Source organism: Sus scrofa, chromosome 7 (assembly GCF_000003025.6).
Source record: "Sus scrofa isolate TJ Tabasco breed Duroc chromosome 7, Sscrofa11.1, whole genome shotgun sequence".
In the NCBI taxonomy this organism is placed as follows: Eukaryota; Metazoa; Chordata; class Mammalia; order Artiodactyla; family Suidae; genus Sus; species Sus scrofa.
This window is the reverse complement of record NC_010449.5, coordinates 77,105,534-77,166,593: the sequence shown is the minus strand read 5'-3', so window position 1 is coordinate 77,166,593 and position 61,060 is coordinate 77,105,534. Positions and strand designations below refer to the sequence as shown.

General features: G+C 40.2%; 1 protein-coding gene, 1 pseudogene and 4 gene segments (V, D, J or C); all 6 read left to right on the top strand.

Annotated features, from left to right (window-relative positions):
* LOC110261604 lies at positions 8,620–9,570 on the top strand (annotated as a pseudogene).
* On the top strand, positions 13,244–14,005 carry LOC102165645. The segment is given in 2 exon segments: positions 13,244–13,409; positions 13,620–14,005. Coding segments are annotated over 2 exon segments (420 nt in total).
* On the top strand, positions 19,030–21,859 carry LOC106504483. The gene is made up of 2 exons (XM_013978238.2): positions 19,030–20,486; positions 20,672–21,859. The coding sequence occupies exons 1-2, from the start codon at positions 20,435–20,437 to the stop codon at positions 21,169–21,171; spliced, it is 552 nt and encodes a 183-aa protein (XP_013833692.1). The 5' UTR covers positions 19,030–20,434; the 3' UTR covers positions 21,172–21,859.
* On the top strand, positions 25,350–26,494 carry LOC100519848. The segment is given in 2 exon segments: positions 25,350–25,520; positions 25,778–26,494. Coding segments are annotated over 2 exon segments (438 nt in total).
* LOC102165399 lies at positions 33,943–34,796 on the top strand. The segment is given in 2 exon segments: positions 33,943–34,110; positions 34,321–34,796. Coding segments are annotated over 2 exon segments (510 nt in total).
* Positions 53,741–56,759, top strand: LOC102165261. The segment is given in 2 exon segments: positions 53,741–53,920; positions 54,131–56,759. Coding segments are annotated over 2 exon segments (558 nt in total).

The following is a 61,060-nucleotide window of genomic DNA, read 5'->3' as shown; positions in this document are numbered from 1 at the left end:
TCACCTTTTCTAACCATAGTCACACACATCTTCCTCCAGCACTATCCTTTTTAATCCTCACACTTCTCTGCTCCCTGCATAAAAAAGCACATTTTTTTTTGTCTTTTTAGGGCTGCACCTGTGGCATATGGAGGTTCCCAGGCCAAGGGTCAAATCAGAGCTGCAGCTGCTGACCTACGCCACAGCCACAGCAACGCAGGATCCAAGCCACGACTGAAACCTATACCACAGCTCATGGCAATGTGAATCCCCAATCCACGGATCGTAGCCAAGGATCAAACCCACATCCTCATGAATACTAGTTGGATTTGTTTCCACTGCACCACAATGGGAATTCCAAAAGGACATTTTTTTACTCTCATCTCCAGGGTTCCCTCCTGACCCAACTTCTCATCCTGAGCTTTCCTTCAATTCTCCTACTCTTTGGTAGGAGATATTGATATTGCTAGATATTGCTTTTCTTATTCGCTCATGTTCCAGAATCATATTCACCATCCAGAGGCTATGGGTTGTTTTATTCTCTCTCAGATGAAATCAGGAGACATGGTGATGTGATTTTAATGACATCAGGACGAGGGACATCTGTGTTACTGTTGCGCGTGAAGGAAGTGACAGACTAGGCATGTGTCTCAAATCTGTACAGATTTATAAGTTAAAACTTACTTTTTTTAGACTCCAAGTCTCATCAGAAGGATTTGGAGCAACCTGAATGTTAGTTTTGTATCCACGATCACCTATCCTAATTTATGACTTGGTGTCACAGCCTCAAATATGTGATGAGCAGAGCCTAGAAGAAGAGACGTTTGGGAAAGAATGCATGACTGCTCTGGCTGACAGTACTTTTTGTTTGGCTGCAATAAAGCAGGGATGAAGAGAAAATGTGCCAGAATGAGGAAGTGCGTGAAGAGGCTGAGAATCTTAGAAAAGCTCTGCTAATGCGGAGTGGTCCTGAAACCAGGTGCCAGACCCTAAATCTTGTGTTTTGAAATAAAAGGTCTTTCCTTTAACCTCCCAGGTTTCCCCTCAGTCTCAAAAGGCTGGCTCAAGACTTAGTGATTAGGAAATATTGTTACAGCTAAACACTAGTTAAAACAATCTCCATCGAAGTTCCTGTCGTGGCTCAGTGGTTAGTGAACCTGACTAGCATCCATGAGGACACAGGTTCTGTTCCTGGCCTCATTCAGTGGGTTAAGGATCCACTGTTGCTGTGAGCTGTGGCCTAGGTCTCAGACTTGACTTGGATCCTGCATTGCTGTGGCTGTGGTATACATTGGTGGCTACAGCTCCGATTAGACCCCTAGCCTGGAAACTTCCATATGCCATGGGTGTGACCCTAAAAAGACAAAAAGACCAAAAAAAAAAAAAAAAAAAACCCAAACAAACAAACAAAAAAACAGTCTCCATCATGTTATACCCTGCCTTGGCCCACTAACTTATTACTAATGGTTACATTCCAGTTAGAGTTACATTGCACCTCGTGGTTTCTTTTGTAATTGAAACACTTCCTAACACCCCTTCCCTCTAAGCAATTGTCATTCCAGAGAGAAGGTCAAGGAACACCAGCACCAAAGACAACCAGGAACCATCACTGAACCTACTGATGCCGGATTTGATGACTCTGAAATGATCTACAGATGAAGAATAATATAGACACCGTAATCAATAACCCTGTTTTCTGAGCTAAACCTATAAAACCCCTTGCTATCCCCTATCGAGGCAGAACATAGCTTTGAGGCATTAGTCTACTGTGTCCTCCTTTGCCTGGCAAAGCAATAAAGCTGTTCTTTCTCTTCCTCAAAGCTCTGTCTCCTAGACCTAATTGGTGTCGGTGTACAGAGGCTGCATTTTCAGCTGCAGTCCTGGGCTACAAAGAGTGACTCTATCCCCAGAGGACTTGTGGAAAGGCAGACCATCCCTTCTGCCCTTGTGCAGCCCTTATTTCAAGGGCTTGGTAGGACTACCCAGTTAGTTCATCCCATCTATCGGGCAGCTTAATTTCTCATTCAAACCCATCAAGCCTAGGACTATGTGGGATGGTGCGTTAAGCTGTCCTCTGCTAGATGAGGTGGATGCTCACAGATCATTCATGCTCTTCTCTCATCCTTTACGTCTCTCCTTTCCTCTCATCGCTTGCATACAGTTTAGGACTAACTCTAGGAACAATGATTTTCATAAGTTTCTACTGGGAAAGAAGTCTAAGACAACATATTAAAAGAAAGAAAGCTGTGATTAGCTTTCAATTTAATGAGAACTTGAAATAAAAAGGAGTTTGCATCATACTAACTGAAACCCTTTTCTATTAAAGCAGATTCTAATACAATTAAAAGGTTACAATTCTGGATGATTCTACCCATACCCTTGACTCTGTTCATCACTATTTTACAAATATATATTAAGAGGCTAGAATTTTTGAATCATTATATTAGTTCCAGAAATATATTAGCACTAAGAAGGCAAAAATATTTGACTGTGGTGATTTTACATCCCAATAACCTATAGTGGGGGAAACAGGTAATATTCTGTACAAATAAATAAAATACTTTGGAGGGCACTAACTCTATGGAAAAAACAGGCAATGAAATAGTGACGGATATCGGAGGGCCCACACCTGTCTATTATCTATCTATCTATCTATCTATCTATCTATCTATCTATCTATCTATCTATCTCTGTTTATCTGTTTATCATCTATGTGTTTATTTATAGATTTAACTTATTTGGTTTAAGTTGGCATGTTAAAATATTTTTTTATCCTTGTAATAACTGAGTATGTACAGTTAACACCAAGAATTAGACACTATCAAAAAAAAGGTTTCTGGATATATATTAAAGAATATGGAGACCATTTAAACAGATAATTTTCTGGGAGTTCCCATTGTGGTGCAGTGGAGATGAATCTGACTCGTATCCATGAGGATGTGGGTTCAATCCCTGGCCTCGCTCAGTGGATCAGGGATCCAGTGTTGCCATGAGCTGTGGTGTAGTTTGCAGGCAAAGCTCAGATCTTACGTGGCTGTGGATGTGTTGCAGGCTTGCAGCTACAGCTCCCATTTGACGCTTAGCCTGGGAGCTTCCACATGTCATACATGTGGCCCTAGAAAGCAAAAATAAATAAATAAAAAATAAAAATAAAAAATAAACAGTTAATTTTCTGAAGTTGACAATTTCAAATTACAGTGACACCAATACCTACTGAATAAGAATGGAGTCTCTCTCTCAGTAGATCATGGTTCAGACAGGTTAGAATTAATAGATTATATTTTGAAGGCTGTTTTTGGCCACTGTAGCTACCAAGTTAAAAAATGTAGAACTAATAGTTTAATATACCATTTTATTCAATCACCTAATTTTATACAGGAAAAGTTTGGAATCCCTTTCTAAGATTAAATAAGATAAAACCTGGATTATAAAACGGCTCTTAGATAATAATTATTAGTTTAGAAATATCTGTTGAGCTACATAAAGCACTATCAGTCCATAATTAAGCAGTGTAATCAGTTCTTCAGGGTCGTTTTCCTACTTTCTCCTAAATAGTAATCTACATTTGGGGGTCTTAATGAGTTCTTACATATTTGACAACCCAAATCAGCCGCTCTTCCTAGATGGATTTTATAAAATTGCTTCTCTCTATGTATTAGGTATATTACGAGTAATGTTAGGTTTATTTTTGTGTGTGAGTTGAAAGAGTCCCTGTTGCAAATCACAGCACTCACGATGGCAGAAAAAAAATTAGCTTTTGTATTTTCTATCTTCTCATTTAAACCCAATGGTATATAGGGACTTTAATATGACCAATTATTTGGAAATAAGAATGCTTTAAACTTTTCTCAAAAATCTCTTTATCTTTATTCCTAGTACTCTGAAAGAGTAAAATGGATTTTCAACACTACTGGAAAGTGAGACCCATTAGGCATCCTCAGCTGAGCTTCTGTAGAGAATTTCCACAATCAGATTGTTCTCAGAAGTTGCTAACTCAAAACCCCAGGACAAGATGGATTTAGATACTACACAAAATACATAGCTTCTGCCCAGGACCACTGGAATGTAAGATTTCTTCATGACTCATTTTCTTTTGCATACTCTTGTTTATTCATATATTTTCTAATTTAAGATTATAACTCTGACATAGTCTATCCAGTTCCTCTTATTATTAGTAGTAATTTTCCTAATTATTGCCTTTATTGGAGATAATACTCAATTTATTCATTCCTCTAAATATAATGTTATTATAACCAATTTGGAAAATGGTCAAATGTATGTTACACTAGCATTGTCAATATGATACTCTTTGCAGGCAATTCCTAAGTGAAAAAAATCTTTACATTGAAAAACATGTAATATACAACAGCAATTATTTCTCAAAGGAATACCCAGAGACGGTATACTTACAGCTACTGGATACGATTTCCTAAGCGGAAATCAGTTTCTTCACTGCCAATCCAGAACTAGGGTTATTTGTTTAATTAGTTAATAGGACTATTAGGCCATTCCAAGGACATGACTCCCAAACATTCCACATGCACTATTTTTCCTTACAAAGAGTCTAAGCGGATGGAAATTTTCCTCAAGAAATACTCCTCAGAGTAATGAAACTATTTATAATTAATCATTAGACAACTTGAAGTGGTCATTGAAAAAGTTTTCCTCATATTAGCTGACAGATTAAATAATACAGCCAAAGCTCTGTAGGCACCCACGCGCGCGCGCACACACACACACACACAAACACACACACACACACACACGCACAGTGAAAATTCCTTAAACAAAATGCTTGTGTGTATTATAATAATCTCATAATTTATTTACACCTTTCAGAGGAATCTTGCCATTACTAATAATTCACATTGACTCTGCATTAATACTGCAAAGGAGTTCAAACAATTTAAGCAAAAATAGATGGATGATAGATAGATAGATAGATAGATAGATAGATAGATAGATGATAGATAGAAGGAGTCTAGTTATTCAAAATAGACTCAGAAAATCATTTGGACTTGCTTTCTTAACCAGGGCTGGGAAATCTTGGTTCATGATTGCAAAGTGTCATTTTAGAATACTTTTAGTTTACTTGTTTATTGCATGGTTCTGTTGGGGTCTTAAATATTCCTGTACAATCATAGTCTCGATGATGGATTCAACAAATAATCCAGAGACAGAAAAATCAGATAGACACATGTTTATCAGTAGGCAAACCAAAAATCACATCTCCACCGGCCAAAACACTTTGCAGACGAAAATCAAGTATGGGAAATATCTGGATAATTTTTGAAAGTATCTTCTGCAACACTGTGTTTTTCCCTAACCATGGTAAAAAGCAATCACAGATTACATTTTATACCTGTTCAGGTGATCAACAGCTCATCCCGGAGAACAGGTTTTTACAAACTAACCAATCAGTGTCAGCTCCTGGCTTCTGAAAGTCGCTAATGAAGGGAGGACTCACTCCAATGGACACACCCCTACGTGCCAACCAATCAACAACAGATTCACTGTAGTGACCATGCTTCTACAGATGATGTCAACACATTATACCTCTGAAAGCTTGCCAAACCCTGAATTCTATGTTTCTCCCAAATCCTATCTAAATCAGCCATTTGTGGTGCTTAGCAAGGATTGTCTGACTTGCTTATCTATTGCAAGGAAATTTCAGCTTTATCTTTTTATCTCGTATATTGGGTAGAGGGCTCATCCTTTGACAGCTGTCAGTGTATATTTTCTTATGGGATATTAGGACTTTGGTAACTTTTAAAATTATTTTTCTTCTACACTCACAACCTAATATCAATGGCATCTGTACTTGTTTGAAACTCAGTATTAGCAAAGTATTTGATGTGATATGGGAACATACAAAATCATCATTAATGATTACAGGGAAATAAATTTCTCTTTGCAGGTCAGTCCCATCAGAATAGTGATGTTTTCTTCTAATTCTGTATTCTTCTAATTCACTGGTTCCAAAGTCAGCTTTTTCAAAGCGGTTTTGTGTTATTTTAGGGTGATTGTGTCCACCTGATAGTGAGAATGTTTACCGCATCAAAAATATGCTATTTATTTTAAAATTTTCAATTAAAAAAGACAAGTTTTCCAGCTTAAAAAAGGGCAAAGTATTTGATTAGGTCCTTTTAAAAACACATATGAATGACCAATAATCACTTTAAAGGATATTCTACATCAGGAAGCAACAAAATATGGCCCGTGAACCAAATCCATCTAACAATTGTCTGATTTAGAATCTATTTAAATACATGTTCTCTTTAGTGTGAAGGGCTCTCCTTGATTTGATGTTGATCTTATGGGATGAAAGACAGCCCCGTGCAGTGACTCAGCCCGAGGACACATTCCTGTCCTTGAAGGGACCCTAGGGCAGATGAGGCCCTACTTGTAAATATTTCAGGAGCCCTGTTTTAGCCTGTTAAGTCCAGGTTCCCAATCAAGGCATCCAGATCCAACTAAAACATACCTCAGTAGGGAGCAGCGAAGCTTTCATAGGAGACCCTGGCAAAGGCAAATCTTCGGTCTGAAGAAATCACTGGCCTGAGAAGACTCTCTCACATGTCTCAGGGCTCTGACTGAGTGTTGTTGAACAGAACTTTAAAGAAGCTGTGTAAAATTGTTCAAAGTAATGTCTCCATACGGCCACAGAGGGGCAATGCTGCTTCAAAGATTAACTCTTGTCCCCCCCCCCCCACCCCAACCTCCAACACGTACATATTCTTTAAGTAGCCAGAAAGGATCCTTTTAAAATCTGTTAACTTATTATCTCCTACTTTGCTTCAATTTACATCTATCATTCTTAGATGCATGTAGGTGTCTATCTAGCTACCTATCCATTCATGTGACTAAATAGTATCTGTGTTATTCTAGTCTAACAGTTTGAAAAATATGGCTTTGGAAATCAACAATTCTATGAATAATATGTGTTGTCCTTCAAGATCAGGGGCACATTAGCCTCTATGATATAAATTTATAATGTTTTCACCCAGACACAGTCGGGCTTCCAACCGAACTGAGTTAACCTGTGTCTGGAATTCCCTGACCCCAGTCTTTACTGGGAAATCTGGTAGGTTTAAGTCCCAGTTCAAGCATGTCCTCCATCAGAACTATTTCTCTGATTGGGCCCAGAAGCAGAATTCATGATTATTATTTTTCGGCACGTGATATAGATGCACCTTTCTCTTTAGCAGGTTTTATCTGACGTACTTGAATACTGAGACTCGACTGACCAAAGAGTGGAACTATATCTCTTTCATTAATGAGACCCCAGGGTGGACATTTCAGTAGGCACTTAGTAGCATTAGTAGATATATATTGAAGGTGTACATTAATAAAAAAATAAATAAAAAAGAAAACACATAAACAATTCAACAAAAATTTTAAAAATCCCCTTAGAATCTATGCTGGGATAGAATGGGGTTAGACTAAGGAATGGGAACACTTGTCATTGTTTCCTACTGGACTGTGATGATGTTTTCTTTGATAGAATCTGAGATGACATCAAATACAGAGACTACAAAAATGTTCTCTGTGCTTTAAAAAAAAATGGGCTCCTTATTTCTTTTAACTTCTATTATTTATAATGCAGATCTGCACTGTTTTTAGGGCTGCTTTGGAATTTACTCTCAATTTCTGTCTCTATACCCTGCTGTGTTGACATCCAAAGGTAAATGGATTCTTAATATTTTTGTGTTTTATGTACGAAGATAAGGTGTGAAGACAATGTTAAATGCTTGTTCAAACTAAGGATGAGAACTCCCAAAAATGTTGCATTTCTGAATGGTCATGGTCTGATGTCTTCTGAAGTCTGCAGAATTTTTCTAGTTTCTCTCATCCATTTGGAGATCAGAGCTCCTCCACAGCAGATAATTACAGTACTTTTCAATGTATTTTCCCATATATATTCATAGAAATATTTCACTTGCCTGGTTATATTTTAGAAGAGATGTAATTTGAAATTGGTTTAATTATCATCTATCATTTCTTAGGGTCATGTAAAATGTGAGCACATCTGAAAATTTGTGTTAAAATTTGAGTTCCATGAGGACAAAAGCAGTATATATTTTCTCTGTTCTGACTCATGACCTTAGCTTATAATGGTATATCATGCCCCTTTTGTGTCTTCAATAGACTTTAGATTAGTATTTGCAATATAAAAGAAATGCCCCTTTATATGCTAAACTTGTGACATCATGGGAGTCATTTTCTTCCTCATTATAAAATATTATGCCTATTAGCACATCAAGAGGTCTTGATATATGATTTTTAACATTCTCGGAGGTGTCAGGAAAAGGAAGAGGTGGTAGTGGGAGAGAAATTCTAGATTGCTCTTTATTAACATGTAAGGAGGGAGTTTCTGATTTTCCTTTCTCTCGCTCTTTCTTTTTTTTTTTTTTTTTTTTTTTTTTTTTTTTTTTTTTTTTTGGTCTTTTTGTCTTTTTTAGGGCTGCACCTGCAGCATATGGTGGTTCCCAGGCTAGGGGTCTAATCGGAGCTACAGCTGCCGGCCTACACCACAGCCACAGCAACACCAGATCTGAGACGGACTTACACCACAGCTCATAGCAACACCAGATCCTTAACCCACTGAGCGAGGCCAGGCATTGAACCTGCAACCTCATGGTTCCTAGTCGATTGTTTCCGAAGCTCCACAACGGGAACTCCCTGATTTTCTATGAAAACGATTTTCAGCAATTCTTTGTTAGGGCATATGGGGAAGTGCTTGCTTTGTGAAAAATAGCTTTAGGTGAAATGACTTGTGAGAGGGTGGGGCCTGTTGAAAGAATTATAGCAGATGTGAACTTAAAGTCAGAGTTCAAGCTGGCTGAGAAGACTAGACGATCACCTGAGCTGTCACTGAGCCTTGGTGCCAGGAACAATGGACAAGATTCTGGGAGCATCATTTTTGGTTCTGTGGCTTCAACTAGGCTGTGAGTTGTAGAGACGAACCCTTAGAATATATCATCAATTGGAAAGAATAAGAAAAATTCATGCAAGTAGAAACTTTAAAAAGGAAATATCAATGTGGGGACCTGATGATATTTTATCTCTTTAAACAGGGGTGAGCGGCCAACAGAAGGAAAAAAGGAACCAGCAGCAGGTGAAACAGAGCTCTCAACCTTTGACAGTCCAGGAAGGAGACATTTCAATTCTGAACTGTACTTATGAGAACAGTGCCTTCAACTACTTCCCATGGTACCAGCAACATCCTGGCAAAGGACCTGCATTATTGATCTCCATGAGGTCAGGTGTAAATGAAAAGGAAGATGGAAGATTGAGAGTTTCCCCCAGTCAAAGTGCCAAACATGTGTCCTTGCACATCAAGGCTTCCCAGCCTGGAGACTCAGCCACCTACTTCTGTGCAGCAAGTGCACAGTGCAGGCACCTGCAGCCTGTACCCAAACCTGCAGCTGAGGCTCCAGCCAAACCCTGCTGTGTAGATGAAATAGTCACACATACACACAAACACACACACAATCTATTTAAGAAAACTGAAATAATGCAAAATTTATTCTTTCATCAGAATGCAATTGCTATAGAAAATCAAACACAAAACAAAGTCTCTAGAAACTTCCAAATATTTGAAATTTATGCACTAAATTTTAAAATAACCTTAGGTTTAATAAGCAATTACAATGGCTATTAGAAAATATTTTGAAAGAAAATATAGTGAGGGAGTTCTCATCAGGTCTCAGCAGAAACGAATCTGACTGGGAACCATGAGGTTGAAGGTTTGATCCCTGGCCTCGCTCAGTGGGTGAAGGATCTGGCGTTGCTGTGGCTGTGGCATAGGCCAGAAGCTGTAGCTCCGATTAGACCCCTAGCCTGGGAACCTCCATATGCCGCGAGTGTGGCCCTAAAAAAGCAAAAAAAAAAAAAAAAGAAAAAAGAAAGTATAGTGAAAATATATAAGTATAAATATGTATGAGATGCAGTTAACATAGTATATAAAAGGAAATTTATCTTTTCAAATACTTATACTGCTAAAGAAAAAAGTTTGAAAAATAATTATCTGGTCTTTCAGCAAAAGATGATAGAAAAACAAAAGTAAATTAAACCCAACATAGCCGAAAGAAGGAAATAATAAAATGTTTAATCAGTGAAATGCAAAAAAAAAAAAAAACCTAGAGATAACCATGAAATAAAAAACTAGTTTTGTTAAAATGATTAATAAAATTAGAATATTCTTGGGTAGAATTATGAAGGGAAAAAAGAAAAAGAAACCCAACCATAAATATAAGGAATCAAAAAGAAAACCATTCTACAGGCTTTACAATGTTGAAAGGGTAATAAAAGAATGAATACACTTAATAAGTTCAAGCCACTGAGTAAGTGTACAGAAGTAGACCCACATAAATTGGGAAAACTGATTTTTTTTGACAAAGGTGCAAAGACAGTTCAAGGGAGGTAATATAGTCTTAGTTTATGATGTTGGGACAATTACATATTCTTGGGGAATAATTGAAAATTGGCCTAAATCCCATCCCTTATACAAAATGTTTGAGGACAGTCTCAAAATGGACCACACATTCAAGTGTAAAATATAGAACTATAAATGTTTTAGAAAAAAAATAAGAGAATATCTTTATGAACTAGGGTTAGAAAAAAAGATTTTTGGAGTTCCTGTCGTGGCTCAGTGGAAACAAATCTGACTAGCATTCATGAGGATGCAGGTTTGATTCCTGGCCTTGCTCAGTGAGTTAAGGATCTGGGCGTTGCTGTGAGCTGTGGTGTAGGTCGCAGACTTGGCTCATATCCTGCGTTGCTGTGGCTGTAGTGGCTGTGGTGTAGGCCAGCGGCTGTAGCTCCAATTCAACCCCTAGCCTGGGAACCTCCATATATCATGGGTGCAGCCAGAAAAAGACCAAAAAAAAAGAAAAGAAAACAACATTTCTGACATGACACCAAAGGCACAAACCGTAAAAAAGTAAATAATTTACATTTTATCAAAATTAAAAATGTTTACTGTGGGAAAGACACTACTAAGAGAATGAAAAAGACAAACCTCAGAATGGCAGGAAATATTTGCAAAATATATTTTCATCAAAAGACTGATATTCATAACACAATGGACTCTCTCAACTCAGCAGGAAGAAAAGGAAAAATGCAACTGAAAACTGGACAAAAAAATTCATGCAGTTCACCAAAGGGCTATGTGGTTAGGAAATAAGCATATAAACAGAGGTTCAATATCATTAGCCATTAGGGAAATACAAATTATAGCCACAAGACACCTCACATTACTTATAAGGTCTAAAATAAAAAATACAGACAACACCAAGTTCTGACAAGGATGCAGAGAAATGAATCTCTCATACATTGCTAATGGATGAATGGTATAGTCATTCTAGGAACTCATTCAGCAGTTTCACATAAACTTAAATAGTCACTTATGTTATAGTCCAGCAATCACACTCTTGGAATTTATGCTTCAGAAATGAAAAACTTATGTTCACACAAAAGTCTGTACATAAAAATTTATGGCACCTATATTTGCAATGGCCCCAAACTAGAAACCAGTCAAGTGTTCTTTATTGGGTGAATAGATAAATATGCAGGAGTATATCCTCACAATGAGATATTGCTTATCCACCTTTCTCAACTTGCAGGAGGCTTATACCACAATAAACCATTTTAGGTTGAAAATATCCTGAGTCAAAAATGTGCTTACTATACCTAACCTGCTGCCTACAGTTGGGCAAAATCATCTAACACAAAGTCAATTTTAAAATAAAATGTTGAAAAGAAAATCATGGACATGGAGAACAGACCTGTGGTTGCCAAGGGGGAGGGGAAGGGAATGGGATGGACTGGGAAATTGGGGTTAATAGATACAAACTGTTGCCTTTGGAATGGATAAGCAATAAGATCCTGCTGTATAGTACTGGGAACTATATATAGTCACATATGATTGAGTGTGATAATGTGAGAAAAAGGAATGTATACATGTATGGGTGACTGGGTCACCTTGCTGTACAGTAGAAAATCAACAGAACACAGTAAACCAGCTACCATGGAAAAAATAAAAATCATTCAATTAAATGAATAAATAAACAAAGTGTTAAAAATCTCATGGAATTTCTTGAGTATGGTACTGAAAGTGAAAATCGAAATGGCTGTGTCTGCACCGAATGATTGTAAGTGCACAAGTTGTTTGCCCTTATTATCCTGAGGCTGGTTGGGGTCAGCTGGCTGTTGCTACCCAGCATCATCAGGGAGTATCTTACCCCCTTGCTGCTAGCTCTGCAAAAGATCACATTTCAAACACTGAAACATGGTTTCCTGAAGGCATGTGGCTCTCTCGCCAATGTAAAGTCAAACGTTTTAAGTTGGGAGCTCCCACCTTGATGCAGTGGGCTAAGACCCACTGCAGTGGTTCGGATCACTGTGGAGGTGCAGGTTTGATTCCTGGCCTGGCACAGTGGGTAAAAGAATCCAATATTGCCTCAGTTGAAGCTCAGATTCAATCCCTGGCCCGGGAACTGCCACATGCAGCAAGTGTGGTCGTAATATTTTTTAATGCTAAGTTGATCCAACATAAGTTGAGAACAGTCTGTAGTGATTAAAAGGAAAAGACCGTTCATACATGTGATAGTGTAGCTGGATATCAAGGATGTCATGCTGAGTAAAAAAGTCAATCACAGAAGGCAAACTGGTGTATGATTACGTCAATGCATTATTATTACTCCATACATAATGTATGATTCTAGTTATACAACATTTTCAGGAGGAAAAACTGAAAGAGATGCAAAGGGAATGAGTAGTTGCCAGGGGTTATCAAGGTTGCAGGGGTGGGGAAGGTGTGCAAAGGAGGAATACAGACAGGTCAAGTAACCCTGTACCATGACTTTAGTGATGGGGAACCTATACAGGTGATAAAACGTCTATGAGTTTTTAAGAGTCATTAGATTCTGGATGTCGAAAAGTACATACAGGCTGAATGAATGACCAGTAAGTTGATTACAAGAAGTGTTCAGAGCCTATATTAATCTCTTTTCAATCAGCGAGCAACACTTTTCTGCGGAGTAATTATCAAAGTATGTCAGCTTGTTTGGTCCTCAGTTCCCCTCAGCGCAAACCTTTAGCACTAGTTGCTTTTTCCAAGCCCCTTGTCAGGCTCTGCCTAACTAACTTAAGGACCAGGGAAAGACAGGTAGACCAAGTGAAGGTTTGTGCGGAGCCAGACTTTTTCTCATCTGTGCATATGACACGTGGGCTGTGAACATAACAAGCCCTACTTCCTGTCTGGGGGAGTCACACAGGAACCCAGGGACTATGTATATGAGCTGCCAGACACTCCAAGACACTGAACGCTCAGCCTGAGGCACAACAAAACATACTTGTGCAGGGGAATCTGTGCCACATGCCGCTCTCCAGCCTGCTCTGGCTCTTCCTGGCCTCCGTCTTCTCTGGTAGGGATGGTCCCACACATGGTGGGAAGGTTCAGGGGGAAAGGACTGCACACAGGCCCGGGTGCTTCACATGGACTCGGGGAGGAAGGGGGATGGCAGGAAAGCAGGCATATTATGATTTCAACTGGGCTTGTCTTTGGGTCCCAAGGTAGTCTAATTCCTCCATTATTTTATTCACTGCTTATCTCTGTTTTCTGATTTTTCCCACAGGATCCGGTGTGTCCCAGAAAGTTACTCAAGACCAGCCAGTTGTGTCTAGGCAAGTTGGAGAGGAAGGCACCTTGAACTGTCGGTATGAAACATCGCAGAGGGATTACTACCTTTTGTGGTATAAACAGCCTCCCAGTGGAGAGATGACTTTCCTTATTCGTCAGTATTCTACTGGCTGGAATGCAAAGGAAGACCGCTACTCCATAAACTTCCAGAAAGCACAAAAATCCATCAGCCTCACCATTTCAGCCTTACAGATGAAAGACTCTGCAACATACTTCTGTGCTCTCTGGGAACTCACAGTGCTTGAAACAATAGGAAAAGCTGAACAAAAACCCCAGAGCTCAACACGAGAGAGCCCCCTGCTATAGGACCCAAGCCTATATGCACACCTGCAGACCCCAGACAAGAAGTGGTTGTCCTGTGGTTACTTCATCTGTGGTCTGGATGAGAAGGTTTCATTCTAAATTACAGCTCCTACCATGTCATGTGGAGCAGGTGTCCTGAGTAACTTTCTACTAATACGTTCTCAGTCTTGACTTTTTGACTTTAAAGCGATTGTACAGAACACGTGCACACTTGTCTAAAGTTGAAAGCTTGCCTCATATAACAACTTAAATGGCAGTTTCACTTAAATATGCTCACATCACACATTTGATCTAGTTCTCTGGCATCGTCAGGAAAATCACTTCCGTAGTCTTTTCCGCTTATGCCTTGCATCAACTAGGGTACAGTCAGAGAAGCAGAATCAAAGGTGACACAGGATAAGTAATTAGTTATAAGGATAGGAATCCATGCAATGGCTTGAGCTGGGGGAAGAGTCTATGAAAAGCTATCATCTTTGTATCTGCAGTTGAGCCAGATCACACGTACCATCCAAATCTTCCGCAAATGTCTTGTGTGTCCAAACCTGTCCCAGAACTACACAGGGAAACACATTCTAGGATATGTATTTCCAAGTAGTTCATTTGAGGCAGTGTAAACGTCAGTATCCTCCTTGCTAACTTGGCCTCCATCTGTACTTCTTCGAACAACTTTCAAATAAAGACAAAAGCAAAACTGTGCTTCCTTCAAGTATGATGCAATAATTCCTCATTCAATCAGAAACAAGCTAACCTCTCCTGCAAAGAGTACACCAAGTTCATTTATCCGTTTTGGGGTGATGTTCTTTTCTTTTCTGATGAGTCATATGCTCCCATTGACTCCTGTATCCTAATGACTGAGAAATAACGAAGAACTACAGATTGGCTCATATTAGCCCGTCTTGGGTTATTACATTCAGGAAAGCAGGAGAGGGGAGTTAAAGCTGGTTGATATGTGCATAATTATATTCATATCAAAATGGAAAAAATTTTCGTAACTATTATACTTCCTGTTTCTGTAAATGACCACATTATTGTAACTGGTATTAATAACTACCTGCCCCATTACCCATTCCATAATCTTTTTGTTCACAGGAAGCACCTCCCCTCACTGCTCTACTTGACTTTCTATTAAACAAGCTCCTCATTGACGAGTAATGCCTTGTGGAATGCCATAAAGATGAATAAGGGATTCAGCAAGTCCGCGAGTGCGGTTTGGACAGACGTTTGCCTGGCATCGAAGGCAAAACCAAGGGACTATTTAATTGGAAGCGATTTTGCCAATACCTAGGAAAACTGATATACTGTGTTCTGGGAAACATCAGTCAGCAGGATACTGACTTCACATCAGAAGCAATGGGATTCACCAAGGAAAAGCATTGTTCAAGTGTTAAGTGAAAATAAACAAATAAGACTTTCCATCCAGCTTCTTAGGAACAGGAACCTATTTTTAAATGGTCTTTGTTTAAAATCACTGCTAAGAGGATAGAAAGTGAAGGCAGACCGGTGCACTATATGTGCAATGCTTATTTCCGAAAAAGGACTCAAGAGCACAATAGAGTAAAGGCTTATACAAATCGGTAAGAAGACAGTTAAAGAGAATGGCAAAGTCTTGGAGATGCAACTCAGAAACATCATATCCAATACCTAATAAATACACACAGACCTTGATATTATTCTTCTTGGAGAAAAGAAGGTAAAACCTCATCCGAGTGTTCCATCTGTGTCCTCTCAGCACCCTGAGTAGGTATCCGTGTACTAGAATAGGACCGTGTAGGGACAGGGGAAAGAGCGACTGTCTCCAGGAAAGGAAGTGATTAAGTAAATTTCCTAGGCGCTTCCAGCATTGAACTGATGTGGAGAAAACAGCAAGCACTAGCAGGTCACGGATGTGGACAATGAAAGAAAGGCAGATTGTACTAGAAAACAGAAGGTTGGTGTTTATTAATCTTACCATATTTCAGGCACTGTAGTAGGCACTTCAGCTGCGTCATCTCATTTAAATGTCACAAACCCTATGAGAGAGATGTTATTGTTCCTAGGGTTTGTTGTTGCTGTTGTTCTTGTTAATTTGGGAAATAAGACATAACTTTCCTAAGTTGAAAAGCATCTCTAACTTCTACTTTCAACCAGCAAGTAGCATTTTAGGGGACTCCTAATGGAAAATATGCGGACTACGAAGACGCCCTTGCCCCAGAGCAGACTGAATGGATGGTTCAGTGATGGTGACATGACTGGTTTAAACTGGAACCTAAAGGGAACGAGAAAAGAAGATGCCACTCCTAGGTATAAATTGCCCCAGAATCACTAGATGAGGAAATCACCCCCTAACCAGTTAACAGTGCTGAATGCTTTAGCAAGACTCTCATAGAATAGTGTGCTGGGGGAAAAAGGGCTACAGTGAAAGACGGGATGTTAGTCCTTAAACACTTCAAGCACATTTCCCTATCAGGACCTGTGCCCCTGGCCTTGGCCCTCTCTACTGTAATGCTATTCCGCACCCCCCCCCCCCCCGCCAAACATCTACATGGCGCACCTCTGAATTCCTTCATGTATTTTCTCAAAAGTCACCCCAGGGTGGGCCCTTGACCTACATCTTAATATTTTCCTTCCTTGAGAATCAGGCTCTACACTCACTGCCTGTAGCAAGAAGGAAAGCTGGGGCATTGGCATCTGGTGTTCTGCTGAATGAAGTATTTTGTGATGCTTCAGCGCACCTCCCTGCTGCCCTCTGGTGTTCACGGATGACATTGTGGGGAAGCCTGGTCATAGCAGGAACTACCATTGGCAGCAGATCCAGGCAGTCAACTTCCTGAGGCAGGAATCATAAGAGATGATGCAGGAGGCCTGGCTGGTTTTTTCTTTCTTTCTTTCTTTTTCCTTTTGTCTTTTGCTTGCCATATGTGAAGCTGATTGACTTCAAATGACCAATAAAAGACAGGAGATGATACTGGCTGGAGACTAATAGGCTACCTTGAAAAGACAGCTCAAAGTGATTACAGAAGATGGGACATGTTTCCTCTGGCAAGCGAAATGGTGTTGACTGCTCCGGCCTCTCTTGTAGTATAGAAATAGGCTGAGAAGTGGTAGCAAGACTCAAGGATGAAAGAAGAAATAAGGAGTTGTAGCAAATGCTGCATAGAATACTCTTTCCATATTATCATATGCCACCCAGTCTCTCAATATGCTGCCCTAATGAGCTGATTTCCCACTAACAGTTACAAACATGATAGACCATGGACACAGATGATAATATTCAAATCTGCTGTGAAACATGCTAAGTGCACCTCCTAAAAATATCATGCTTTATCTTGTGGATCGAATTCTTGGCAATTTCAGGCAGCGTCTCCCAAACTCACCAAGCTTTTCTGCATTGCTGCAGCGTATTGAGTGAATATGGCAGGGAGGGTATTATCCAAGGTAGTTACTTAAAAAAAAAAAAAAAACGTATGGCCGCACCCATGGCATATGGAAGGTCCTTGGCCAAGGTTTGAATCCGAGCCACAGCCTGTGACCTACTCTGCAGCTGAAGCAATGCCAGATCCTTTAACCCACTGCACCAGCTGCGGTTTGAACCTGCACCTCTACAGCAATCCAAGCCACTGCCGTTGGACTCTTAACCACTGGAAACTCCAGTGGAAACTCCTATCCTAGGTGATTGATTGTGTTCTCACTCAGTTCTTACTGGAACCCTTCATGCTAGGGTCCCTCCATCCTCCTTTAGGGAGGCAGTGAAGCAAAGTGCTTGAGATCAAAGACTTGGGCTGTATTTCTAGATCTACCACTCATCCCTTGAGTGATCTCAGCTAAAGCACTCAGTGGGGTTTAGGCTTTGGTTTCTTCATATCTACAGTGTGGAATTTGGTTGTGTCTGCCAGGCAGCGTTCTTATGAGAGTGAGTGATGATGAACGCTAGTGCTGAGCCCAGCGCCCAGCAGAAAGATCCCGGCCACTTAGAGAAAAGGACATGCGAGAGGTTCAGTACCTTGCCTGGGGTTGCAGAGTTAAGTGTCAGGGTGGAGCCCTCCCTCCATAGCCTCTTGAGAGCTGATGCCTTTCCTCACCTCAGCAGTAACTGTCCATCTCAACAGAGTACTCTATTGTCTTCATGGTGCTTATTGCAAATTAAAATTGTCTTTAAAAATCCACTTATGTGCTTTTTTGTCTTCCCACTGCATCGGGTGCCTTTGATATGCTCTTCACTGCTGCCTCCTCTTGCCTAACAAGGCTTAGCACAAAGGAGTCCCAGTCTACACGCACACACATGCACGCACACGCACACACACACACACACACGAACAGGATCCTATGGGGCCTTCACAGAACAGAACCCACCTCCATGCCCTCTGCCTGACCCTTGTGTGGAGAAAAACATGTGCCTCCTAGACTCCTTCCCTGAGTCTAAAAAATAAATTTAATCAGAAAAGTGAAAAAAAATGCACAAAGAAGACAGTCAGTCAAGACAAAATAATGATAGCTTAGCCACTGAAGAAAATGTCAAGGTGCCGTGGAAACAAATCCAACTGGTATCAATGAGGATTCGGCTTCAGTCCCTGGCCTCACTCAGTGGGTTAAGGAGCCGGCATTGCCATGGACTGTGGTGTAGGTCGTCCACAGCTAGGATCCAGTGTTGCTATGAAAGGTGCTGTAGGCTGGCAGCTGTAGCTCTGATTTGTTCCCTTGCCTGGGAACTTCCATATGCCTCACGTGCAGCCCTAAAAATAAAAAGCAAAAAAAAAAAAATTACAGAAATGGGTTTGGGAAATAAGTAGTAACATATCATGTAACTTTGTAGATTTATGCTGTTGGTGGTATTCCTTTCCTGAAATGTGTAATGCTTTTATTTCTGAAAAGTATACGCTCTCCAATTTTTTAATCCATAATTGTATGTTTTTTTAAAAGGCCAATCTTATAAGTTTCAGGGGCTACAAACTTAAATCCTCCTCTGGACATATTTGTAATGCTTTGAAATTCAACCTACACACAGTGCAGGAAGAAGGTGAGCAAGTTTCCACAAAAAAAAAAAAAAAAAAAAAAAAAAAGTGAATTTCTCCTTGGATCTGCACCTAGGGGGCGCTGGTGTGTAAACTGAAAATGCCTTTTCTGTAAAAGGTCAGAACAGGCTCACAAACACTTTCCCGCCCTGCAGTGTAAAGAGATATTCTGACAACATTTCTTGCTCAATGACATGGGAAGCATCTCAGAATCCACAGGCAGGTAATTTTGTTAAGGCAGCCTCTCTTTCTAAGGGTCAGCATAATGTCCCTTGGAAGAAGAAAGGTACATACCTTGTCATTCCTCACCCTCAAAGCAACCTGGGTTCAAGTTCCCTGGTCATCAGACTTTTGCTCGTGGGGAGTCGCCCAGGAAGGAGCTCGTTGTCTCTTTGCTGCCCCACCACGATCTCAGTGTTCACCCTGATGCTTGAGCTGCTCCTGTTCCTCCTGAGTGAGTACCGTGCCATTGTACTCCCTTGGCCACACATGGGACATTGCTCTGGTTTGCCTTTGAACTGGGACTTTTCCTTTTAGCCAGGTTCATTGATTCAGCACTGATGTTTCAGGAGAAGCCGGAGCCCAGTCAGTGACCCGGCCTGACGACCGCATCACTGTCCCTGAAGGAGACCCTCTGGGGCTGAGGTGCAACTTCTCATCTTTGTTCCACCTTTTCTCTTCTGGTACATGCACCACCCCCACCAAGGACTCCAGCTTCTCCTGAAGTACATATGTGGAAACAGCCTTGTTTTAGGCATCAAAGACTTTGAGGCTGAATTCAGGAAGGGTGAAACCTCCTTCCACTGGAGGAAAACATCCACCCATTGGAGCAATTCAGACAAATATTCTGTGTTTTGAGTGACACGGTGACCGAGTCTGCAGGGGGAGGGGAACACAAATGTACTGGCACATTGCAGCTTAAAAGACTCGGGGTCTCAGCTTGAGCTTCTTTTTAAAGCAGTTGGCACGTTCCGTGAAGGCAAACAGTACAGAGAAGACAGAATCCTAGACATCGTTGATTCCTAAGAACATCCTAGATTCCACTTCCCTTACCGTCTGTTCTTCCTTCCTTCCTTCCATCATCTCTTTCTTTTCTTTTCTTTTCTCTTCTTTCTTTCTTTCTTTTTCTTTCTTTTTTTCTTTCTTTCTTTTTCTTTCGTTCTTGATCTCTCTCATTCTCTCGCTCTTTCTTTCTCTCTCTTTCTCTTTCTTTTTCTCTCCCTTTCTCTTTCTTTTTTCATTTTGAAAAGGAAAGACTAACTTTTTAAGTTCAGTGTTCACAGCAGGGTGGGGCTGAAGGGTGGGGCTTCATGTCACTGAGGCTCACCTGAGCAGGGTTTGTTGGGTGAGCTGATTGGCTACAGAAACTGGAACCTGTCCAGAACAATCCTGACACCCAACCTGCAGGGGTTCAGCTGTGTATCTGAAGGAGACAATTTCCCAGAAACAAGGCAGAGTCATGAAGGGGCTGGTGCGCCCTGTGCTGGGGCTTCTGTTGGCCCAGGTTTGCTGTGAGTTGGGGCTGCCCCACAGGGGGATCTCAAGGACTGAGCAGCTGCTGTACTGTTGAGGGGGTTGGGGGGAGGATGACAAGTCCTGCACACTTTCTATCCTTCTCCTCATCCAGAGGGACATTCAAGGTTCTGTGGGGGTTACAATGACCTTCATCTGTGACTGTCGCTCTGTTTCTCATCAGGTGTGAGAGGGATGGATGTGGACCAGAGCCCCCCAGCCCTGAGTCTCCAGGAGGGAGTCAGCTCCACGCTCTGGTGCAATTTTTCCTCTTCCACGCGGAGTGTGCAGTGGTATCGTCTGGCCCCAGGAGGCCACCTCAGCCACCTGTTTACCATTCCTGCAGGGACCCAGAAGAATGGCAGATTAAACGCCACGACAGTCGCTACAGAACGCCGCAGCTCACTGTACATTTCCTCTGCCCAGACCACAGACTCAGCCACGTACCTCTGTGCTGGGGAGCACAGCGCTCCCCAGGCACCTGCAGCCTGTACAGGAACCCTCCGAGGGGCTCAGCCCCTCCTCCAGCCACCGCCCCACCACGAGGCCCCCACAGGGCATTCACATGGCTTTTTGTTCCTCACCTACACTGGTACACATTTAACCACTGACACTTTTTGGCCCACAGATTTGGGACTTCGGCCTCTGTCTTCCCTTCTCAATCTGTATCTCCTTCTGCACTAGAACCTCTAGTAGCTAGAGGGTCCCTGGTAAGAGGACAGAGTTAAGATAATTATGTAGCCACAGTGTGCCGGATTCCAAAATGGTACGAGTGCAAGGAACGAAAAGAACAGAAAGATCACTCCAATGAAGATGTTTTCCAGCTTAGCTGGCTGTCTCAAGAATGTTCAGGGCTGCCTCACTGCACTGCGTCCCCACAGGCAATTGCAAAGCCTCCCATCCCATCCTGCTGGTGCTGCCAAGCACACCAAAAATATGTGCTCAGTGTTTATACGTGAACCTGGTCACTTCAAACAAATTTCTTCTCTTGTAGCTCTGGACGCAAGAAGTCTGAGATCAGTTTCACTGGCTACAGTCAAAGCCTTGGCAGGATCCATTCCTTCCTTTGGCTGGACATTACACACTTATAATGTCTTTATGGTGTCAGTGTAAGTTTGTACCTCTTAATCCCCTTCACCTCTTTCACCCCCTCTCCCTCCTTTCTCCTCTAATAACCAGGAGTTTGTCCCCTGTATCTCTAAGTCGGTTTCTGTTGTTCTGCACTACAGATGTCATATGGAAGTGAAGCATTTTCCTTCTCTGCCTGACTTACTTCACTAGGTCGTAAAACTCACCAGGTCTATCATGTTGTCCCAAAGGACAAGATTCCATTCTTTTTCATGGCTATGTAATATTGCTTTGTATATGTGTTTGTATATAAGTGTACAATGGATGAATACTGAGGTTGTTTCCATATCTTGGCTTTTGGAAATAAGGCTGCTGTGAACCTTAAGGTACATATATATTTTTGGACCCGTGTTCTATTTTCTTCTGATAGACACCCAGGAATGGAATTGCTGGATTATATAGAACTCATACTTTCACATTTTTGAGGCATCTGCATGTGGTTTTAAATAGTGCTGTGCCAGTTTATTTTCCCAGCACGAAGACACAAAGGTTCCCTTTTCCTCATATCTTCGAAAAACTCATTATTTCTCTTTTTCTTTTTCTTGTTCTTTTTTTGACGATAGTATTCGTATAGATGTGAGGTGACATATCCTTGTGGTTTTGACTTGCATCTTCCTGATGATCAGAGATGATGAGTACCTTTCCCTTGTCTGCGGGCCACCTGCATGGTTCTTTGGAAAATGCCTCTTCAGGTCCTCTGTGTATCTTTCAAACTCTGTGTAGTTTTAACTGTGCATGTAGTAGTTCTCTATATACTTTGGACATAACCCCTATTGACTAACCACTTGCGAACATCTTCTCCCATTCTATAGGCTGCCTTTTTTTGTGTTAATGATCTCCTTCACTCTGCAAAATATTTCTGTTTAATTAGGTCCCATTTTTCAGATTCGGGGTCTTTTTATGTTCTTGCCTGGGAAGACCAATGGAAAAAGAATAGTGCAAAGATGAATGTCAGCAAGCATACTGCCTGTATTTTCTTTAAGGAGTTTATGAGCTCAGGTCTCACGTTGCAGTTTAATCCATTCTGAGTTTTGTGTTGAACATGTTGTGAGAGAATGTTCTCGTTTTCTTCTTAACTATGTACTTGTCCAGTTTTGCTCAATACCAGTTTTTGAAGAAACCGTGTTTTCCCTGTTGCTCATTCTTGCCTCTTCTGTCACAGATTGCTCATATGTACCAGGCGCTGATTCTGGGCTCTCTATTCAGTTCCATCGGCTGAATCTCAGCTTTTGTGCCAGCACCTTAACATGTTAGACTACTGAAATTTGTAGGGTATTTTGATACTGGGGAGTGTGATATCTCCAACTTTGTTCTTTTTCCTTTTTCCAAAATTGCCTTGGCTTTTGGGGGTCCTACAAATTTTAGGATGATTTGTTCTAGTTCTGTGAAAAACGCTGTCTTGTGAGAGGGATCGTGTTGAATCTGTAGATTGCTTTGGTAGGTAAGGACACTTTAACAGTGTTCATTCTTCCAGCCCAAGAACATCGAATATCTTCCAGTATTTGTACTGTCTTGCATTTCCTTTATCAGTGTCTTATAGTTTCAGAGCACAGGTCTTTCAGCTCCTTGGTTAAATTTAGTCCTAGGTATAAGTTTCTTTTTGATTCAATTGGAAATTGGATTTTTTTTTTTTTGTCTTTTTGGCATTTCTTTGGCCACTCCTGTGGCATATGGAGGTTCCCAGGCTAGGGGTCTAATCGGAGCTGTAGCCGCCAGCCTCCGCCAGAGCCACATCAAAGCAGGATCCGAGCCGCATCTTCGACCTACGCCACAGCTCACGGCCATGCCGGATTGTTAACCCACTGAGCAAGGTCAGGGATCAAACCCGCAACCTCATGGTTCCTAGTTGGATTCGTTAACCACTGCGCCACGACGGCAACTCCCTCTTTTTGATTTCTAATTATTGTGGTAAGGACTTCAAGTAGTGTGTTAAGTAGAGTATCAAGAGGAGGCATCCTTCTCTTGTTCCTAATCTTATAGAAAAAGCTTTGAGAGTTTTACTATTGAACACGATGACAGGTCTGGGTTTGTCATAGATTGCCTTTATTATTTTGCATTATATTCCCTTTATACCAAGTATGTTGAAAGTTTTTATCATGAGTGGATATTTAATTTTGTCAAAATCTTTTCCTACATCTATTGAGATGATCATGTAGCTTTTATCCTTCATTCTGTTGATGTGTGTTACGTTGTCTGATTTGGGAATTTTGGGGTGGGGGCGGACCTAGGGGTCAAAACAGAGATCAGCTGCCAGCCTGTGCCACAGCTATGGCAATGCCAGATCTGAGCTGCATCTCTGACCTAAGCTGCAGCTGGGTGCAATGCTGGGTCTTTAACCCACTGAGCAAGGCCAGGGATTGAACCCACATCCTCACAAGCACTATGTTGGCTTCCTAACCCACTGTGCCACAGTGGGAACTCCCTCACATCTGGGACTTTGTGATACAAAACAGAAAACAAAATCCTTATTTCCACAGATTCTATATTCTAGAGCTCACTGACCAATAGAACTTTCTGATATGGTAGAAATGTTCTATATCTGCGTTAATCAATAACCACTAGCCTATTGTCATTACTGAGCACTTGAAATGTGACTGGTATGGTTTAGAAACTAAAACTGTAATTACATTTAATTTTAATTTAAGTAGCTTCATGTGCTAGAGTTAAAGTAGAAGCTACTACATAGGACAGCTCAGTTCTTGAAGATGACACAGTACATACCCTCAAGATACATGAAGACAGTTCCCACAGTTAGCAGGTCATGCTAATATAGGTTGACAAATGCTGTTAAGTGAGAGTTTCTGAAGTTCCATGGAGTCATACCAGTATCCCATCCAAGAGGGCACATCTGTGGCATATGGAAGTGCCCAGGCTAGGGGTCAAATCAGAGCTACAACTGCCAGTCTACACCACAGCCACAGCAACAAAGGATCCAAGCAGCATCTGTGACCTACACCACAGCTCACGGCAATGCCAGACACTTCACCCACTGAGCGAAGCCAGGGATTGAACCCACAACCCCATGGTTCTGGTCAGATTGGTTTCTGCTGCGCCACGATGAGAACACCCATCCAAGAGTTTTGTTTAAAGAAGTCTTTTTAGAGAAATTCATATCTGATAGAAATTCATATCTGATAATTTGATATGTCAAATTATGTTATTTTGTAAAAATCCCTATTATGTGTAAATGTAATGTAGTGAGACAGTAAATAAATATGAGCTCAAAATTGAACAATTTACAACCACGATAATCTGTATGACAACAGAGAAACAGGTATGCTTTATCTTCCATTTCGAGATCACAGGCCATCTAAAGATAAATTATGGGCTTTTCCACATTTATTAAAATGCCTGTGACCTAATACATTCCATTAGCACATGCAGAGACACATATACTACACAATTCTGATTAAATTGGAAATGGCAAAAGAAAAATTTTATTTCCTTCTGATGCTCTAGTTTTAAAAATCCAAGAATCCATTTTTAAATGGCAAATTGTTCCTCGTCAAACAATATCAGTGTGTATTAACTCCTTTCCAAGCCTTGACAAACAATTGTACCACTTGAATTAGAAAGCACTGTGTAAGGAACTCTTCCTAAAATCAGCAGTTTTTGATCCAACCACAGGGGGGCAGCACCTGAAAACATAGACCCCTGCCCCCCTTCTGAAGATGGGTGAAACAGTGGTAAGTCTGATTGGCTGACTCAAATTGCAGTCACTCCTTTCCCCTTTCCTTCCAAACGGCAGTGGTATACCACAAGGTTTCTCTGAGTCTAGAAGAAGCTTATACAAAGAAAATCCATTAGACACACAGTCAGATTCAGCAACTCTTTTCTGGAGAAGAAGAAGAAGATGGTACTCATAATACCTGTGTTGATCTTATGGATGCAACACATAAGATCCCGTGAGTCTGGGGTTTCCCTGATTGCTTCCAAACACCTCATCTATCTGCAGGCAACTGTAGGAAGGAGATTTTCTGATTGAGAGTAAAGATGTTGAGAAAAACACAAAAACTAAAAAGTAGGAAGGTAGAGGGTGTTGGGGAGGGAGTCAAGGAGAGAAGAGGAACATACACAAGAAGAATGAGAGAGACCATAGTAGCTGAGAGGATAGACATCTAAGCGGACTTTCTCTGATGCCTCCCACTGTTTCTCTCAACAGAAGTGGACGGACAGCAGATAAACCAAATTCCTAAATTCTCGCTCCTACAAGAAGGAGAGAACTTCACCACATACTGCAATTCCTCAAGCACTTTATACAGCTTTCAGTGGTATAAGCAGAGGCCTGGGGGGAGTCCCGTCTTCTTGATGTTGTTGACTAAGCCAGGAGAAGTGAAGAAGCCGAACAGATTGACAGCTCGGTTTGGAGACACTGGAAAGGACAGCTCCCTGCACATCACGGCCGCCCAGTCTGCAGATGCAGGAACCTACTTCTGCGCGGAGGCACAGTGCTCTGGGAGCATCTGCTGCCTGTCCCCAAACCTCACTGTGGGCCCCAGGTGCAGCTCCTCCTCATCTCTCCTCAGAGCAGGAGCCAGAGGAAGCTGAAGTCACAATGTCTATGAAGAAACTGAACTTTTAAATTAAAAAATCCACAGGCTCAGGTAGCGTTATTAGAGGATTTTACCAAACATTTGAACAAAACTTAGCATAAATTCTACACAATTTCTTCTAGAAAATAGAAAGAAAACAATTCCTCATTCATTTTATGAAGCTAGTATTACCCTGATAGCAAATCACACAAAGACAATGCCAAAGAAAACTCCAGAGAAATATTCCTCATTAATATAGACACAAAGTTGGTTAACAAGTTTGATAAATATTAACAAGTAGAACTCATCAGCATATAAGAGAATAATTCATTAAGCACAAATGGATTTTTTTTCAGGGATGCAAGACTTTCTTCAATGTTTGATAATCAATTGATGGAATTCATCGAAGTAACAGAGTAAAAAATAAAAAAGAGAGAGAATCACAAGATCATATTACTCTATGCGGAAGTAACACTTGCCAAAATTCAATGGTCAACCCTCGAGAAAACTCTGAAAAAGGAATAGTGGGGAATTTCTTCAGCAGCTAATAGTATGTTTACTGGTAAAACACTATATACTTTTCCCTAAGATTGGGGACAAAACAAGAGTATCCACTCTCATCACTCTCCTTCAGCATTGTGCTAGATGTTTTTGCTGGGGCACTAAAGCAAATAAATGTAAACACATCTTATAGGCCAGGAAAGAAATCTAACTGCCACTATTTCTAGATGACTTGATTATCTATGATGACAATCCCAAAGAATACACCCCAAAAACTCCTAGAAATATTAAGTGGGTTCTATATGGTCACAGGATATAAGATAAACATGCAAAATCAAATGTATTTCTACATACCAGTAATAAACATGCAGATCCTGGAGTTTCCATCCTGGCTCAGTGGAAAGGAATCTGACTAGCATCCATAAGGACACAGTTCAATCCCTGGCCTTGCTCAATGGGTTAAGGATCTGACGTTGCCATGAGATGAGGTGTAGTTCACAGATGCAGCTCAGATCTAGTGTTGCTGTAGCTGTGGCGTAGGCCAGCGGCTACAGCTCTGATTGGACCCCTAGCTTGGGAACCTCCATATGCCCAGGGTGCACCCCTAAAAAAAGACTAAAAATAGAAATAAAAAAAACCCAAAATATTCTCCTAAGTTTATCTTCCTAAATTACAGAATAAATGAGTATTTTTAACAGTACTGTCATTAGTTCTACCATTAAAAGTTATCATTAGTAGGTGATCTCACATGAAAAATAACAGGAGTTAATAACTCTGAGCTCCACTGGCACAGTTTGTCTTTTGACTTCTACTTCCCACAGATAATATAGATTCAGCCAGGAAGAGACTGTTAGCAGTACATATTGACTGACGATTTAGATGTTTCATAAACTCTGTTAAGAGTATCTGAGAGATCAAATATAAAGTTAGAAGAATATCTGATTTGTCCCACCAGAATTGCATGAAATGGGCAACATACTAAGTGATTTTCAAATTAACCTGCCACTTGAAGTAGTAAGAAGTAAGAATGTTGTATGAAACAAATACCAAGTATACACACATAAAGCAAATAGGAAAGAAAATATCCTGAGCACAAAGAGGAGAAGAAAGCTTCTGAAAATTTTTCATTTTAATAATTAGAACAAAAATTTAGAAAACATCATCCTATGTGCAGTAAATAAGCAGTGTTTGTAAAACATCAAGAAAACAATCTAAAAGCATGAAAAGCTGAAATGGAGAAGAATAAGATGAGCAGATGGAGATGGGTGGCAAAATAAAATTTTTGATAAAATTAATACTGAAACAATATTACAATAAAAACTGGAAAACAATTGCACGATGTGCCAAGTAAGAAATATCATCTTATTTCTCAGAGGCTTCCTAACTTTTATTTTCTTATCTATAGCATCTGAACTCCATGGCCCTCCTTCAGTCTTTAGCACCTAGTCTCATTGTTTTGACCCAGTTCTGGGTAATACCAATTATCTTATTAATTCCCAATTATTCAATATCTATCTTCTTATAATGATCAATATCTATCTTCTTATAATGCATATTTGGCAAGCAGAGTTCAAGAATACCATGCAAATGTGCAAAATTGGGGTCACTGAAACCTGTTGTCATCTTCAACACTAACTAGACTCACTAACTAGAATGCCCAAAAGCAGTCATTTTCTCTGAAATCCTCTCTCATTGTCAATTCCTGCTGTGACTGTATTAAATCTTCTCACTCTTCTCAGACTTCCTATCCAAAACCTCCACTATTCACTCTTGGGAGGCACTTACTTTCTATTTAGAAAAACAAAAAAGGATTTCATTAAAAACTGCTAGGTATTTCAACTTTCTGCCATCGCAACCTGAAGAAAGACTGACAATATAGGACAATGAAATACCTGTTTATTATCATTGCTAAGGACAAAGTTATCTGCTACATAACTTTCTCCACTTTCACATGTGAGTAAAGTATTTAATGGTTTTTAAATAATATTAAAAATTGGATAACAGCAACCACAGTTTTGACTAGCTCAAAGAGTTTATAGAATGAAGAAGAGAACACTTATTACTTATGACTTTGAGAGGCGTATTCTTAAGAGGCCATATAAATGCCAACAAAAATTCCATTAGGAGAATCTTTTAACTCTCTCAGAGACAAGACAAAAAGAAAAAAAAAAAAAAAGAAAACACTCCGATTTACAACTGCATCAAAAAGAAAATACCTGAGAAAAATTGAATCAAGGAAGTGAAACGCCTGTCCATTGAAATATACAAAACATTGATTAAAGAAACTGAAAAAGACAACTATAAATGGAAAGATATTTTGTTCTCATGGACTGGAAAAATAATCTGTTAAAATATCCGTGTTACACAGGAGTTCCCTTCGTGGCTCAGTGGTTAACGAATCCGACCAGGAACCATGAGGTTGCAGGTTCAAACCCTGGCCTTGCTCAGTGGGTTAAGGATCCGGCGTTGCCATGAGCTGTGGTGTAGGTCACAAATGCGGCTTGGATCCTGCATTGCTGTGGCTCTGGTGTAGGCTGGCGGGTACAGCTCCGATTAGAACCCTAGCCTGGGAACCTCCATGTGCCGAGGGAGTGGCAATAGAAAAGGAAAAAAAAAAAAATCTTATTACACAAAGAAGACTACAGATTCAATGAAATCCCTGTTTAAAAGGTCATCGCATTTTTCACAGAAATAGAACAAACAAATCCTACAATTTGTATAGGGCCACAATAAACCACGAATAGCCAAAGCAACCTAGAGAAAGAAGTACAACACTGAGGGCATCACAATTTGTTATTTCAAACTGTACTATAAAAAGATGAGTAATCAAAACAGAGAGATATTGGCATGAAAACAGACACATAGATCAATGGAGCAGAACAGAGAGCCCACAAATAAACTCATGAGTACATAGTCAATTAATTCACAAAAAAGAACCCAGGGGTATGTACTTGGGGAGGGAAAGTCTCTTCTATAGATGATATTCAGAAAAATGGAAAGCCAAATGCAAAAGAATAAAATTGGATCTTTATCTTACACCAAACACAAAAACCAACTCAAAATGGATTAGAGACTTGAACATAAGTCCTGAAGCAATAAAACTCCTAGAAGAAAGCATAGGCATTAAGTTTCTTGACATCAGTCTTGGCAATAATGTTTTGTATATGACTCCAAAACAAGGGGCAATAAAAGGTGAAAATAAACAAGTGGTACTACATCAAACTAAAAAGTTACTGTGTAGCAAAAGAAACCATCAACAAAACAAAAAGGAAATGTATAGAATGGGAGAAAATTTAATCTAATAAGGTGTTAATACCCAAAATATATAAAAAACTCATAGAATCAATAGAAAAGGCAATCTGATTTAAAAATAGGCAAATGATCTGAATAAACATTTTCCAAAGAAAACATACAAATGGCCAATACGTGAATTAGAAGATGTGCAACATCACTAATCAGGGAAATGCAAGTAGAAAGCAAGTGAGGTATCACCTTACATCTGTCAGTATGGCTATTATCAAAAAGACAAGAAAAAAATTGTAGAAAAAAGGAATGCTGTGCAATGTTGGTGGAACTAAGAATTGGTGCAGCCTCTATGGAGGAAGCCAATATGGAGGTTTCTCAAAACTTAAAGCTAGAACTACTATGTGATCCAGAATTTCCACCTCTGGGTATACATCTGAAGGAAATAAAATCACTGTTTAAAAAGATATCTGTAGCCCCATGCTCATTGCAGCTCATGTACAATAGCTGAGACTTGGAAACCACCTAGTGCCCATCGACAGATGGATAAAGATACTGCGGTGAAAAAAAAAAAAGAAAAGAAAAGAAATCTTGCCATTTACCAGCATGGATGAACTTTGAGGGCATAATGCCAAGTGAGGTAAATCAGAGAGACAAAGTGAAATACTGAATAAAATCATTCATATGTGGCCCCTAAAACACAAGAGCGCAGACAGAGAGATACACACATACACAAACTCATAGATACAGAGCACAGATTGGTGATTGTCAGAGGTGGTTATGATGGGAGTAGGAATGAGTGAAGGTGTTCAAAAGGTACAAACTTCCAGTTATAAGATAAATAAGTCCTGGAGATAAAATGTGCAACATGATGACTAAAGTTTAAACTAAAAAAAATATTTATACATGTCACTTCGTAAACTCTCCTGGCTCTCAAAATTTGTTTTGCTTATTTTTTTTTCCTACTAGTTTGAGCAGCTTAATAGCTAATTTGGAGGAGAATGCATATCTGAGTAGAATAGGTTTCATTGCAATGAAATATATAAGATTAAAATAAGACATAGTGCCCAAATAGGAATTCATGGTTGGCATTTTCAGAAAACAGTCATCAAGAATGTAAGTGGCGGGGACAATAGGGAAGACCAGGAACCACAGTAGTGATTCTGTGTCTCATATGACATGTAAGTTTGGGGATTTCTATAAAGTAACCAAGAAGAGTCAGTGGAAATTCTACCATATAATAACTCATTTGCTCTTATTTGGGTTTTGTTACAAAGTGCTGAAACACCTCATAAGAAAATGCTAGAAATTTAGTAATTTGACAGAAATGATGTCATTGAGTGAATTTTTTTTTTTCGTCTTTTTTGCCATTTCTCAGGCCGCTCCTGTGGCATATGGAGGTTCCCAGGCTAGGGGTCTAATCGGAGCTGTAGCCCTGTCCTAAACCACAGCCACAGCAACGCAGGATCCAAGCCACGTCTGCGACCTACACCACAGCTCATGGCAACACAGGATCCTTAACCCACTGAGCAAGGTCAGGGATCGAACCCATAACCTCATGGGTCCTAGTCGGATTTGTTAACCACTGAGCCACAATGGGAACTCCCATTGAGTGAAATTTAAGGATAAATTGGAAAAGAATTTTTATTCCTTCAATGTTAAGAAATGGAAATATTTTTATTTTGGAAATCATGTATACTGTTAAAGGTTTTTAATGTTTTCATTGATTAAAAACATGTTAGGAAAGGTTTGTCTTCATGACAGCTAAAATAAGAATTGTAGAATTTGGAGTTCTCATTGTGGCGCAGTGGTAATGAATCTGACTAGTATCCATGAAGATTCCAGTTTGATCCCTGGCCTTGCTCAGTGGGTTAAGGATCTGGCATTGCTGTGAGCTCTGATGTAAGTCGCAGACACGGTTTGGTTCTGGCTGTCACTGTGACTGTGGTGTAGGTCTGCAGCTATAGCTCCAATTTCTCCACTAGCCTGGGAAATTCCATATGCCACATAAAGTGGCCCTAAAAAGCTAAATAAATAAGAACTGTAGAATTTCACATGCACTCATGACAACAACATAGCCAAATATCTGGTGAAAGGACCCATGGATTCTTGCTTCCTACAACTGCTAATGAGTTAAGAGTAGAGTTACATCATAAATGAATATGATTTCACTGCCATTACCATTTGGTGTTGCAGTACACAACTGGAGAGATTACAAAAGTCAGAAGCTATTTTGTTAGCATTTGTCTGAGCGATATTTGCTGTTGCGAAGTTACCAGTTCCCATGGGCTGGTGGGTAACTAAGAGGGAAGACAGGTAAGAGCTTCTTGTTTGGCTTTTGCAGTGAAGCCAAGGATCTGAGAACATATTGCAACATAAAATCAAAATTGGTGGCAAGAAAACAATCAGAACATGAATGAATATTTGCAAACAGAGCATGATTCATGACTTTGTTCCAGATAAACCATGCAGATTTTATCACAGATTAATTTACTTAATTTGGAAATTTTAAGTAATGAAACACCTTCTCACAGGTCCTTCAATATTAAGCTCTGCCTTGTCCTTTACCAGACGTAGTCATTTATCATTACATCACAATGAAAAGAACACTGTTTAAGACAGGCCAAACCTCCCAACCTGTGTTCCTAACACATACAGGCTTGAAGCAGCCAGAAATTGCATTTTAGAGGCAGCTGCTATAACGCAGCTAAGGGACATTGCACCCTACTCGTCAGGAGCACAGAGCAGGGCCATTTCGGCAAGGTCAAAATCCTGCCATCATGCTGCTCTCCAGGCTGCTGTGAGCTTTCATGGTTTCCTCTGCTTAACTACCAATAATTGCAAGCCAGGCTGCCTGTCAGCTCTCAGAGGTGAATTTGGACAGAGGAGGTGATATCTCAACTGTATATCAACTCTCCTCCTTACATCACTCATTAATTAATGAGTTCTTTTGACCTTAAAATCAAAGGACTGGCTATTTTAGAGACCTGGTCTGAAGTTCTTGTCCAGTGGTCTATTTGCCTTGGTTCTTTTATATTAATTCATCCATGAAAACTGTGAATACAAATGGAAGATTGAAAGCTACAGCCCACGTGATGGTGTATCCGTTTACAAAACTTCATTTACAAATGTCCGTGGTTTGGACATGCACTCAGCGTTTGTGGCCTTTAGATATCATGTTTTGCAGGACTGCACTGTAGCACTGGCATACCCATTTTGACTTTTATTTCAAAGCGAAAAATAACGGACCACTAACAAGTGATACTGAACACTTTGGACCAATGTGATCGAAAAATTTGACATAAGGACAATTCTAAGACACATGATTTAATAAATACAATTCCACTTGTGGGGGAAACTGGACTGAATATCCTGATCCTCTTCAAAGGCCAGTAAATAAAACTCAATGTCACATTTCGTAAGAATCATATTTTATTCCTGTAATAATTTCATAAAAACACAAACAACTAAATAGATTCTGAAAGTCAGAAGGACTGATTTTTTTAAATAAGATAACTTTATTGACAAACCTTAGTACAGCCCTAGAAAAAAAAGGAGATACATTAATTATTTTGGATAAGATTGCCTTTCACCAAGAAAGTTGAACATCTGTGAGTTTTAATAAAGGGTCACTTTGCTGTACAACAGAAATTGAAGAAACATTATACATCAACTATACTTTAATTTTAAATAAATTACCACCAATAAGAGTCATTAGATGCTAAATGGAGAAAGGTAAGTATGGGTTAAATGAATGGTGAATAAGTAGATTACAAGAAGGGTCCATAGCCTGTAGTTAATTCTTTTTCAATAAATTAGTAAAATTTTTCTGTGGAATAATTACCAATGTATGCCATCTTGTTTAGTCTTCAGCTCCCCTTGGCTCAAATGATTAATACTAGTTGCTTTTTCCACTTCCTTTTTTAGGACCTGCCTAACATAACGACCTGGGAAAGACAAGTAGACAAAGTAAAGGTTTGTGGGAAGCCAGGCCTTTTCTCATCTGTGCATATGCCATGTGGTCTATGAACATAACAGGCCCTGCTTCCTGTCTGGGGGAGTCACACAGGAACCCAGGGACTATGTATATGAGCTGCCAGACACTCCAAGACACTGAACGCTCAGCCTGAGGCACAACGAAACACACTTGTGCAGGGGAATCCGTGCCACATGCCGCTCTCCAGCCTGCTCTGGCTCTTCCTGGCCTCCGTCTTCTCTGGTAGGGATGGTCCCACACATGGTGGGAAGGTTCAGGGGGAAAGGACTGCACACAGGCCCGGGTGCTTCACGTGGACTTGGGGAGGAAGGGGGATGGCAGGAAAGCAGGCATATTATGATTTCAACTGGGCTTGTCTTTGGGTCCTAAGGTAGTCTAATTCCTACATTATTTTATTCGCTACTGATCTCTGTTTTCTGATTTTTCCCACAGGATCCAGTGTGACCCAGAAAGTTATTCAAGACCAGCCAGTTGTACCCAGTCAAGTTGGGGAGTCAGTCACCTTAAACTGTCAGTGTGAAACATCGCAGAGGGATTACTACCTTTTTTGGTATAAACAGCCTCCCAGTGGAGAGATGATTTACCTTAATCTTTGGGATTCTTCTAGACAAAATACAAAGGATGGCCACTACTCCATAAACTTCCAGAAAGCACAAAAATCCAGCAGTCTCACCATTTCAGCCTTACAGCTGAACGATTCTGCAACGTACTTCTGTGCTCTCTGGGAGCTCACAGTGCCTGAAGCAATAGGAGAGGCTGAACAAAAACCCCAGAACTCAATAATAGAGAGCCCCTCTGCTATAGGACTCAAGCTGAACTCCACACCTGCAGACCCCAAACAAGAAATAGTCATGTTGTGGTTGCTTCATCTGTGGTTTGGATCAAACATTTAATTCTAAGTAAAATCTCTTTCTATCTCATTTTGAAATAGGTGTTCAGGGTAACTTTCCACTATTACAATCTCTTCTTGAATTTTTTATTTTAAAACTATCATACAGAATACATGTAAAGGTGTCTAAAATTGAAAGTTTGCCTCGAAACAATTTAAAGTGGCATTTTCACCTAAAGATGCTCACATCACCAACCTGGACTAGTTATCTAGAATTGTCATGAAAATCATTTCCTTAGGTCTTTCTTCAGAGACTTTGTGTCCCTTAGGGTACAATTAGAGAAGCAGAACCACATGTGATATAGAATAAGAGACACCATGAGGAACAGAACTCATGTAAATGCTAGAGCTGGTGTAGGAGCCTATGCAAAGCTGCTCTCTTTCTATCTGGTAGTAAGCCTAAATTTACTATCAGCCAGCTGGGGTAACATTTGTAGAGGAAAATTGGATGTGAACAAAAACATGGACAAACTGTGACTCATCAGGACATACTAGAACCATGAAGACAATTGAAACTCACAAAGACATGCTAAAACTTGTCTGTCTCTCAACTCCTTCAGTCATACAGTAGTGGGTGATCTTCGGGGGAAGTCAGTGGCATTTGCCATCATGCTACATGCATACTTGGTCCAAGATAGAAGATAAGGGAGAGATTTGCTGGGAAGTGGGGTAGTTGACTCATCAGTAGGATGAGCTAGCTGATCAGCAGCAACATGTATGAGCTGCTATAGTCCATGCAGCCCTGCACAGAGCAGCAGAACATAAAAAGTATGGCAGCTTCATTATAACCACCTTCAAAATCTTGCACAAATTTCTTTCATGGACAACTTTAAGTTAGAATAATTCAGAGAAGCAAATTCTGAGAAATATATTCCCACATAGTTAAGTTGAAACAATATAAAGCTATTACAGTTTCTTGTTAACTAGTTTACTTGCCTCCTTGTTAACTATGTATCCATCTGTACCTCTTTTAACAACACAAATAAAGACAATGGCAAAACTGTGCTTCCTGCTAATGTGATAACAATTATTCCTCATTCAACCCAAAACAAGCTAACCCTCTCCTGCAAAGAGTAAAGCAAGTTGATTTATCCATTTTGGGGTGATGTTTTTCTTCTACATGAGTCACACGCTCTCCAAAATCTTCTGTCTTAAATATTGTGATGTAACAAGATTTAAGACTAACTTATATTAGCACATCTTAGGTTACTATCTGCAGGCAAGTGGGAGAGAATTATAAATGATTCTGACATGGATGTATTTATGGATACTTATGTATATAAATATATCTATATGGAAATGAAAAATTAATATTCATAACTATTATAGTTCCTGGTTTTGCAAGTGACCACATTATTGCAGCTGGTGTTTATAACTTCCTCTTTCATTACTCATTCCGTACCCTCTTTGCTCATATCAAGCACCTCTACGCACTGCTGTACTTGACTTGCTGTAAAACAAGCTGCTTATATAAGAATAATGCAATACCACTCTTGGGCATATATCCAACAAAACTTTCCTCGAAAAAGATACATGCACCTGTATGTTCATTGCGGCACTATTCGCAATAGCCAAGACATGGAAACAACCTAAATGTCCATTGACAGATGAATAGATTAAGACGTGGTATATATACACAATGGAATACTACTCAGCCATAGAAAGGAACAAAATAATGCAATTTGCAGCTACATGGATGGAACTAGAGACTCTCATACTAAGTGAAGTAAGTCAGAAAGAGAAAGTCAAATACCATATGATATCACATATCTGGAATCTAATGTATGGCAAAATGAGGCTTTCCACAGGAAAGACACTCATGAACTTGGAAACAGACTTGTGGTTGCCAAGGAGGAGGTAGGGGGAGTGGGATGGATGGGGAATCTGGGGTTAATAGATGCAAACTATTGCATTTGTAGTGGACGGGCAATGACATCCTTCGGTATAGCACTGGGAAATATATCTAGTCACTTGTGATGGAGCACGATGGAGGATAATGTCAGAAAAAGGATGTATATATGTGTGTGACTAGGTCACTTTGCTGTACAGTAAAAATAAAAATCATATAAAAATGTTTTTAAAAAAAGAATAATGTTATGGGAAATTCCATAAAGTTGAATAAGGAACTCTGCAAGTACACTACTGTGGTTTTGGCAGAAATTTCTAAGGCATTGAAGGCAAAACCAAAGTCCCATTTAATTAGAAATAATTGTACCTAGGCTAGGAAAATTTCTATATGGTATTCTGGGGAACATCAGTAGGATTGATATTGACTTCTCCAAAGCAAGCAATAGAAGTTACCAGGGAAAGCATTTTTAGAGTGTTAGAAATGCTAAGGCCATACTTTCAAGCTAGATTCTTAAGAACATGAAAGTATATTTTAAAATTGTTCTTGATATAAATTTCTGCTAAGAGGATGGAAAGTCAATGCCCAGATAGGTAAACTATATTTGCAATGCATACTGCTGAAAAGGACTCAAATGTAGGGAAAAAAAACTTGAAGATTCTCTTGAAAAATATGATATTCAATAGCTAATAAATGTTCAAAGAAAGCTATTATTCATTAGGAAAATGAAAATAAATCCTCATCTGAGCATTCCATCTGTGTCCTGCAGCACCCTAAGTGTATCTATGTACTAGGAGAATAGGACATCAAGAGGATTGGGGGAAATAGTGACTGTCTCCAGGAAAATAAGTGATTAAGTAAATTTTCTAGAAGCTTTCAGCATTGAACTGATATAGAGAAAAGAAAAAGCAGTAATAGATCACAGACCTGGACATCGCAGGAAAAAACATTGTTACTAGAAAATAGAAAGTTGATATTTATTGAGCTTACTGTACATCAGGCACTGTTGTATGCACTTCAGATTCATTATCTAATTTAAATATCACAAACCCTCTAAGGCAGGTTTTATTCTTCCCCCCCTTTTTTTTTTAACCTTTGAGAAATGAAACGTAACTCTCCTAACTATGAAAGCACCTCAAACTTTTATTGTCAGCCAAAGTGTAACACATTAGAGGTCTCCCAAAGTGAATGACTTGGATTTGGAGAAGCACTTGGCCCCAGAACAGGGTGGCTGGATGTCTCAGTGGTGCTGACATTACTGGTTTAAACTGGAACCTAAAGGGAACTAGAAAAGAAGATGCCAATCCTAGGTACAGATGGCCCCAGGGTCAGCAGATGAGATAATCATCCACTAACCAGTTAACAGTGCTGAATGCTTTAGTTAGTTTCTTAGGTAAAAACGTGCTGGGGAGAATAAGAAGCTACACTGAAAAAGAGGAAGTATTATTCCTTAAGCTCTCCAAGCATGTTCCATATCGAGACCTGTGCCCCCTCTTTGTAATGCTGTCCCCCAAATGTCTACATGGTAAACCTCTGAATTCCTTCATGTCTTTCCTCAGTGTTATTCCTTTGTGAATCCTTTATCTAAATCTATTTTCCTACCTTGATATTCAGGTTCTAGCACTTTGCCTGCAGCAAGAATGAAAGCTGAGGCACTGCCACCTGGTGTCCTGCTAAAATATTTTGTGATGCTTACACTGACCTCCCAGTTTTCCCTCTAGTGTTCACTGGTTAAGAGGTGGTGAAACTTAGACAAGGTAGGAGCTACCTTTACTGACCACAGTGAATCATCTGCCCATTGAATAAATGGGAAGAATCAGCAGAACTGAATGGTTTTTAATCTTCTACTTGCTAGATGTTAAAATAAAAGACTGAAAAAAAATACAATGCATGGGATGATCTGGGCAGGAGAGTGATAGACTATCTTGGGAAAAAAGCTTGGAATTATTGCACAAATTGGGAGTTTTTTCTCTGGTAAGTGAAATTGTATCTACTGCTCTGTCCTTTAATGTAGTGTAGAAATATCCTGAGACGTGGGAGCAAGACTCAATAACAGAGGAAACAAATAAGCAGTTGTAGCAAACACTGCTTGGTATACTCTTTCCATATTTATATTCCATCTAATCTCTCAATATAACACCTTAATGGACCGATTTCCATAGGAAAAAAATGATAGATAGTTCTTAAGATAATACATGAAACCTGTGAATGTAAACTGCCAAATATGCCTCAGGAAAGTACAGAGATTTATCTTTTGGAAAAACTCTGAAATTATGAACAGTGTCTCCCATCTCCCCAAGATGCTGTACATGGCCTGTAGTTGGTTGTGAGCCTAAACTAGAGAAAGTGTTGTAATAGGTGATTTGCATGTGCGTTCTCACTCATTTCTCTTTCTTTCTTTCTCTTTCTTTCTTTCTTTCTTTCAGGCTGCACCCACAGCATATGGATGTTCCCAGGCTAGGGGTAGAATAGGAGCTATAGCTGCTGGCCTATGCCACAGCCACAGCAACTCAGGATCCAAGCCTCGCCCACAGCCTACACCACAGCTCATGGCAATGCTGGGTCCTTAACCCACTGAGCAAGGCCAGGGATCGAACTGCATCCTCATGGATACTAGTCAGTTTTGTTTCCACTGAGCCACGACAAGAACTCCTGTTCTCACTCAATTCTTATTGGAACCCTTCACTGTTGGGTCCATCCTCCTTTAGGGAGAAAGTGAAGTGGAGTTCTCAAGATTGAAGACTTAGGTTGTATTTCTAGATCTACCACTCATTTGTTGAGTGTGACTTTGGAAAAACAACTTAATAGTTTTTAGGCTTCAGTTTTTTTCCATATCTGCAATGTGGATATTGATATTTTCTCCCAGACAGGGCTCTCATGAGAAGTGAATGAGGTGATGAACGTCAGTGCTGAGCCTAGTGCCCAACAGAAAGATACTGGAAACTTAGAAAAAGGCAACAGACATAGGCAAAACACTCTCTGACATCAACATCATGAATATTTTCTCAGGTCAGTCTCCCAAAGCAATAGAAGTTAGAGCAAAAATAAACCCATGGGACCTCATCAAACTGATAAGCTTTTGCACAGCAAAGGAAATCAAAAAGAAAACAAAAAGAGGAGTTCCCGTCCTGGCGCAGTGGTTAACGAATCCGACTAGGAACCATGAGGTTGCGGGTTCGGTCCCTGTCCTTGCTCAGTGGGTTAACGATCCGGCGTTGCCGTGAGCTGTGGTGTAGGTTGCAGACGCGGCTCGGATCCCGCGTTGCTGTGGCTCTGGCGTAGGCCGGTGGCTACAGCTCTGATTCGACCCCTACCCTGGGAACCTCCATATGCCGTGGGAGCGGCCCAAAGAAATAGCAAAAAGACAAAAAAAAAAAAAAAAGAAAACAAAAAGACAACTTTCAGAATGGGAGAAAATAGTTTCAAATGATGCAACAGACAAGGGCTTAATCTCTAGAATATATAAACAACTTATACAACCCAACAGCAAAAAAGCCAATCAACCAATGGAAAAATGGGCAAAAGACCTGAATAGACATTTCTCCAAGGAAGATATACAGATGGCCAACAAACACATGAAAAAATGCTCAACATCGCTGATTATAAGAGAAATGCAAATCAAAACTACCATGAGATACCACCTCACACCAGTCAGAATGGCCATCATTCATAAGTCCACAAATAATAAGTGCTAGAGGGGCTGTGGAGAAAAGGGAACCCTCCTGCACTGTTGGTGGGAATACAAACTGGTACAGCCACTATGGAGAACAGTTTGGAGATACCTTAGAAATATATACATAGAACTTCCATATGACCCTGCAATCCCACTCTTGGGCATCTATCCGGACAAAACTCTACTTAAAAGAGACACATGCACCCGCATGTTCATTGCAGCACTATTCACAATAGCCAGGACATGGAAACAACCCAAATGTCCATCGACAGAGGATTGGATTCGGAAGAGGTGGTATATATACACAATGGAATACTACTCAGCCATAAAAAAGAATGCCATAATGCCATTTGCAGCAACATGAATGGAACTAGAGACTCTGATACTGAGTGAAATGAGCCAGAAAGACAAAGACAAGTACCATATGATATCACTTATAACTGGAATCTAATATCCAGCACAAATGAACATCTCCTCAGAAAAGAAAATCATGGACTTGGAAAATAGACTTGTGGCTGCCTGATGAGAGGAGGAGGGAGTGGGAGGGATAGGGAGCTTGGGCTTATCAGACACAATTTAGAATAGATTTACAAGGAGATCCTGCTGAGTAGCATTGAGAACTATGTCTAGATACTCATGTTGCAATAGAACAAAGGGTGGGGAAAAAAATGTAATTGTAATGTATACACGTAAGTATAACTTGATCCCCTTGCTGAACAGGGGGAAAATTAAAAATAAATAAATAAATAAAAAGAAAAAGGCAACAGGACATGAGAGAGTTATTATAAAACATATATGTGATCAGATCACTTCCTGCTCATCTTGGGTAATGAAAAAATGTTAGAAGTTGCAAAGATCAAATTCTATGTTAAAAAATACAAGGCAATTTACACATTTCCCCTAAGTTTTTTTAACTTTCGTTATTCACTCTTTTCTACCACATATTCCAGGGGTACATCGGCTACTATGAAATTCTAACCACTTGTGTACATATTAAGCTCTTTCCCAAATCTGGGCCTTTACAGAGGCTGTTCTCTTTAGGCAGAATGAATTTTTCCCATGTACTTGGGTAAAATGCACACAATTGTACTCATTCTTTAAGTGGGACTTTAAGGTCCCTTCATGGACACTGAATTCAAAGCCTCTAGGCAAGACAAGAATTATCACAACCTTATCACTGCCCCACCCATCTCATTGTAATGCCCTTCCCCTACCTTGAGCAACCAGTCCTACTCCTTCCTGCCCCCTACTAGGAAAGGTATGTGATCCACTCCTCAGGCCTCTATGGGGGACCCATACAAGTCCAACCAACCAGCAAGTGTATCATAAGATCTCTCTTTCCCCAAACAATCAGCAGGTCAGCAGGGTTATCATGAGACCTCTCTTCTCCCTGGGTTATAAAAACAGTCAGGATCCTGTACTCCTTGCCTGCCTTCTTTGATTATCAAGAAGTCATCCTGCTGTGCAGGAAGTGTCTCTTACCTCAATAAAATCTACTTCCTCACCACCTTGCTCAATAAACTCTTCCTTCTTTTTTTTTTTTTTTGTCTTTTGTTGTTGTTGTTGTTGCTATTTCTTGGGCCGCTCCCACGGCATATGGAGGTTCCCAGGCTAGGGGTCGAATTGGAGCTGTAGCCACCGGCCTACGCCAGAGCCACAGCAACGCGGGATCCGAGCCGCGTCTGCAACCTACACCACAGCTCACGGCAACGCCGGATCGTTAACCCACTGAGCAAGGGCAGGGACCGAACCTGCAACCTCATGGTTCCTAGTCGGATTCGTTAACCACTGCGCCACGACGGGAACTCCAAACTCTTCCTTCTTTTTCTCCCAATACAAGTCTGAACATTCTTTTCTGGCCCGTGTGTGCAAACCACCACACTTCATGGCCCAGTTCAGGTGCATTATTTATTTCTTGCCTGAAATCTCACAGGATAATACTTGTACATTTTATTATAAATGTTCTTGGATCAGGACCACTCTTATGATTGTTCTAACAGAAATAATAGCCACTGAGAGCCATCTTATATTGATATTCAGTCCAATAGTTTCCTTCTAGGAATGCAGAGATTCCTTTTAGTCTGTAAATCCAGGCAGGGCCAGGTCCCTTTCTTTTCATTTAGCCAAATTCTACTTCACACCGCAAGACTCAGAGATAGATTACAACAGAGAACAATGGGATGAGCTGGGAAAAGGCAAGTTCTCTGTCCTGGTTTTTATCCCTCTATGGAAAGTGCAGAAGGGCTCCTGATCTGCATGAAGATCACCCCCAGGTGCTCCTCCTCCAGACTCCTTGCTCTTTTGAGACGGGGATGGAGACTTCACTATGGAGGATTGCCATTCTAGTTTCCTCTCCATTCTGTTGCTGAAACTTGGCCTCTGTCCAACGGTGCCAAATAGAAATGTGGAGACAGAGTTTTGGGTGAAGGAGAAAAAAACAGCATTACTGCTTTGCCACACCAAAGAATCCACAGCAGGCTAATGCCTTAAAGACTGTGATCCCCTTGGGAGAGATTGGGTGGTGGTTTTATAATTTGGGAGTGAAAAATAGGGCCACAGGTAAGGATTAGGATGGACGCAAGCTTTCACTGTTTTTCAAAGCTGGTGATCCTTCTGCATGGAATGAAGAATGCTTCATTAACATCTTCCATTTGTTGGGGGTTTTAGTTCTGGGGAACAACTCAAAGATATTATTATCTATATTCCTTGAGGAGGAACCAGGACCCTACTCCAAGAGTGCACTATTATCTCTTGACTGCTTCTCCTTGGTCTTTGCATCCCCTCCCTGCAACTGTTTGAACATGTCCTTGGGAACTTGAGTAAGGTCAAGGAGGCTGAATGAGACCTATTTCCTAAAAAGAAATGGGGGACACAGAAAGGCTTTTTTGCATAGGAGTTCCACAGGGCCCTACTTAGCTACAATTCTGATGTCCAAATCCAACATGCCAGAGAAGCAAAAGTTATCTGACAATTGCAAAAAGGAAAAAAAAAAAAAAAAAAAAAAAGTTATCTGAATAGTGTGTATTTCAAAGAACTTCATGTTAATTCATAGGATTTTCATTTTCCAGCACATCCTAAACCTGCTATTCCCATATTAAGCAGTGATTCAGATTCAGGTTCTTTTTTTTTTTTTTTTTTTCATCTCTTTAGAGAGGCACCCGAGAATACAGAGGTTCCCAGGCTAGAGGTCTAATCTGAGCTACAGCTTCCAGCCTACGCACAGGCACAGCAATGTCAGAACTGAGCTGGATGTGCTATCTACACCACAGCTTGTGGCAACACCAGATCCTTAACCCTCTGAGAAAGGCCAGGGATTGAACCTGCGTCCTAACGGATACTTGTGAGGTTCATCACCACTGAGCCACAATGGGAACTCCCAGATTCACTTTTGACTCTAAAAGAAGTATTGAGATTCCTAACATATATACTTCACATGGCAACACTTCAAAGACATTAAAGTTCCTATAGTGGATTGGAGGGTGGGACCTGAAAATTTATGTCTCATCTTAATCCATGGACTGTGAATAGGACTTTATTGGGACAAAAAGAATTTGCAAGTGTAATTAAGTTAAGGATATTCAAGATAAGATCATCCTGGATTATCCAGGTGGAGCCTAAATGCAGTGACAAGTGTCCTTATAAGAGACACACAGGTGAGAAGGCCTAGTGAGGACTTCTTGATGGAGGTGGGGATTGGATTGGAGTTATGCAGTCAGAGGCCAAGGAACACCTCGAGCTGAAATTGACAGCACTAATGTCCTGAACCTATCCAGAACACAGATTGGGACTTGAACCCACGTGCCAGGACTCGAACCTAGCCTAAAGCCAGATTGCGACTTGAACCCATGGTTTTAAATTAGAATCACTCACCCAGCATCTGGACTCACTGAGGTTCAGGTTCTTCATGCCTCCACGCAGGAGGAATTCAGCGAGAGACAAAGTGATAGGCAAGAAATAGATTTATTAAGATAGGACGCTTGTGAGCAGGCAAGGAGTCTCTGCCCCAAGGATACGGTGGGCCACAGTTTTATCATCCAAGGGGGAGTGGGGGTTGGAAAAGACCACCTCTTCCTTTCTGGGAGTAGCTCCTCCTTGGGATCCAGTATTCAAATCAGCAGAAGGGTGGTCCTCAAACTCCTGTCCTTGGTCTGAATCTGAATGCAGGCCTCATCCCATCCCCCACCCAATGACCTGAGGCAATTCTCCTCCCTTCACTAGTCAAACAAGGCTTCCTTGTGCTGATGGCTTTCTTGAGCAATTTATTAACTTACAAGTGATCTCCCAAAGTCCCCTAAGTTTCCCTCTTTATCTATGGTCCCTTTACTGGGACTTCTACAACTACCTGTGCTTACTCCATCCCAATCAGAGCCACAGAAGCTGGAAGAGGCAAGGAGGGATCCTGCCCTAGAACATTCAGAGGGAGCATGTTTCCTGATAACACCTCAATTTCAGATCTCTGTCCTTCAGATTCGGGGGAACCAACTTTGTTACTTTAAGCCATCATCTTGTGATCATTTGTTATGGTAGAACTAGGGTTCTAACACAGTTTTCCAAAAGTAATATTTCTAAATAGCTACAACCAAATTTGATTGTTTATGTTCATGGAAGGGTACTTTTAAGTTGATATTTGGATTATTTTTAAACTCTCACACATTCAAACATATACTTTTATTTTTTTTTCCAGGGCCAACTTGTGGCATATGGACGATCTTGGGCTTGGGGTCAAATCAGAGCTACAGCTCCTGGCCTACACCACAGCCACAGCAATGCCAGATCTGAGTGGCATTTGCAACCTACACCCAAGCTCACAGCAATGCCCGACCCTTAACCCACTGAGAGGGATCAGGGATCTAATCCGTGTCCTCATGGATACTAGTCGGTTTCGTTACCACTGAGCTACAACAGGAACTCCCAATATACACATTATTTTTATCACTCAAAAAAAAATTGATTAGCTATACCTGCAAGGAAATGACTTCTGCCAACAACCACACGAATTGGAAAGAGGACTGTCAGGCCTCAGACAAGACTGCAACCTTAGTTGAATACTTCATTGCAACCTCATGAGATCCAGCTTAACTGTGCCCTGACTTTTGACCTACAGAAACTGTGAGATAAATGAATGTTCTCCTAAGTCACAAAGTTCATGGTAATTTGTTATACAGCAATAGGAAACTGATACAGGCTTCATTAACTGGTTAATGAGTGTCATCAGTTCATAGTATTCAGGATTGATTATCACATAAGAAAATTTGGAATCTAATGAAATCTTGAAGCATGTGGTAACTTGGTGGACATTTCCCAAAATTTGACTATAATCTAAAAATTTTCATGCATAACCAAAATGAACGGTGAATTTAAAAAAAATTGGGGAGGGGGTTCTTCTGTGGCATAGTGGGTTAAAAATTCAATTGCATTGGCTTGGGTCACTGCAGAGCTGAGGTTCAATCCCAGGCCTGGTGCAGTGGGTTAAGGGTCTGGAACTGTTGCAGATGCGGTGTAGGTCAAAGCTGCAGGGAGATTCCATCCCTGACCCAGGAATATCCATATGATGTGGGTGCAGCCAAAAATAAAATTTAAAAAAATTTTTTGATCAACCATACTAGAAGTAAAAACCAAACTGTCTTTCTTATCTCTACATAGGAACTATTATAAACTATTTGTCATATAAAGAAACAATTGAAAAGCATGGAACCCAAACAATAGAAATCAAAAGTATGATATGTCATAGAAACAAGCACTAAAATTTTATAGTTTCTAGATATACGTTATTTGTGGTATTTGTTTTCTAAAATTTGTAATTTGTTATGGTTTTACTTCTCATTCTGAAAATTATTTTGTATCCAATTTTTTGTACATAATTTTGTGTCCTTTTAAAAAGACCAACTTTATAAGTTTCAGGGGCTAAAAACGTAAATAATTTCTGTACAGAATTATAATGCTTTGAAATTCAACCCTACATACAAGTGTAGGAAAGAGGTGAAGAAGATCAAAAAAAAAAAAAATTGTGAACTGCTCCTTAGTTCTTGATCTGGCCCTTAGAGGGCGCTGCTATCTAAATTGAGAATAGTTTTTCTGTAAAAGATCAATACAAGCTAACAAACACCTTCCTTCCCTACAGTTTAGAGATATTTTGAGAGCATCTTTTACACAATGACAGGTAAAACATCTCAGACACTAGAGGCAGGCAGTTTTGTTAAGACACACTTTCTCTCTAATGGTCCCTACAACGTCCATTGGAAGAAGAAATCTAAATTCCCTGCCATTCCTCAACTTCAGAGCAATCTGGGTTCAGATCCTCAGGTATTCAGACTATTGATAGTTGGGAATCCTCCAGAAAGAGCTCACTGCCACTTTTACTGCCCCACCATGACCTTGGTGTTCCCCTTGATGCTTCTGTTCTTGACTGAGCACTGTTCCATGGTACTCCCTTGTCTACACATGGAATAAAGCTCTAGTTTAACTTTGAATAGGGACTTTCTGTTTTGGCTGAGTTCACTGAATCAGCATTGAGTTTCATTCAGGACACACGAGAGCCCATTCAGTGACCCAGGCTGACAGCCCCATGACTGTCCCTGAAGGAGACCCTCTGGAGCTGAGGGGCAACTACTCATCTTCTGTCCCACCTTTTCTCTTCCAGTGTGAGCAACAGACTAACCAAGAACTCCAGCTTCTCTGGAAGTGCACATCTAGAAACAGCCTTGTTTCAGGTGTCAGAGGTTTTGAGGCTGAATTTCATAGCAGTGCAATCTCCTTCAGCCCAAGGAACACATCCGTCCACTGGAGTGACTCGGCCAAGTACTTCTGTGTTATGGGTGACACAGTACCTAGGTCTGCAGTGGGAACTAAACACAACCCTCCTGAGTCACTGAAACTTAAAAGATCCAGGGGTCAGCTTGTGTTATTTTCAAGGATTTGGCATGTTCTGTGAAAGACAACAGTAAAGAGAATGTAAAATATTTATTTATTTATTGTCTTTTGTCTTTTTTTAGGGCTGCATCCTTGGCATATGGAGGTTCTCAGGCTAGAGGTCAAATCCAAGCTGTAAACACCAGCATACACCACAGCCACAGCAACATGGGATCTGAGCTGCGTCTGCAACCTACACCACAGCTCATGGCAACGCTGGATCCTTAAACCACTGAGCAAGGCCAGGGATCGAACCTGTGGCCTCATGGATACTAGTTGGGAACTCTGGGAATGTAGAATCTTGAAGGGATCATTTCTATGAATATCTTAGTTATTTTCTTTTTCTTATTTCTTTTTTCTCTTTTTCATTTTACAAAGGAAAGATACTTGTTTTCTTAAGTTCAGTGTTCTCAAAGGTTTTGTGGCTGGAGGGTGGGGCTTTGTGTCACAGAGTGTGACCTCAGTGAGCAGAGTTTGCAGGGTGAGCTGATTGGTCGCAGAAACTGGAACCTGTCCAGAACAATCCTGACACCCAACCTGTAGGGGTTCAGCTGTGTATCTGAAGGAGACAATTTCCCAGAAACAAGGCAGAGGCATGAAGGGACTGGTGCGCCCTGTGCTGGGGCTTCTGTTGGCCCAGGTTTGCTGTGAGTTGGGGCTGCCCCACAGGGGGATCTCAAGGACTGAGCAGCTGCTGTACTCTTGAGGGGGTTGGGGGGAGGATGACAAGTCCTGCACACTTTCTATCCTTCTCATCATCTTGGGGACATTTTCAGGGTTTGTAGAAGTTACAGGGACCCTCACCTGTGACTGTCTCTCTGTTTCTCAACAGGTGTGAGAGGGATGGATGTGGAGCAGCGTCCCCCAGTCCTGAGTCTCCAAGAAGGAGCCAGCTCCACGCTCTGGTGCAATTTTTCCAAAGGCACACAGTATGTACATTGGTATCAACAGAGCCAAGGGGGCCGACTAGTCCACTTGTTTTCCATTCCTTCAGGGACAAAGAAGAATGGAAGATTAAATGCAACAACAGTCGCTACAGAACGCCGCAGCTCATTGTACATTTCCTCTGCCCAGACCACAGACTCAGCCACATACCTCTGTGCTGGGGAGCACAGCGCTCCCCAGGCACCTGCAGCCTGTACAGGAACCCTCCGTGGGGCTCAGCCCCACCTCCAGCCACAGTCACACCACGAGGCCACCACAGGGCATTCACATTGCTTATTATTCCTCACCTACACTGGTACAGGTTTAAATACAGACACTTTTTGGCCCTACAGATTTGGGACTTTTCTCTTTATCTTCCCTTCTCAATCTGTATCTCCTTCTGCTCTAGAATCTCTTTTAGCTAGGAGGGTAGCTAGTAAGAAGATAGAAATAAAATAAATAAGTAACCACAGTGAACTGGACTCGAAAAGGTAAAAAGTGAAAGGAACGAAAAGAAGAGAAAAATCACTCCAATAAAGGTGTTATCCAGCTTAGTTGGGTGTGTCAAGAATGTTCAGGGCTGCCTCACCAGGTGGTGTTCCAACAGGTGATTGCAGATACTCACCTCCAATCCTACTAATGCTGGCAAAGGAAACAAAAACTGACAAGATCAAAGAGTTTATAGAAAGAAGAAGAGAACACTTCTTACCTACGACTTTGACAGGCGTACTCTTAATAGATCACATAATTGCCAAGAAAAATTCCATTGGGAAAATCTTTTACTTTCTTATAGACTAACATGTGTTCAACTTAAAATAAACATCATAGAGACATCCTACCCCAGTTCATAATGTACACTTTTTCAATACAGAAAAAGTGTAAAGAAAATCAAATCATTTGGCTTAACAGCGGGAAATGTACCCACAAGATGTCATGTATTGTAGAACTAACACATACAGTCAATGAAGTTGCAGGTTACAAATCAATACCCAAAAATCAGTTGTGTTTTTGCACACTAATAACAAACTAACCATTGTTTGCATTGTAACTATTTACAACTGCATCAAAAAGAAAATACCTTAAAAAAATTGAACCAAGGGAGTGAAAGACCTGTGCATTGAAATATATGACATTGATTAAAGAAACTGAAGAAGACAAATTTAAAAGGAAAGATATTTTATTCTCATGGACTGGAAAATTTAAACAGTTAAAATACCCATACTACACAAAGAAAACTATAGATTCAATGAAATACCTGTTTAAAAGGCCATGACAGAAATAGAACGTACAAATCCTACAGTTTGTATGGGGCCATGATAGACCACAAATAGCCAAAGCAATCTAGAGAAAGAAGTGCAACACTGAGGGCATCACAATTCGTTATTTCAAACTATATTATAAAAAGATGAGTAATCAAAACAGAGATATTGGCATGAAAACAGACACATAAATCAATGGAGCAGAATAGAGAGCCCACAAATAAACTCATGAGTACATAGTCAATTAATTCACAAAAAAGAACCCAGGGGTATGTACTTGGGGAGGGAAAGTCTCTTCTATAGATGATATTCAGAAAAATGGAAAGCCATATGCAAAAGAATAAAATTGGATCTTTATCTTACACCAAACACAAAAACCAACTCAAAATGGATTAGAGACTTGAACATAAGTCCTGAAGCAATCAAACTCCTAGAAGAAAGCATAGGCATTAAGTTTCTTGACATCAGTCTTGGCAATAATGTTTTGGATTTGACACCAAAAGAAGGGCAATAAAAGGTAAAAATAAACAAGTGGGACTACATCAAACTAAAAAGTTTCTGTGTAGCAAAGGAAACCATCAACAAAATGAAAAGGCAATGTACAGAATGGGAGAAAATTATATCTAATAAGGTGTTAATATCCAAAATATATAAAAAACTCATATAATCAATAGAAAAGGCAATCTGATTTAAAAATAGGCAAGTGATCTGAATAAACATTTTCCAAAGAAAACATACAAATGGCCAATACGTGAATTAGAAGATGCTCAACATCACTAATCATCAGGGAAATGCAAATGGAAAGCAAGTGAGGTATCACCTTACATCTGTCAGTATGGCTATTATCAAAAAGAAAAGAAATTTTAAAAAGTTGTAGTAAAAGGGAACGCTGTGCAATGTTGATGGAACTAAGAATTGGTGCAGCCTCTATGGAGGAAGCCAATATGGAGGTTTCTCAAAAACTGAAAATAGAACTACTGTACGATCCAGCATTTCCACCTCTGGGTATATATCTGAAGGAAATAAAATCACTATTTAAAAAAGATATTTGTAGCTTCATGTTCACTGTAGCTCTTCGACAATAGCCAAGGCTTGGAAACAACCTAGAGTCCATTGATGGATGGATAAAGAAACTGGTGAAAAAGAAAGAAATCTTGCCATTTACCAGCATGGATGAACTTTGAGGGCATAATGCCAAGTGAGGTAAGTCAGAGAAACAAAATCAAATACTTTGAAATCATTTTATATGTGGAATCTAAAACATAAGTGTGTGGACAGACAGACACACACACGCACTCACACATACACAAGAACTCATAGATATAGAGAACAGATTGGTGATTGTCAGAAGTGGTGGGGATGGGAGTAGGAATGAGTGAAGGTGTTCAGAATGTATAAACTTTCAGTTCTAAGATAAAATAAGCCCTGGAGATGTAATGTACAGCATGATGATGACTAAAGTTTAACAATTTAAAATATATATATGTGTCACTATGTAAACCCTCCTGGCTCTCAAAATTGGTTTTCCTTTTTTTCTAATAGTTTGAACAGTTTAATAAAAAAAAAAAGTTGGAGGAGAATATATATACGATTAGAGCAGATTTCACTGGAATGAAATGACAAGATTAAAATAGGTTACAGTGCCCAGAATGGAATGTGTGGTCAGCATCTTTAGAAAAACAGTCATCAAGGAGTAAGTGGCGGCGACAATAGGGAAGACCCTGGAACCTCAATAGTGATTCTGTGCCTCCTATGGCATGTGAGTTTGGGGATTCTATAAAGGAACCAAGGAGAGTCTGAGGACAATCTAAATAGAATAACTCAGTTGTTCTCATTACGTTTCTTTGTGAGGTGTTCAAACGAAAAGAAAATGCTTGAAATTTGATAATTTGACATAAATGACTTCATTAGGTGAAATTTCAGGACAGAATGGAAAAGAATATTTATTCCTTCAATGTCAAGGAAGAGAAATATTTTTATTTTGGAAATCATGTATACTGTTAACTGTTTTTAATGTTTTCATTGATTAAAGAGCATGTTAGGAGAGGTTTGGCTTCATGACAACTAAAATGAGAACTGTAGAATTTCACCAAACAGTATACATGCTCTCATGACAACAATCATGGCCAAATATCTGATGAAAGGACCCATGGATTCTTGCTTCCTACAACGGCTAATAAGTTAAGAGTAGAGTGACATCATAAATGAATATGATTTCACTGCCATTACCATTTGGTGTTGCAATACACAACTGGAGAGATTTCAGAACTCAGAAGCTATTTTGTTAGCCATTTGTCTGAGCGATATTTGCTGTTGTGAAGCTACCAGTTCCCATGCTCTGGTGGGTAAATAGGAGGGAAGGGAGGCTACTTGTTTGGCTTTTGCAGGGAAGCCAAGGATCTGAGAGCATATTGCAATTTAGAATCAAAATTGGAGGCAAGGTGGAGTTCCCGTGTTGACTCAGTGTTTAACTAATCTGACTAGGAACCATGAGGTTGTGGCTTTGATCCCTGAGCCTGGCTCAGTGGGTTAAGGATTCGGCATTGCCATGAGATGGGGTGTAGGTCACACACATGGCTTGGATCCCACGTTACTGTGGCTCTGGCATAGGCTGGTGGCTACAGCTCCGATTAGACCCCTAGCCTAAGAACCTCCATATGCCGCAGGTGCAGCCCTAAAAAGACCAAAGGGGGAAAAAAATGGAGGCAAGAGAACAATCAGAATATGAATGAATATTTGCAAACACAGCATGATTCATAACGACTTTGCTCCAGATAAGCCATGCATATTTCATCACAGATTAATTTCTAAATTTGGATAGTTTAAGTAATAGAATGCGACCTTCTTCTCACATTCAGTATTAAGCTTTGCCTTGTCCTTTACCAGACATAATCATTTATCATTACATCAAGAGGAAAGGAAAAACGTTGTTTAGGACAGGACAAATCTCCCAAGCTGCATGTCATAATAACACATTCCGACTCGATCCAGTCAGAAATTGCACAGAAGCAGCTGCTATAATGCAGCTAAGGGACATTGCACCCTACTTGTCAGGAACTCAAAACAGGTCCATTTCAACAAGGTCAAAATCCTGCCATCATGCTGGTCTCCAGGCTGCTGTGGGCATTCACAGTTTCCTCTGCTTAGTTACAAATAATTGCAAACCAGGGTGTCGGCTGCCTGTCAGCTCTCAGAGGTGAAATGGGACAGAGGAGGAGATGTCTCAACTATATATCAGCTCTCCTCCTGCATCAATCATTAATGAGTTCTTTTGACCCCAAAAATCAAAAGATTGGCTATTTTAGAGACCTGGTCTGAAGTTTCTTTTCTAGTGGTCTATTTGCCTTGGTTCTTTTATATTAATTCATCCATGAAAACAGTGAAGCCAGATGGAAGACTGACAGCTGCTTTCCACATGACGTGTATCAGATTACAAAACTTCAGTCACCAACTTCTGTATTGACATGTACTCAGTGTTTGTAGCCTTTCAATATCATGTTTTGCAGGAGTGCACTGTAGCACTGTGTCACAGAAAGACCTGGCCTGCTCATCTTGACCTTATTTTCAAAGAGAAAAATAATGAACTGCCCACAAGTGATACTGAACACTTTGGACCAAAGGGATAGAAAATGTGACATAAGGACAATTCTAAGGCACATGATCTAATAAATACAATTCTACTTGTAGAGGCAACTGGACTGAATATCCTGATCCTCTTCAAAGGCCAGTAAATAAAGCTCAATGTCACATTTCATAAGAATCATATTTTATTCCTGTAATAATTTCATAAAAACACAAACAACTAAATAGATTCTGAAAGTCAGAAGGACTGATTTTTTTAAGTAAGATAACTTTATTGACAAACCTTAGTACAGCCCTAGAAAAAAAGAGATACATTAATTATTTTGGATAAGACTGCCTTTCACCAAGAAAGCTGAACATCTGTGGGTTTTAATAAAGGGTCACTTTGCTGTACAACAAAAATTGAAGAAACATTGTAAATCAACTATGCTTTAATTTTAAATAAATCACCACCAAAAAGAGTCATTAGATGCTAAATGGAGAAAAGTAAGTATAGGTTAAATGATGATGATTAACTAGATTAAAAGAAGTATACATAGCCTATTTTTTCAATAAGTTAGTAAAATTTTTCTGCGGAATAATTACCAATGTATGCCATCTTGTTTAGTCTTCAGCTCCCCTTGGCTCAAACCATTGCTTTTTCCAATTCCTTTTTTAGGATCTGTCTAACATAATGACCTGGGAAAGACAAGTAGACAAAGTAAAAGTTTGTGGGGAGCCAGACTTTTTCTCATCTGTGCATAGAACACGTGGTCTATGAACATAACAAGCCCTGCTTCCTGTCTGGGGGAGTCACACAGGAACCCAGGGACTATGTATATGAGCTGCCAGGCACTCCAAGACACTGAACGCTCAGCCTGAGGCACAACAAAACACTCTTGTGCAGGGGAATCCGTGCCACATGCCGCTCTCCAGCCTGCTCTGGCTCTTCCTGGCCTCCGTCTTCTCTGGTAGGGATGGTCCCACACATGGTGGGAAGGTTCAGGGGGAAAGGACTGCACACAGGCCCGGGTGCTTCACATGGACTCGGGGAGGAAGGGGGATGGCCGGAAAGCAGGCATATTATGATTTCAACTGGGCTTGTCTTTGGGTCCTAAGGTAGTCTAATTCCTCCATTATTTTATTCACTGTTTTTCTCTGTTTTCTGATTTTTCCTGTAGGATCCGGTGTGACCCAGAAAGTTACTCAAGACCAGCCAGTTGTATCTAGGCAAGTTGGAGAGGAAGTCACCTTAAACTGTCGCTATGAAACAAGTTGGAATGAATACATTCTTTTTTGGTATAAACAGCCTCCCAGTGGAGAGATGACTTTCCTTATTCGTCAGGAATCCAAAGGCTTGAACACAAAGGATGGCCGCTACTCCACAAACTTCCAGAAAGCACAAAATTTCATCAGCCTCACCATTTCAGCCTTACAGCTGCAAGATTCTGCTAAGTACTTCTGTGCTCTCCGGGAGCTCACAGTGCCTGAAGCAATAGGAGAGGCTGAACAAAAACCCCAGAGCTCAATACAAGAGAGGCCCCCTGCTGCAGGACCCAAGCTGAAATGCACACCTGCAGACCCCAGACAAGAAGTGGTTGTCCTGTGGTTGCTTCATCTGTGGTCTGGACAAGATTACTTTCTAAATAAAAGTTCCTTCCATTTCCTTTGGAAGCAGGTGTTAGAGTAACTTCCCACTATTACATTCACATCTTGAATTTTTATTTTTAAATAATATAGAACATGTATAAAGTTGTCTAAATTTGAAAGCTTGCCCCAAAATAATTTAAAGTGGAAATTTCACCTACAGATGTTGACATCACTAATCTGGACTAGTTATCTAGAATTGTCATGAAAATCATTTCCTTGGGTCTTTCTTCAGAGACTTTGTGTCCCTTAGGGTACAGTTAGAGAAGCAGAACCACATGTGATATAGAATAAGAGACACCATGAGGAACAGAACTCATGTAAATGCTAGAGCTTGTGGAGGAGCCAAGCAGAGATGTTATCTTTCTATCTGGTATGCATCCTGAATTTACTGTAAGTCAACTAGGGTAACCTATGTAAAGGGAAGTTGGATGTGAACAAAAACATGGACAAACTGTGACTCATCGGGACATACTAGGACCATGAAGACAATTGAAACCCACAAAGACACATTAAATCTTGTCTGAATTTCACCTCCTTCAGTCACACAGTAATGGGTGATTTTCAGAAGTCAGCGGCATTTGCCATCATGCTACACGCATACTTGGTCCAAGATAGAAGATAAGGGAGAGATCTGCTGGGAAGTGGAGTAGTTGACTCATCGATAAGATGAACTAGCTGATCAGCAACAACATGTATGAGTCACTATAGTCCATGCAGCCCTGCACAGACCAGCAGAACAAACAAAAATATGGTGGCTTGTAGTTCCTCTGGTGGCACAGTGGTAAAGAACCCAACTAGTATCCATGAGGACCTGGGTTTGATCCCTGGACTTTCTCAGTAGGTTAAGGATCCGGTGTTGCCATGAGCTGTGGTGTAGGTCACAGATGGGGCTTGAATCTGGTGTTGCTTGTGGCTGTGACATAGGCTGGCATCTGCAACTCTGATTCGACCCCTAACCTAGGAACTTCCACATGCCCTGGGTGCACCCTGAGAAAGACAAAATATATATACATACACAGAGAGAGAGATATATATGGTGGCTTCATTACATCCACTTTCCGAATCTTGCACAAATCTCTTTCATGGATAACCGTAACTCAGAATAATACAGGGAAGCAAATTCTGGGAAATACATTTCCAAAACAGTTTTGTTGAGACAATATAAAGCTACCACAGTAGCTTGTTAACTAGTTTACTTGCCTCCCTATTAGCTGAGTATCTATCTATACCCCTTTTAACAACACAATTTAAATAAAGACAACAGCAAAACTATGCTTCCTACTAATATGATATAATTTTTCTCATTAAGCCCAAAACAAGATAACTCTCTCCGGCAAAGAGTAAACCCAGTTGATTTAACCATTTTGGGGTGATGTTGTTTCTGCTATCTAGTCACATTCTCCCCAAAATCCTGTATCATAAATATTGAGATGTATCAAATTTTAAGATTAACCTATATTAGCGCTTCTTATGTTACTACATGCAGGCAAATGGGAGAGGAGAGATAAAAATGGTTTTGCTATGGATACATAAGTATATAAATATATCCATATCAAAATGAAAAAAGAAATATTCTAACCATTATAGATCTTGCTTTTGTAAGTGACCAAATGTTTGTAGCTGGTATTTATAACTTCCTCTTCCACTAGTCCTTCCATAACCACTTTGCTCATAACAAGCACCTCTACTCACGGCTATACTTGACTTTCTGTAAAACAAGCTGCTTATACAAGAATAATACTGTGAGAAATGCCATGAAGTTGAATAAGGGATTCTGCAAGTACACTACTGTGGTTTTGGCAGAAATTTGTAAGGCATTGAAGGCAAATCCAAAGTCCTATTTAGTGGAAATAATTTTGCCAATGCTATACAATGATATATTTTATTCTGGGAAACATCATTAAGAATCTTACTGAGTTCTTTTCAGAAGTCGAAATCACCAGGGGAAAGCATTTCTAGAGTGCTTAAAGAAAAACAAAACTTTCAAGCTAGCCTCCTATAAACATGAAAGCATATTTTTAAATTGTCCTTGTTAAAAATTACTGCTAAGAGGATGGAAAGTCAATGCCCAGGCAGGTAAACTATATTAGCAATGCATACTGCTAAAAAAGACTCAAATGTGGGGGGGGGAGTTCATATAAACCAACAAGAAAAAAAAAAGTTAATAAGAATGGCAAAATCTTTTTTTTTTTTTTTTTTTTTTTTTTTTGTCTTTTTAGGGCTGCACCCACAGCATATGGAGGTTCCCAGGTTAGGGGTCAAACAGGAGCTGTAGCTGCTGAGCTATGACACAGCCACAGCAACACAGGATCTGAGCAGCATCTGTGAACTACACCACAGCTCACAGCAATGTGAGATCCTTAACCCACTGAGCAAGGCTAGGGATGGAACTTGTGTCCTCATGGATGCTAGTCAGCTTCGTTTCCGACGAGCCATGACAGGAACTCCAAGAATGGCGAAATCTTGAAAAGTCACTTAAGAAATATGATATTTGATAGCTAATAAATGTTCAAAGAAAGCTATTATTCATTAGGAAAACGAAAATAAATCCTCATCTGAGCATTCCATCTGTGTCCTACAGCACCTTAATTGTATCAATGTACTAGAAGAATAGGACCTTAAGAGGATAGGGGGAAATAGTGACTGTCTCCAGGAAAATAAATGATTAAGCAAATTTTCTAGAAGCTTCCAGCACTGAACTGATATAGAGAAAAGAAAAAGCAGTAACAGGAGTTCCCGTTGTGGTGCATCAGAAACGAATCTGACTAGGAACCAGGAGGTTTCGGGTTCGATCCCTGGCCTTGCTCAGTGGGTTGCAGATCCGGCATTGCCAAGAGCTGTGGTGGTAGGTCACAGACATGGTTCAGATCTGGCGTTGCTGTGGCTCTGGCATAGGCCAGCAGCTGTAGCTCTGATTGGACCCCTAGCCTGGGAACCTCCATATGCCGTGGGTGTGGCCCTGAAAAGACAAAAGACAGAAAAAAAGAAAGAAAGAAAGAAAAAGCAGTAACAGATCACAGACCTGGACATCGCAGGAAAAAACATTGTTACTAGAAAATAGAAAGTTGATATTTATTGAGCTTACTGTACATCAGGCACTGTTGTATGCACTTCAGATTCATTATCTAATTTAAATATCACAAACCCTCTAAGGTAGGTTTTATTCTTCCCCCCCTTTTTTTTTTAACCTTTGAGAAATGAAACGTAACTCTCCTAACTATGAAACCACCTCAAACTTTTATTGTCAGCCAAAGTGTAACACATTAGAGGTCTCCCAAAGTGAACGACTTGGATTTGGAGAAGCACTTGGCCCCAGAACAGGGTGGCTGGATGTCTCAGTGGTGCTGACATTACTGGTTTAAACTGGAACCTAAAGGGACTAGAAAAGAAGATGCCAATCCTAGGTACAGATGGCCCCAGGGTCAGCAGATGAGATAATCATCCACTAACCAGTTAACAGTGCTGAATGCTTTAGTTAGTTTCTTAGGTAATAACGTGCTGGGGAGAATAAGAAGCTGCACCGAAAAAGAGGAAGTATTATTCCTTAAGCTCTCCAAGCATGTTCCATATCGAGACCTGTGCCCCCTCTTTGTAATGCTGTCCCCCAAATGTCTACATGGTAAACCTCTGAATTCCTTCATGTCTTTCCTCAGTGTTATTCCTTTGTGAATCCTTTATCTAAATCTATTTTCCTACCTTGATATTCAGGTTCTAGCACTTTGCCTGCAGCAAGAATGAAAGCTGAGGCACTGCCACCTGGTGTCCTGCTAAAATATTTTGTGATGCTTACACTGACCTCCCAGTTTTCCCTCTAGTGTTCACTGGTTAAGAGGTGGTGAAACTTAGACAAGGTAGGAGCTACCTTTACTGACCACAGTGAATCATCTGCCCATTGCGTAAATTGTGTGAGAGACGAATCAGAATTGACTTTGCCCAAATCAATGCCACATCTTTAAACCACTGAGTGAAGTCAGGAATATAACCTGCATCCTCATGGATACTAGTTGGGTTTATTACCCTCTGAGCCACAACAGGAACTCCAGAACTGACTGGTGTTTAATTTTCTGCCTGCTAGATTCAAAAGTAAAAGACTTTAAAAAAAAAAAAAAAGACAAACTCAAGTACAAAGCATAGGATAATCCAGGCAGGAAGGTAATAGGATACCTTTGAAAGACAACTCAGAATTCTTGCACAAAGTGGGGGTTTTTCTCTGGTAAGTGAAATTGGGTCTACTGCTCTGTCCTTTAACCTAGTGTAGAAATATCCTGAGATGTGAGAGCAAGACTCCATGACTGAGGGGAAAAAAAAGCAGTTGCAGCAAACACTGCTTGGTATACTCTTTCCATATTTGTATTCCATCCGATCTCTCAGTACAACACCTTAATGAACTGATTTCCTATTAACAGTAAGAAACATGACAGACCATGGATACTTATGATAATACATGAAATCTACTATGTAAACTGCTAAATATACCTCAGAAAAACTCCTCTGCAGGTTTAAACAGTGTCTTTCAACCCCCCCCCCAAGATTTTGTACCTCACCTGCAGCTGGGAAGGTGTTGTGATAAGTCATTTGTTTTCACTCAGTTCTTATTGGCACCCTTCAAGGTTGGGCCCATCCTCCTTTAGGGAGGCGGTGTAGCAAAGTGCTTGAGATCAAAGACTTGGGTTGTGCTTCTAGATCTACCACTCATTTGTTGAGTTCTCTCGGGAAAATGACTTAATAGTTTTTAGCCTTCGGTTTCTTCACCGTGGATATTGGTTGTATCTGCCAGGCAGGGTTCTTATCAGAAGTGAATGAGATGATGAATGCCAATGCTGAGCCCAGCACCCAGCAGAAAGATCCTGGCTACTTAGAGAAAGGAAACTGGACCTAAGAGAGGTTCAGTACCTTGCCTGGTGTTGCAGAGTAAGGGTCAGAGTGGAGCCCTCCCTCCGTAGCCTATTGAGAGCAGATGCCTGTTCTCACCTCAAGAGTAATTCTTCATCTCAATACAGTATTGTATGGTTTTGAAGTGGTTATCACTATTTTTAATTATCTTTATTTAAAAAATTCATTATGTATTTTTTCCTTCCCCTGCAATCTAGGTCTTTTATATCCACCTTACTGCTGCATCCTCCGTGCCTGAACTACGCTTAACACATAGAAGGCCCAATCCATTTATTTGTTGAATAGATATATGTATATATTTTTATATATTTGTTGAACAAATAAGTACATATATATATTTGCAGAATAAATGTACAAAAAATAAAAATATTTCTAAAGTCCATGCTAGTCAAACACTAATATAAAAGATTTAGCTGGACCACACTTTATATTGTTTATCTACAGTTTTCAAGATTTACATCCTGCAAGTCATTTCACGTAAGATTTAATTATGCAATGTATCTGATGGTCCACTGGCTCGCCTCTATTTTAGGTAAAGTGGTTGCTATAGATTACAGGATTCTACCTTACTAGATGCAGGAATGCCAAGGTTGTTGGAGGTAGTCCCGCTTGACCTGGACATGGCACCTGCAATATGCATAAGAATTTTTCAATGGGATTAGTACTTGAATTAAAAACCAGCTTCACAGCAAGTGAGCTTTCTGAAGTGGTCATGCCCTCACTCCTCTCCTGTTCTTCCAATAGGAGTCAGATCTGGAAGAAAAAAAAAAAGAAAAAAAGGAACTTGGCTTGTAGCAGTTTGTTTGTCTAACAACCCATCGCTAACCTCAGCCTCTGTACCTCTAAATTAGGAGACATGAATGAGGCTTTTCAGGATTTGCCCTATTAACCATAGCTGCCTCTCTTTTCTTGGGAAGGAAGGATAGAGGTTAGCCATTGAGATGCCTTCCCATTCTGTCCACTTTTTAGAACACAGTTTAAGTTTGTTTACGTCGAAGGCACTGATCCCTGATTTTGGCACCTATCCCATGCTGTTGCCTTTATTTCAGTTGTTCACTGGGAAGAAGTTTATGTAGTCAATTTATACTACAAGTTTCCTAGAATTAGATTTAAATTCTGAACAATTTAAAATAATGCTCATTTCTACTATTAAGTTTTCCCTGGACATCTTTTTTCCTAACTGTATTTTGAGCTCATAGGAAACATAAAATATTGCTTTTATAATGTTCAAGCTCCTAGGGAAATTCTGGACACAAAGTCACTTTTTAAACAAATATGTGCATGCTGAATTAAACTAGCATCATTCCTGGACTCTGACACAGGCAAGATAGAACACAATTTTTATTTTAACAACTCTATTGATATATAATTGACTTTCCATAAAATTCATCCATTTTGAATTTATAGTTGAATGATTTTTAGTGGAGTTATGAAGCCATTCCCATAATCTAGTTTTAAACATTTTCATCACCACAAAAAATCCTTGGTGCCCATTACAATAATCCCTATTCCCACATCTGGCCCCAGGCAACAGTGATCTGCTTTACATCTCTATGGGTTCCTCTTCT

Coding starts and splice junctions, on each gene's coding strand:
- LOC106504483 (XM_013978238.2), top strand. CDS start 20,435: ATGAAGGGGCTGGTGCGCCCTGTGCTGGGGCTTCTGTTGGCCCAGGTT. Junction 20,487..20,671: donor TCTGTTGGCCCAGGTTTGCT/GTGAGTTGGGGC, acceptor GTTTCTCATCAG/GTGTGAGAGGGATGGATGTG.